We start from the raw sequence: 72,089 nt of genomic DNA, 5'->3' as shown, positions 1-72,089 counted from the left end.
ACAGACTCGGCAACTAGAAATTCCATATCTAGAAACTCCACAACTAGAAACTGCAAAACTAGAGACTTCACAACTAGAAACTCAACAACTAGAAACTCCACAACTAAAAACTCCACAACTGGAAACTCCACAACTTGAGACTCCGCAACTTGAAACTTCACAACTAGAAACTCCACTATTAAAAACTCCGCAACTAGAAACTCCGCAACTAAAAACTCCACAACTTAAAACTCCACAACTAGATACTCCACAACTGGAAACTCCACAACTAGATACTTCACAACTGGAAACTCCACAACTAGATACTCCACAACTGGAAACTCCACAACTAGAAACTCCACAACTAGAGACTCCACAACTAGAAACTCCACAACTAGAAACTCCACAACTAGAAACTCCACAACCAGAAACTCCGCAACTCCACAACTAGAAACTCCACAACTAGAGACTCCACAACTTGAAACTCCACAACTTTAAGCTCCACAACTTGACACTCCACAACTAGAAACTCCGCAACTTGAAACTCCGCAGCTTGAGACTCCGCAACTAGAAATTCCACAACTAGGGACTCCGCAACTAGAAACTCCACAGCTAGAAACTCCACAACTTTAAACTCCACTACTAGATACTCCACAACTGGAAACTCGGCAACTAGAAACTCTACGACTAGAGACTCCACAACTCGAAACTCCACGACTAGAAACTCTGCAACTAGAAACTCCACAACTCGAAACTCCACAACTGGAATTCCACAACTAGACACTCCACAACAAAAAACTCTTCAACTAGAAACTCCTAAACTAGAGGCTCCACAACTAGAGAATCTACAACTAGAGACTTCAAACTAGAAACTCAACAACTAGAAACTCCACAACTAAAAACTCAACAACTAGAAACTCCACAGCTTGAGACTCCGCAACTTGAAACTCCACAACTAGAAACTCCGCAACTAGGGACTCCACAACTAGAAACTCCAAAACTAGAAACTCCACAACTCGAAACTCCACTACTAGATACTCCACAACTGGAAACTCGACAACTAGAAACTCCACATCTAGAGACTCCACAACTTGAAACTCCACAACTAGAGACTGCAACTAAAAACTCAACAACTAGAGACTGCGCAACTCAACAACTAGAAACTCCACAACTGGAAAATCCACAACTAGATACTCCACAACTAAAAAATATAACACTAGAAACTCCACAACTATAGACCCTACAACTTGAAACTCCACAAGTGTAAACTCCACAACTTGAGACTCCACAACTAGAAACTCCGCAACTGAAAACTCCCCAACTAGAAACTCCGCAACTAGAAACTCCGCAACAGGAGACTCTACAACTAGAAACTCCACAACTAGAAACTCCAAAACGAGAAACTCCACAACTAGAAACTCCACAAGTTTAAATCCACAACTTGAGACTCCACAACTAGAAACTCCACAACTTGAAACTCCTCAACTAGAAACTCCACAACCAGAAACTCCACAACTAGAAACTCCGCAACTGGAAACTCCGCAACTAGAAACTCCACAACTAGAGACTCCACAACTCGAAACTCCACAACTAGAAACTCCACAACTAGAAACTCCACAACTGGAAACTCCACAACTAGATACTCCGCAACTAGAAACTCCACAACTAGAGACTCCACAACTTGAAACTCCACAACTAGAAACTCCACAAATAGAAACTCTGCAACTAGAAACTCCACAACTGGAAACTCCCCAACTAGAAACTCCGCAACAGGAGACTCTACAACTAGAAACTCCACAACTAGAAACTCCAAAACTAGAAACTCCACAACTCGAAACTCCACAACTGGAAACTTCACAACTAGACACTCCACAACTAAAAACTCTTCAACTTGAAACTCCTCAACTAGAAACTCCACAACCAGAAACTCCACAACTAGAAACTCCGCAACTAGAAACTCCGCAACTAGAGACTCCTAAACTAGAAACTCCACAACTAGAAACTCCACAAATACAGATTCGGCAACTAGAAATTCCATATCTAGAAACTCCACAGCTAGAAACTGCAAAACTAGAGACTTCACAACTAGAAACTCAACAACTAGAAACTCCACAACTTAATACTCCACAACTGGAAACTCCACAACTTGAGACTCCGCAACTTGAAACTTCACAACTAGAAACTCCGCTAATAAAAACTCCGCAACTAGAAACTCCGCAACTAGAAACTCCACAACTTGAAACTCCACAACTAGATACTCCACAACTCGAAACTCCACAACTAGAAACTCCACAACTAGAAACTCCACAACTGGAAACTCCACAACTAGATACTCCGCAACTAGAAACTCCACAACTAGAGACTCCACAACTTGAAACTCCACAACTAGAAACTCCACAAATAGAAACTCTGCAACTAGAGACTCCACAACTAGAAACTCCACAACTAGAGACTCCACAACTTGAAACTCCACAACTAGAAACTCCACAAATAGAAACTCTGCAACTAGAGACTCCACAACTAGAAACTCCACAACTAGAAACTCCGCAACTAGAAACTCCACAACTAGAAACTCCACAACTAGAAACTCCACAACTAGAGATTCCGCAACTAGAAACTCCACAACCAGAGACTCCGCAACTAGAAACTCCGCAGCTAGAAACTCCACAAATAGAAACTCAGCAACTAGAAACTCCGCAGCTAGAAACTACACAACTAGAGACTCCACAAATAGAAACTCCACAACTAGAAACTCCACAACTGGAAACTCCCCAACTAGAAACTCCGCAACTAGAAACTCCGCAACAGGAGACTCTACAACTAGAAACTCCACGACTAGAAACTCCAAAACTGGAAACTCCACAACTCGAAACTCCACAACTGGAAACTCCACAACTAGACACTCCACAACTAAAAACTCTTCAACTTGAAACTCCTCAACTAGAAACTCCACAACCAGAAACTTCACAATTAGAAACTCCGCAACTAGAAACTCAGCAACTAGAGACTCCTAAACTAGAAACTCCACAACTAGAAACTCCACAACTACAAACTACACAAATACAGATTCGGCAACTAGAAATTCCATATCTAGAAACTCCACAGCTAGAAACTGCAAAACTAGAGACTTTACAACTAGAAACTCAACAGCTAGAAACTCCACAACTAAAAACTCCACAACTGGAAACTCCACAACTTGAGACTCCGCAACTTGAAACTTCACAACTAGAAACTCCGCTATTAAAAACTCCGCAACTAGAAACTCCGCAACTAGAAACTCCACAACTTAAAACTCCACAACTAGATACTCCACAACTGGAAACTCCACAACTAGATACTTCACAACTGGAAACTTCACAACTAGATACTCCACAACTAAAAACTCCACAACTAGAAACTCCACAACTAGAGACTCCACAAGTCGAAACTCCACAACTAGAAACTCCACAACTAGAAACTCCACAACCAGAGACTCCGCGACTTCACAACTAGAAACTCCACAACTGGAAACTCCACAAATAGATACTCTGCAACTAGAAACTCCACAACTAGAGACTCCACAACTTGAAACTCCACAACTTTAAACTCCATAGCTTGAGACTCCACAACTGGAAACTCCACAACTTGAAACTCCACAGCTTGAGACTCCGCAACTAGAAACTCCACAACTAGGGACTCCACAACTGGAAACTCAACTACTAGATACTCCACAACTGAAAACTCGGCAACTAGAAACTCCACAACTAGAGACTCAACAACTTGAAACTCCACAACTAGAGACTCTGCAACTAGAAACTCCACAACTCGAAACTCCACAACTTGAAACTCTACAACGAGACACTCCACAACAAAAAACTCTTCAACTAGAAACTCCTAAACTAGAGACTCCACAACTAGAGAATCTAGAACTAGAGACTTCAAACTAGAAACTCAACAACTAGAAACTCCACAACTAAAAACTCAACAACTAGAAACTCCCCAGCTTGAGACTCCGCAACTTGAAACTCCACAACTAGAAACTCCGCAACTTGAAACTCCACAACAAGGGACTCGACAACTAGAAACTCCACAACTAGAAACTTCACAACTCGAAACTCCACTACTAGATACTCCACAACTGGAAACTCGACAGCTAGAAACTTCACATCTAGAGACTCCACAACTTGAAACTCCACAACTAGAGACTCTGCAACTAGAAACTCAACAACTAGAAACTCCACAACTGGAAAATCCACAACTAGATTCTCCACAACTAGAAAATCTACAACTAGAAACTCCACAACTATATACTCCACAACTTGAAACTCCACAAGTTTAAACTCCACAACTTGAGACTCCACAACTAGAAACTCCGCAACTAGAAACTCCACAACTGGAAACACCCAACTAGAAACTCCGCAACTAGAAACTCCGCAACAGGAGACTCTACAACTAGAAACTCCACAACTAGAAACTCGAAAACTAGAAACTCCACAACTAGAAACTTCACAACTAGAAACTCCGCAACTAGAGACTCCACAACTAGAAACTTCACAACTTGAAACTCCTCAAATAGAAACTCCACAACCAGAAACTCCACAACTAGAAACTCCGCAACTAGAAACTCCGCAACTAGAGACTCCACAACTAGAAACTCCACAACTAGAAACTCCACAACTTCAAACTCCAATAAAACAGACTCGGCAACTAGAAATTCCATATCTAGAAACTCCACAACTAGAAACTGCAAAACTAGAGACTTCACAACTAGAAACTCAACAACTAGAAACTCCACAACTAAAAACTCCACAACTGGAAACTCCACAACTTGAGACTCCGCAACTTGAAACTTCACAACTAGAAACTCCACTATTAAAAACTCCGCAACTAGAAACTCCGCAACTAAAAACTCCACAACTTAAAACTCCACAACTAGATACTCCACAACTGGAAACTCCACAACTAGATACTTCACAACTGGAAACTCCACAACTAGATACTCCACAACTGGAAACTCCACAACTAGAAACTCCACAACTAGAGACTCCACAACTAGAAACTCCACAACTAGAAACTCCACAACTAGAAACTCCACAACCAGAAACTCCGCAACTCCACAACTAGAAACTCCACAACTAGAGACTCCACAACTTGAAACTCCACAACTTTAAGCTCCACAACTTGACACTCCAATCCTAGAAACTCCGCAACTTGAAACTCCGCAGCTTGAGACTCCGCAACTAGAAATTCCACAACTAGGGACTCCGCAACTAGAAACTCCACAGCTAGAAACTCCACAACTTTAAACTCCACTACTAGATACTCCACAACTGGAAACTCGGCAACTAGAAACTCTACGACTAGAGACTCCACAACTCGAAACTCCACGACTAGAAACTCTGCAACTAGAAACTCCACAACTCGAAACTCCACAACTGGAATTCCACAACTAGACACTCCACAACAAAAAACTCTTCAACTAGAAACTCCTAAACTAGAGGCTCCACAACTAGAGAATCTACAACTAGAGACTTCAAACTAGAAACTCAACAACTAGAAACTCCACAACTAAAAACTCAACAACTAGAAACTCCACAGCTTGAGACTCCGCAACTTGAAACTCCACAACTAGAAACTCCGCAACTAGGGACTCCACAACTAGAAACTCCAAAACTAGAAACTCCACAACTCGAAACTCCACTACTAGATACTCCACAACTGGAAACTCGACAACTAGAAACTCCACATCTAGAGACTCCACAACTTGAAACTCCACAACTAGAGACTGCAACTAAAAACTCAACAACTAGAGACTGCGCAACTCAACAACTAGAAACTCCACAACTGGAAAATCCACAACTAGATACTCCACAACTAAAAAATATAACACTAGAAACTCCACAACTATAGACCCTACAACTTGAAACTCCACAAGTGTAAACTCCACAACTTGAGACTCCACAACTAGAAACTCCACAACTGAAAACTCCCCAACTAGAAACTCCGCAACTAGAAACTCCGCAACAGGAGACTCTACAACTAGAAACTCCACAACTAGAAACTCCAAAACGAGAAACTCCACAACTAGAAACTCCACAAGTTTAAACTCCACAACTTGAGACTCCACAACTAGAAACTCCACAACTTGAAACTCCTCAACTAGAAACTCCACAACCAGAAACTCCACAACTAGAAACTCCGCAACTGGAAACTCCGCAACTAGAAACTCCACAACTAGAGACTCCACAACTCGAAACTCCACAACTAGAAACTCCACAACTAGAAACTCCACAACTGGAAACTCCACAACTAGATACTCCGCAACTAGAAACTCCACAACTAGAGACTCCACAACTTGAAACTCCACAACTAGAAACTCCACAAATAGAAACTCTGCAACTAGAGACTCCACAACTAGAAACTCCACAACTAGAAACTCCACAACTAGAAACTCCACAACTAGAAACTCCACAACTAGAAACTCCACAACTAGAAACTCCACAACTAGAGATTCCGCAACTAGAAACTCCACAACCAGAGAATCCGCAACTAGAAACTCCGCAGCTAGAAACTCCACAAATAGAAACTCCGCAACTAGAAACTCCGCAGCTAGAAACTACACAACTAGAGACTCCACAAATAGAAACTCCACAACTAGAAACTCCACAACTGGAAACTCCCCAACTAGAAACTCCGCAACTAGAAACTCCGCAACAGGAGACTCTACAACTAGAAACTCCACGACTAGAAACTCCAAAACTAGAAACTCCACAACTCGAAACTCCACAACTGGAAACTCCACAACTAGAAACTCCACAACTACAAACTACACAAATACAGATTTGGCAACTAGAAATTCCATATCTAGAAACTCCACAGCTAGAAACTGCAAAACTAGAGACTTTACAACTAGAAACTCAACAGCTAGAAACTCCACAACTAAAAACTCCACAACTGGAAATTCCACAACTTGAGACTCCGCAACTTGAAACTTCACAACTAGAAACTCCGCTATTAAAAACTCCGGAACTAGAAACTCCGCAACTAGAAACTCCACAACTAGAAACTTCACAACTCGAAACTCCACTACTAGATACTCCACAACTGGAAACTCGACAACTAGAAACTTCACATCTAGAGACTCCACAACTTGAAACTCCACAACTAGAGACTCTGCAACTAGAAACTCAACAACTAGAAACTACACAACTGGAAAATCCACAACTAGATTCTCCACAACTAGAAAATCTACAACTAGAAACTCCACAACTATAGACTCCACAACTTGAAACTCCACAAGTTTAAACTCCACAACTTGAGACTCCACAACTAGAAACTCCGCAACTAGAAACTCCACAACTGGAAACACCCAACTAGAAACTCCGCAACTAGAAACTCCGCAACAGGAAACTCTACAACTAGAAACTCCACAACTAGAAACTCGAAAACTAGAAACTCCACAACTAGAAACTTCACAACTAGAAACTCCGCAACTAGAGACTCCACAACTAGAAACTTCACAACTTGAAACTCCTCAAATAGAAACTCCACAACCAGAAACTCCACAACTAGAAACTCCGCAACTAGAAACTCCGCAACTAGAGACTCCACAACTAGAAACTCCACAACTAGAAACTCCACAACTTCAAACTCCATTAAAACAGACTCGGCAACTAGAAATTCCATATCTAGAAACTCCACAACTAGAAACTGCAAAACTAGAGACTTCACAACTAGAAACTCAACAACTAGAAACTCCACAACTAAAAACTCCACAACTGGAAACTCCACAACTTGAGACTCCGCAACTTGAAACTTCACAACTAGAAACTCCACTATTAAAAACTCCGCAACTAGAAACTCCGCAACTAAAAACTCCACAACTTAAAACTCCACAACTAGATACTCCACAACTGGAAACTCCACAACTAGATACTTCACAACTGGAAACTCCACAACTAGATACTCCACAACTGGAAACTCCACAACTAGAAACTCCACAACTAGAGACTCCACAACTAGAAACTCCACAACTAGAAACTCCACAACTAGAAACTCCACAACCAGAAACTCCGCAACTCCACAACTAGAAACTCCACAACTAGAGACTCCACAACTTGAAACTCCACAACTTTAAGCTCCACAACTTGAGACTCCACAACTAGAAACTCCGCAACTTGAAACTCCGCAGCTTGAGACTCCGCAACTAGAAATTCCACAACTAGGGACTCCGCAACTAGAAACTCCACAGCTAGAAACTCCACAACTTTAAACTCCACTACTAGATACTCCACAAATGGAAACTCGGCAACTAGAAACTCTACGACTAGAGACTCCACAACTTGAAACTCCACGACTAGAAACTCTGCAACTAGAAACTCCACAACTCGAAACTCCACAACTGGAATTCCACAACTAGACACTCCACAACAAAAAACTCTTCAACTAGAAACTCCTAAACTAGAGGCTCCACAACTAGAGAATCTACAACTAGAGACTTCAAACTAGAAACTCAACAACTAGAAACTCCACAACTAAAAACTCAACAACTAGAAACTCCACAGCTTGAGACTCCGCAACTTGAAACTCCACAACTAGAAACTCCACAACTGGAATTCCACAACTAGACACTCCACAACAAAAAACTCTTCAACTAGAAACTCCTAAACTAGAGGCTCCACAACTAGAAACTCCAAAACTAGAAACTCCACAACTCGAAACTCCACTACTAGATACTCCACAACTGGAAACTCGACAACTAGAAACTCCACATCTAGAGACTCCACAACTTGAAACTCCACAACTAGAGACTGCAACTAGAAACTCAACAACTAGAGACTGCGCAACTCAACAACTAGAAACTCCACAACTGGATAATCCACAACTAGATACTCCACAACTAAAAAATATACAACTAGAAACTCCACAACTAGAAACTCCACAACTGGAAACTCCACAACTAGATACTCCGCAACTAGAAACTCCACAACTAGAGACTCCACAACTTGAAACTCCACAACTAGAAACTCCACAACTAGAAACTCTGCAACTAGAGACTCCACAACTAGAAACTCCACAACTAGAAACTCCGCAACTAGAAACTCCACAACTAGAAACTCCGCAACTAGAAACTCCACAACTTGAGACTCCACAACTAGAAACTCCACAACTTGAAACTCCTCAACTAGAAACTCCACAACCAGAAACTCCACAACTAGAAACTTCGCAACTAGAAACTCCGCAACTAGAGACTCCACAACTAGAAACTCCACAACTAGAAACTCCACAACTACAAACTCCACAAATACAGACTCGGCAACTAGAAATTCCATATCTAGAAACTCCACAACTAGTAACTGCAAAACTAGAGACTTCACAACTAGAAACTCAACAACTAGAAACTCCACAACTAAAAACTCCACAACTGGAAACTCCACAATTTGAGACTCTGCAACTTGAAACTTCACAACTAGAAACTCCGCTATTTAAACTCCGCAACTAGAAACTTCACAACTTAAAACTCCACAACTAGATACTCCACAACTGGAAACTCCACAACTAGATACTTCGCAACTGGAAACTCCACAACTAGAAACTCCACAACTGGAAACTCCACAACTAGAGACTCCTCAACTCGAAACTCCACAACTAGAAACTCCACAACTAAAAACTCCACAACCAGAGACTCCACAGCTTCACAACTAGAAACTCCACAACTAGAAACTCTACAACTCGAAACTCCACAACTGGAAACTCCACAACTAGAAACTCAACAGCTTCAGACTCCGCAACTTGAAACTCCACAACTTGAAACTTCGCAACTAGAAACTCCGCAACTAGGGACTCCACAACTAGAAACTCCACAACTAGAAACTCCACAACTCGAAACTCCACTACTAGATACTCCACAACTGGAAACTCGACAACTAGAAACTCCACATCTAGAGACCACAATTTGAAACTCCACAACTAGAGACTCTGCAACTAGAAACTCAACAACTAGAAACTCCGCAACTAGAAACTCCACAAATAGAGACTCGGCAACTAGAAATTTCATATCTAGAAACTCCACAACGAGAAACTGTAAAACTAGACTTCACAACTAGAAACTCAACAACTAGAAACTCCGCAACTAGAAACTCCACAACTGGAAACTCCACAACTTGAGACTCCACAACTGGAAACTCCACAACTAGATACTTCACAAATGGAAACTCCACAACTAGATACTCCACAACTGGAAACTCCACAACTAGAAACTCCACAACTAGAGACTCCACAACTCGAAACTCCACAACTCGAAACTCCACAACTAGAAACTCCACAACTGGAAACTCCACAACTAGATACTCCGCAACTAGAAACTCCACAACTAGAGACTCCACAACTTGAAACTCCACAACTAGAAACTCCACAACTAGAAACTCTGCAACTAGAGACTCCACAACTAGAAACTCCACAACTAGAAACTCCGCAACTAGAAACTCCACAACTAGAAACTCCGCAACTAGAAACTCCGCAACAGGAGACTCTACAACTAGAAACTCCACAACTAGAAACTTCAAAACTAGAAACTCCACAACTAGAAACTTCACAACTAGAAACTCCGCAACTAGAGACTCCGCAACTAGAAACTCCACAACTTGAAACTCCACAACTAGAAACTCCACAACCAGAAACTCCACAACTAGAAACTCCGCAACTAGAAACTCCACAAATAGAGACTCGGCAACTAGAAATTTCATATCTAGAAACTCCACAACGAGAAACTGTAAAACTAGACTTCACAACTAGAAACTCAACAACTAGAAACTCCACAACTAAAAACTACACAACTGGAAACTCCACAACTTGAGACTCCGCAACTTGAAACTCCACAACAATAAACTCCGCTATTAAAACTCCGCAACTAGAAACTCCGCAACTAGAAACTCCACAACTTGAAACTCCACAACTAGATACTCCACAACTGGAAACTCCACAACTAGATACTTCACAAATGGAAACTGCACAACTAGATACTCCACAACTGGAAACTCCACAACTAGAAACTCCACAACTAGAGACTCCACAACTCGAAACTCCACAACTAGAAACTCCACAACTAGAAACTCCACAACTGGAAACTCCACAACTAGATACTCCACAACTAGATACTCCGCAACTAGAAACTCCACAACTAGAGACTCCACAACTTGAAACTCCACAACTAGAAACTCCACAAATAGAAACTCTGCAACTAGAGACTCCACAACTAGAAACTCCACAACTAGAAACTCCGCAACTAGAAACTCCACAACTAGAAGCTCCACAACTAGAAACTCCACAACTAGAAACTCCACAACTAGAGATTCCGCAACTAGAAACTCCACAACCAGAGACTCCGCAACTAGAAACTCCGCAGCTAGAAACTCCACAAATAGAAACTCCGCAACTAGAAACTCCGCAGCTAGAAACTACACAACTAGAGACTCCACAAATAGAACTCCACAACTAGAAACTCCACAACTGGAAACTCCCCAACTAGAAACTCCGCAACTAGAAACTCCGCAACAGGAGACTCTACAACTAGAAACTCCACGACTAGAAACTCCACAACTAGAAACTCCACAACCAGAAACTCTACAACTAGAAACTCCACAACTAGAAACTCCGCAACTAGAGACTCCACAACTAAAAACTCCACAACTAGAAGCTCCACAACAACAAACTCCACAAATAGAGAGTTGGCAACTAGAAATTCTCTATCGAGAAACTCCACCACTAGAAATACCACAACTAGAGACTCCGCAACTAGAAACTCCACAACCAGAGACTCTGCAACTAGAAACTCCGCAGCTAGAAACTCCACAAATAGAAACTCCGCAATTAGAAACTCCGCAGCTAGAAACTACACAACTGGAAACACCACAACTAGATACTCCACAACTGGAAACTGCACAACTATAAACTCCACAACTACAACTAAAGACTCCACAACTCGAAACTCAACAACTAGAAACTCCACAACCAGAGACTCCGCAACTACACAACCTGAAACTCCACAACTGGAAACTCCACAACTAGATACTGCGCAACTAGAAACTCCACAACTAGATACTCTGCAACTAGAGACTCCACAAATAGAAACTCCACAACTAGAAACTCCACAACTACAAACTCCACAAATAGAGACTCTGCAACTAGAGACTCCACAAATAGAAACTCCACAACTAGAAACTCCACAACTACAAACTCCACAAATAGAGACTCGGCTACAAGAAATTTCATGTCTAGAAAGTCCACAACTAAAAACTCAACAACTGGGAACTCCACAACTAGAAACTCCACAACTAGAAATACCACAACTAGAGACTCCGCAACTAGAAACTCCACATCCAGAGACTCCGCTATTAAAAACTCCGCAACTAGAAACTCCACAACTAGATACTCCAACTGGAAACTCCACAACTAGAAACTTCACAACCGGAAACTCCACAACTAGATACTCCACAACTGGAAACTCCACAACCAGAGAATCTGCAACTAGAAACTCCGCAACTCGAAACTCCACAACTAGAAACTCCACAACTAGGAACTCCACAACCAGAAACTCTACAACTAGAAACTCAACAACTAGAAACTCCACAACTAAAAACTTCACAACTGGAAACACCACAACTTGAGACTTCGCAACTTGAAACTCCACAACCAGAAACTCCGCTATTAAAAACTCCGCAACTAGAAACTCCACAACTAGTTACTCCACAACTAGAAACTCCACAACAAGAAACTTCACAACCGGAAACTCCAACACTAGATACTCCACAAATGGAAACTCCACAGCTAGAAACTCCACAACTAGAGACTCCACAACTCGAAACTCCACAACTAGAAACTCCACAACTAGAAACTCCACAACTAGAGACTCCGCAACTCCACAACTAGAAAGTCCACAACTGGAAACTCCACAACTAGATACTCCACAACTAGAAACTCCACAACTAGAGACTCGCCAACTCTAAACTCCACAACTTTAAACTCCACAACTTGAGCCTCCACAGCTAGAAACTCCACAACTTGAAACTCCGAAACTAGAAACTCCACAACCAGAAACCATACAACCAGAAACTCCACAACTAGAAACTCCACAACTAGAAACTCCGCAACTGGAGACTCCACAACTAAAACTCCACAACTATACACTCCACAACTAAAAACTCCACAAATAGAGACTCGGCAACTAAAAATTTCATATCTAGAAACTCCACAGCTAAATACCCCACAACTAAAAACTCCACAACTAGAAACTCCACAACTAGAAACTCTACAACTAGAGACTCCGCAACTAGAAACTCCACAGCCAGAGACTCTGTAACTAGAAACTCTGCAACTAGATACTCCACAAATAGAAACTCCGCAATTAGAAACTCCGCAGCTAGAAACTCCACAACTAGCGACTCCACAACTAGAAACTCCACAACTAGAAACTCCACAACTTGAAACCTCACAACCTTAAGTTCCGAAACTACAAAATCCACAGCTAGAGATTCCGCAACTAGAAACTCCACAACTAGAAACTCCACAACTCAAAACTCCACAACTAGAAACTCCAAAACTCGAAACTCCACAACTCGAAACTCCACAACTCGAAACTCCACAACTAAAAACTCTTCAACTAGAAACTCCTAAACTAGAGACTCCACAACTAGAGAATCTACAACTAGAGACTTCAAACTAGAAACTCAACAACTAGAAACTCCACAACTAAAAACTCAACAACTAGAAACTGCACAGCATGAGACTCCGCAACTTGAAACTCCACAACTAGAAACTCCACAACTAGAAACTCCACAACTAGAAACTCCACAACTAGGGACTCCGCAACTAGAAACTCCAACACTAGAAACTCCACAACTGGAAACTCCACTACTAGATACTCCACAACTGGAAACTCGACAACTAGAAACTCCACATCTAGAGACTCCACAACTTTAAACTCCACAACCAGAGACTCTGCAACTAGAAACTCCACAACTAGAAACTCCACAACTAGAAACTCCACAACTACAAACTCCACAAATAGAGACTCGGCAACTAGAAATTCCACAAATAGAGACTCGGCAACTAGAAATTCCAAATCTAGAAACTCCACAACTAAAAACTCCACAACTGGAAACACCACAGCTAGAAACTCCACAACTAGAAATACCACAACTAGAGACTCCGCAACTAGAAACTCCACAACCATTGACTCTGCAACTAGAAACTCCGCAGCTAGAAACTCCACAAATAGAAACTCCACAACTAGAATCTCCGCAGCTAGAAACTACACAACTAGAGACTCCACAACTAGAAACTCCACAACTAGAAACTCCACAACTTGAAACCTCACAACCATAAGTTACGCAACTAGAGAATCCACAGCTAGAGATTCCGCAACTAGAAACTCCACAACTAGAAACTCCACAACTAGAAACTCAACAACTAGAAACTCCGCAACTAGACTCCAAAACTAGAAACTCCACAACTTGAAACTCCACAACTACAAACTCCACAACTACAAACTCCACAAATAGAGACTCGGCAACTAGAAATTCCATATCTAGAAACTCCACAACTAAAAACTTTACAACTAGAAACTGCAAAACTAGAGACTTCACAACTAGAAACTCAACAACTAGAAACTCCACAACTAAAAACTCCACAGCTGGAAACTCCACAACTAGAAACTCCGCAACTAGAATCTCCACAACTAGAAACTCCACAACTTGAAACTCCACAAATAGAGACTCGGCAACTAGAAATTCCACGAATAGAGACTCGGCAACTAGAAATTCCACAACTAGAGACTCTGCAACTAGAAACTCCACAACTAGAGACTCCGCAACTCCACAACTAGAAACTCCACAACTGGAAAATCTACAACTAGATACTCCACAACTAGAAAATCCACAACTAGAAACTCCACAACTAGAAACTCCACAACTATAGAGTCCACAACTTGAAACTCCACAAGTTTAAACTCCACAACTTGAGACTCCACAACTAGAAACTCCACAACTAGAAACTCCACAACTAGAAACTCCGCAACAGGAGACTCTACAACTAGAAACTTCAAAACTAGAAACTCCAAAACTAGAAACTCCACAACTAGAAACTCCACAACTAAAACTTCACAATCCGAAACTCTACTAGAAACTCCACAACTTGAAACTCCACAACTAGACACTCCACAACTAGAAACACCACAACTAGAAACTCCACAACCAGAAACTTCACAACTAGAACTCCACAACTAGAAACTCCACAACTAGAAACTCCGCAACTAGAGACTCCACAACTAGAAACTCCACAACTAGAAACTCCACAACTACAAACTCCACAAATAGAGACTCGGCAACTAGAAATTCTATATCTAGAAACTCCACAACTAAAAACTTTACAACTAGAAACTGCAAAACTAGAGACTTCACAACTAGAAACTCCACAACTAGAAACTACACAACTGGAAACTCCACAGCTGGAAACTCCACAACTTCAGACTCCGCAACTTGAATCTTCACAAGTAGAAACTCCGCAACTAGTAACTCTACAACTAGAGACTCCACAACTTGAAACTTCACAACTTTAAACTCCACAACTAGATACTCCACAACTGGAAACTCCACAACTACATACTTCACGACTCGAAACTCCACAACTAGATACTCCACAACTGGAAACTCCACAACTATAGACTCTGCAACTAGAAACTCCACAACTAGAAACTCCACAACTACAAACTCCACAAATAGAGACTCGGCAACTAGAAAATCCATATCTAGAAACTCCACAACTAAAAACTTTGCAACTAGAAACTGCAAAACTAGAGACTTCACAACTAGAAACTCAACAACTAGAAACTCCACAACTAAAAACTCCACAGCTGGAAACTCCACAACTTGAGACTCCGCAACTTGAAACTTCACAAGTAGAAACTCCGCTATTAAAAACTCCACAACTAGAAACTCCGCAACTAGAAACTCCACAACTTAAAACTCCACAACTAGATACTCCTCAACTGGAAACTCCACAACTAGATACTTCACAACTGGAAACTTCACAACTAGAAACTCCACAACTAGAGACTCCACAACTCGGAACTCCACAACTAGAAACTCCACAACCAGAGACTCCGCAACTCCACAACTAGAAACTCCACAACTGGAAACTCCACAACTAGATACTCCGCAACTAGTAACTCTACAACTAGAGACTCCACAACTTGAAACTCCACAACTTTAAACTCCACAACTTGAGACTCCACAACTAGAAACTCCACAAATGAAAACTCCGCAACTAGAAACTCCGCAGCTAGAAACTACACAACTAGAGACTCCACAACTAGAAACTCCAAAATTCGAAACTCCACAACTGGAAACTCCACAACTAGACACTCCACAACTAAAAACTCTTCAACTAGAAACTCCTAAACTTGAGACTCCACAACTAGAGAATCTACAAGTAGAGACTTCAAACTAGAAACTCAACAACTAGAAACTCCACAACTAAAAACTCAACAACTAGAAACTGCACAGCTTGAGACTCCGCAACTTGAAACTCCACAACTTGAAACTCCACAACTAGAAACTCCGCAACTAGAAACTCCACAACTAGGGACTCCGCAACTAGAAACTCCACAACTAGAAACTCCACAACTGGAAACTCCACTACTAGATACTCCACAACTGGAAACTCGACAACTGGAAACTCAACTTCTAGAGACTCCACAACTTGAAACTCCACAACTAGAGACTCTGCAACTAGAAACTCCACAACTAGAAACTCCACAACTACAAACTCCACAAATAGACTCGGCAACTAGAAATTCCACGAATGGAGACTCGGCAAAGAGAAATTCCACGACTAGAGACTCTGCAACTAGAAACTTCAAAACTAGAAACTCCGCAACTCCACAACTAGAAACTCCACAACTGGAAAATCTACAACTAGATACTCCACAACTAGAAAATCCACAACTAGAAACTCCACAACTAGAAACTCCACAACTATAGAGTCCACAACTTGAAACTCCACAAGTTTAAACTCCACAACTTGAGACTCCACAACTAGAAACTCCACAACTAGAAACTCCCCAACTTGAAACTCCGCAACTAAAATCTCCGCAACAGGAGACTCTACAACTAGAAACTCCAAAACTAGAAACTCCAAAACTAGAAACTCCACAACTAGAAACTCCACAACTAAAACTTCACAATTCGAAACTCTACTAGAAACTCCACAACTTGAAACTCCACAACTAGAAACTCAACAACTAGAAACTCCACAACTAAAAACTCCACAACTGGAATCTCCACAACTTGAAACTCCGCAACTTGAAACTCCACAACTAGAAAATCCGCTATTAAAAACTCCGCAACTAGAAACTCCACAACTAGATACTCCAACTGGAAACTCCACAACTAGAAACTTCACAACCGGAAACTCCACAACTAGATACTCCACAACTGGAAACTCCACAGCCAGAGACTCTGCAACTAGAAACTCTGCAACTCGAAACTCCACAACTAGAAACTCCAGAACTAGAGACTCCGCATTTCCACAACTAGAAACTCCACAACTGGAAACTCCACAACTAGATACTCCACAACTAGAAACTCCACAACTAGAGACTCCCCAACTTGAAACTCCACAACTTTGAATTCCACAACTTGATACTCCACAACTACAAACTCCACAAATAGAGACTCGGCAACTAGAAATTCCACGAATAGAGACTCGGCAAATAGAAATTCCACAACTAGAGACTCTGCAACTAGAAACTTCACAACTAGAGACTCCGCAACTCCACAACTAGAAACTCCACAACTGGAAAATCTACAACTAGATACTCCACAACTAGAAAATCCACAACTAGAAACTCCACAACTAGAAACTCCACAACTATAGAGTCCACAACTTAAAAGTCCACAAGTTTAAACTCCACAACTTGAGACTCCACAACTAGAAACTCCACAACTAGAAACTCCACAACTAGAAACTCCCCAACTTGAAACTCCGCAACTAAAAACTCCGCAACAGGAGACTCTACAACTAGAAACTCCAAAACTAGAAACTCCAAAACTAGAAACTCCACAACTAGAAACTCCACAACTAAAACATCACAATTCGAAACTCTACTAGAAACTCCACAACTTGAAACTCCACAACTAGAAACTCAACAACTAGAAACTCCACAACTAAAAACTCCACAACTGGAAACTCCACAACTTGAAACTCCGCAACTTGAAACTCCACAACTAGAAAATTCGCTATTAAAAACTCCGCAACTAGAAACTGCACAACTAGATACTCCAACTGGAAACTCCACAACTAGAAACTTCACAACCGGAAACTCCACAACTAGATACTCCACAACTGGAAACTCCACAGCCAGAGACTCTGCAACTAGAAACTCTGTAACTCGAAACTCCACAACTAGAAACTCCAGAACTAGAGACTCCGCATTTCCACAACTAGAAACTCCACAACTGGAAACTCCACAACTAGATACTCCACAACTAGAAACTCCACAACTAGAAACTCCTCAACTTTAAACTCCACAACTAGAAACTCCACAACCAGAAAATCTACAACTAGAAACTCCGCAACTAGAAACTCCACAAGCAGAGACTCTACAACTAGAAACTCCACAACTCGAAACTCCACAACTAGAAACTCCACAACTAGAAACTCCACCACTAGAGACTCCGCAACTCCACAACTAGATACTCCAGAACTAGAAACTCCACAACTAGAGACTCCCAAACTTGAAACTCCACAACTTTAAACTCCACAACTTGAGAATCCACAACTAGAAACTCCACAACTTGAAACTCCACAACTAGAAACTCCACAACCAGAAACTCTACAACTAGAAACTCCACAACTAGAAACTCCGCAACTAGAGACTCCACAACTAAAAACTCCACAACTAGAAGCTCCACAACAACAAACTCCACAAATAGAGACTTGGCAACTAGAAATTCTCTATCGAGAAACTCCACAACTAAAAACCCCACAACTAAAAACTCCACAACTAGAAACTCCACAACTAGAAACTCTACAACTAGAGACTCCACAACTAGAAACTCCGCAGCCAGAGACTCTGCAACTAGAAACTCTGCAGCTAGAAACTCCACAAACAGAAACTCCACAATTAGAAACTCCGCAGCTAGAAACTCCACAACTAGAGACTCCACAACTAGAAACTCCACAACTAGAAACTCCACAACTTGAAACCTCACAACCTTAAGTTCCGCAACTAGAAAATCCACAGCTAGAGATTCCGCAACTAGAAACTCCACAACTAGAAACTTCAGAACTCAAAACTCCACAACTCGAAACTCCACAACTGGAAACTCCACAACTGCAAACTCCACAACTAGACACTCCACAACTAAAAACTCTACAACCAGAAACTCCTAAACTAGAGACTCCACAACTAGAGACTACAACTAGAGACTTCAAACGAGAAACTCAACAACTAGAAACTCCACAACTAGAAACTCCACAACTAGAAACTCTACAACTAGAGACTCTTCAACTAGAGAATTCGCAACTAGAAACTCCAAAACTAGAGACTCTGAACTAGAAACTCCGCAGCTAGAAACTCCACAACCAGAAACTCCACAACTCGAAACTCCACAACTACAAACTCCACAAATAGAGACTCGGCTACAAGAAATTTCATGTCTAGAAAGTCCACAACTAAAACTCCACAACTGGAAACTCCACAACTAGAAACTCCACCACTAGAAATACCACAACTAGAAACTCCGCAACTAGAAACTCCACAACCAGAGACTCTGCAACTAGAAACTCCGCAGCTAGAAACTCCACAAATAGAAACTCCGCAATTAGAAACTCCGCAGCTAGAAACTACACAACTGGAAACACCACAACTAGATACTCCACAACTGGAAACTGCACAACTAGAAACTCCACAACTACAACTAAAGACTCCACAACTCGAAACTCAACAACTAGAAACTCCACAACCAGAGACTCCGCAACTCCACAACTAGAAACTCCACAACTGGAAACTCCACAACTAGATACTGCGCAACTAGAAACTCCACAACTAGAGACTCCACAACTTGAAACTCCACAACTTGAAACTCCACAACTTGAGACTCCACAACTAGAAACTCCACAACTAGAAACTCCACAACTAGATACTCTGCAACTAGAGACTCCACAAATAGAAACTCCACAACTAGAAACTCCACAACTACAAACTCCACAAATAGAGACTCGGCTACAAGACATTTCATGTCTAGAAAGTCCACAACTAAAAACTCAACAACTGGGAACTCCACAACTAGAAACTCCACAACTAGAAATACCACAACTAGAGACTCCGCAACTAGAAACTCCACATCCAGAGACTCCGCTATTAAAAACTCCGCAACTAGAAACTCCACAACTAGATACTCCAACTGGAAACTCCACAACTAGAAACTTCACAACCGGAAACTCCACAACTAGATACTCCACAACTGGAAACTCCACAACCAGAGAATCTGCAACTAGAAACTCCGCAACTCGAAACTCCACAACTAGAAACTCCACAACTAGGAACTCCACAACCAGAAACTCTACAACTAGAAACTCAACAACTAGAAACTCCACAACTAAAAACTTCACAACTGGAAACACCACAACTTGAGACTTCGCAACTTGAAACTCCAACACCAGAAACTCCGCTATTAAAAACTCCGCAACTAGAAACTCCACAACTAGTTACTCCACAACTAGAAACTCCACAACAAGAAACTTCACAACCGGAAACTCCACAACTAGATACTCCACAACTGGAAACTCCACAACTAGAAACTCCACAACTAGAGATTCCACAACTCGAAACTCCACAACTAGAAACTCCACAACTAGAAACTCCACAACTAGAGACTCCGCAACTCCACAACTAGAAAGTCCACAACTGGAAACTCCACAACTAGATACTCCACAACTAGAAACTCCACAACTAGAGACTCCCCAACTCTAAACTCCACAACTTTAAACTCCACAACTTGAGCCTCCACAGCTAGAAACTCCACAACTTGAAACTCCGAAACTAGAAACTCCACAACCAGAAACCATACAACCAGAAACTCCACAACTAGAAACTCCACAACTAGAAACTCCGCAACTGGAGACTCCACAACTAAAAACTCCACAACTATACACTCCACAACTAAAAACTCCACAAATAGAGACTCGGCAGCAAAAATTTCATATCTAGAAACTCCACAACTAAATACCCCACAACTACAAACTCCACAACTAGAAACTCCACAACTAGAAACTCTACAACTAGAGACTCCGCAACTAGAAACTCCACAGCCAGAGACTCTGTAACTAGATAGTCCACAAATAGAAACTCCGCAATTAGAAACTCCGCAGCTAGAAACTCCACAACTAGCAACTCCACAACTAGAAACTCCACAACTAGAAACTCCACAACTTGAAACCTCACAACCTTAAGTTCCGCAACTACAAAATCCACAGCTAGAGATTCCGCAACTAGAAACTCCACAACTAGAAACTCCACAACTCAAAACTCCACAACTAGAAGCTCCAAAACTCGAAACTCCACAACTCGAAACTCCACAACTCGAAACTCCACAACTAGACACTCCACAACTAAAAACTCTTCAACTAGAAACTCCTAAACTAGAGACTCCATAACTAGAGAATCTACAACTAGAGACTTCAAACTAGAAACTCAACAACTTGAAACTCCACAACTAAAAACTCAACAACTAGAAACTGCACAGCATGAGACTCCGCAACTAGAAACTCCACATCCAGAGACTCCGCTATTAAAAACTCCGCAACTAGAAACTCCACAACTAGATACTCCAACTGGAAACTCCACAACTAGAAACTTCACAACCGGAAACTCCACAACTAGATACTCCACAACTGGAAACTCCACAACCAGAGAATCTGCAACTAGAAACTCCGCAACTCGAAACTCCACAACTAGAAACTCCACAACTAGGAACTCCACAACCAGAAACTCTACAACTAGAAACTCAACAACTAGAAACTCCACAACTAAAAACTTCACAACTGGAAACACCACAACTTGAGACTTCGCAACTTGAAACTCCACAACCAGAAACTCCGCTATTAAAAACTCCGCAACTAGAAACTCCACAACTAGTTACTCCACAACTAGAAACTCCACAACAAGAAACTTCACAACCGGAAACTCCACAACTAGATACTCCACAACTGGAAACTCCACAACTAGAAACTCCACATCTAGAGACTCCACAACTTTAAACTCCACAACCAGAGACTCTGCAACTAGAAACTCCACAACTAGAAACTCCACAACTAGAAACTCCACAACTACAAACTCCACAAATAGAGACTCGGCAACTAGAAATTCCACAAATAGAGACTCAGCAACTAGAAATTCCAAATCTAGAAACTCCACAACTAAAAACTCCACAACTGGAAACACCACAGCTAGAAACTCCACAACTAGAAATACCACAACTAGAGACTCCGCAACTAGAAACTCCACAACCATTCACTCTGCAACTAGAAACTCCGCAGCTAGAAACTCCACAAATAGAAACTCCACAACTAGAATCTCCGCAGCTAGAAACTACACAACTAGAGACTCCACAACTAGAAACTCCACAACTAGAAACTCCACAACTTGAAACCTCACAACCTTAAGTTACGCAACTAGAGAATCCACGGCTAGAGATTCCGCAACTAGAAACTCCACAACTAGAAACTCCACAACTAGAAACTCAACAACTAGAAACTCCGCAACTAGACTCCAAAACTAGAAACTCCACAACTTGAAACTCCACAACTACAAACTCCACAACTACAAACTCCACAAATAGAGACTCGGCAACTAGAAATTCCATATCTAGAAACTCCACAACTAAAAACTTTACAACTAGAAACTGCAAAACTAGAGGCTTCACAACTAGAAACTCAACAACTAGAAACTCCACAACTAAAACTCCACAGCTGGAAACTCCACAACTTGAGACTCCGCAACTTCAAACTTCACAAGTAGAAACTCCGCTATTAAAAACTCCACAACTAGAAACTCCGCAACTAGAATCTCCACAACTAGAAACTCCACAACTTGAAACTCCACAAATAGAGATTCGGCAACTAGAAGTTCCACGAATAGAGACTCGGCAACTAGAAATTCCACAACTAGAGACTCTGCAACTAGAAACTCCACAACTAGAGACTCCGCAACTCCACAACTAGAAACTCCACAACTGGAAAATCTACAACTAGATACTCCACAACTAGAAAATCCACAACTAGAAACTCCACAACTAGAAACTCCACAACTATAGAGTCCACAACTTGAAACTCCACAAGTTTAAACTCCACAACTTGAGACTCCACAACTAGAAACTCCACAACTAGAAACTCCACAACTAGAAACTCCGCAACAGGAGACTCTACAACTAGAAACTTCAAAACTAGAAACTCCAAAACTAGAAACTCCACAACTAGAAACTCCACAACTAAAACTTCACAATCCGAAACTCTACTAGAAACTCCACAACTTGAAACTCCACAACTAGACACTCCACAACTAGAAACACCACAACTATAAACTCCACAACCAGAAACTTCACAACTAGAAACTCTACAACTAGAAACTCCACAACTAGAAACTCCGCAACTAGAGACTCCACAACTAGAAACTCCACAACTAGAAACTCCACAACTACAAACTCCACAAATAGAGACTCGGCAACTAGAAATTCCATATCTAGAAACTCCACAACTAAAAACTTTACAACTAGAAACTGCAAAACTAGAGACTTCACAACTAGAAACTCCACAACTAGAAACTACACAACTGGAAACTCCACAGCTGGAAACTCCACAACTTGAGACTCCGCAACTTGAATCTTCACAAGTAGAAACTCCGCAACTAGTAACTCTACAACTAGAGACTCCACAACTTGAAACTTCACAACTTTAAACTCCACAACTAGATACTCCACAACTGGAAACTCCACAACTAGATACTTCACAACTGGAAACTCCACAACTAGATACTCCACCACTGGAAACTCCACAACTAGTGACTCTGCAACTAGAAACTCCACAACTAGAAACTCCACAACTACGAACTCCACAAATAGAGACTCGGCAACTAGAAATTCCATATCTAGAAACTCCACAACTAAAAACTTTGCAACTAGAAACTGCAAAACTAGAGACTTCACAACTAGAAACTCAACAACTAGAAACTCCACAACTAAAAACTCCACAGCTGGAAACTCCACAACTTGAGACTCCGCAACTTGAAACTTCACAAGTAGAAACTCCGCTATTAAAAACTCCACAACTAGAAACTCCGCAACTAGAAACTCCACAACTTAAAACTCCACAACTAGATACTCCTCAACTGGAAACTCCACAACTAGATACTTCACAACTGGAAACTTCACAACTAGAAACTCCACAACTAGAGACTCCACAACTCGGAACTCCACAACTAGAAACTCCACAACCAGAGACTCCGCAACTCCACAACTAGAAACTCCACAACTGGAAACTCCACAACTAGATACTCCGCAACTAGTAACTCTACAACTAGAGACTCCAGAACTTGAAACTCCACAACTTTAAACTCCACAACTTGAGACTCCACAACTAGAAACTCCACAAATGAAAACTCCGCCACTAGAAACTCCGCAGCTAGAAACTCCAAAACTCGAAACTCCACAACTGGAAACTCCACAACTAGACACTCCACAACTAAAAACTCTTCAACTAGAAACTCCTAAACTTGAGACTCCACAACTTGAAACTTCACAACTTTAAACACCACAACTAGATACTCCACAACTGGAAACTCCACAACTAGATACTTCACAACTGGAAACTCCACAACTAGATATTCCACAACTGGAAACTCCACAACTAGAAACTCCACTGCTAGAGACTCTACAACTCGAAACTCCACAACTAGAAACTCCACAACCAGAGACTCCGCAACTCCACAACTAGAAACTCCACAACTGGAAACTCCACAGCTAGATACTCCGCAACTAGTAACTCTACAACTTGAAACTCCACAACTTTAAACTCCACAACTTGAGACTCCACAACTAGAAACTCCACAAATGGAAACTCCGCCACTAGAAACTCCGCAGTTAGAAACTACACAACTAGAGACTCCACAACTAGAAACTCCAAAATTCGAAACTCCACAACTGGAAACTCCACAACTAGACACTCCACAACTAAAAACTCTTCAACTAGAAACTCCTAAACTTGAGACTCCACAACTAGAGAATCTACAAGTAGAGACTTCAAACTAGAAACTCAACAACTAGAAACTCCACAACTAAAAACTCAACAACTAGAAACTGCACAGCTTGAGACTCCGCAACTTGAAACTCCACAACTTGAAACTCCACAACTAGAAACTCCGCAACTAGAAACTCCACAACTAGGGACTCCGCAACTAGAAACTCCACAACTAGAAACTCCACAACTGGAAACTCCACTACTAGATACTCCACAACTGGAAACTCGACAACTGGAAACTCAACTTCTAGAGACTCCACAACTTGAAACTCCACAACTAGAGACTCTGCAACTAGAAACTCCGCAACTAGAAACTCCACAACTACAAACTCCACAAATAGAGACTCGGCAACTAGAAATTCCACGAATGGAGACTCGGCAAAGAGAAATTCCACGACTAGAGACTCCGCAACTCCACAACTAGAAACTCCACAACTGGAAAATCTACAACTAGATACTCCACAACTAGAAAATCCACAACTAGAAACTCCACAACTAGAAACTCCACAACTATAGAGTCCACAACTTGAAACTCCACAAGTTTAAACTCCACAACTTGAGACTCCACAACTAGAAACTCCACAACTAGAAACTCCACAACTAGAAACTCCCCAACTTGAAACTCCGCAAATAAAAACTCCGCAACAGGAGACTCTACAACTAGAAACTCCAAAACTAGAAACTCCAAAACTAGAAACTCCACAACTAGAAACTCCACAACTAAAACTTCACAATTCGAAACTCTACTAGAAACTCCACAACTTGAAACTCCACAACTAGAAACTCAACAACTAGAAACTCCACAACTAAAAACTCCACAACTGGAAACTCCACAACTTGAAACTCCGCAACTTGAAACTCCACAACTAGAAAATCCGCTATTAAAAACTCCGCAACTAGAAACTGCACAACTAGATACTCCAACTGGAAACTCCACAACTAGAAACTTCACAACCGGAAACTCCACAACTAGATACTCCACAACTGGAAACTCCACAGCCAGAGACTCTGCAACTAGAAACTCTGCAACTCGAAACTCCACAACTAGAAACTCCAGAACTAGAGACTCCGCATTTCCACAACTAGAAACTCCACAACTGGAAACTCCACAACTAGATACTCCACAACTAGAAACTCCACAACTAGAGACTCCCCAACTTGAAACTCCACAACTTTGAACTCCACAACTTGATACTCCACAACTAGAAACTCCACAACTTGATACTCCACAACTAGAAACTCCACAACTTTAAACTCCACAACTAGAAACTCCACAACTACAAACTCCACAAATAGAGACTCGGCAACTAGAAATTCCACGAATAGAGACTCGGCAAATAGAAATTCCACAACTAGAGACTCTGCAACTAGAAACTTCACAACTAGAGACTCCGCAACTCCACAACTAGAAACTCCACAACTTGAAAATCTACAACTAGATACTCCACAATTAGAAAATCCACAACTAGAAACTCCACAACTAGAAACTCCACAACTATAGAGTCCACAACTTAAAAGTCCACAAGTTTAAACTCCACAACTTGAGACTCCACAACTAGAAACTCCACAACTAGAAACTCCACAACTAGAAACTCCCCAACTTGAAACTCCGCAACTAAAAACTCCGCAACAGGAGACTCTACAACTAGAAACTCCAAAACTAGAAACTCCACAACTAGAAACTCCACAACTGAAACATCACAATTCGAAACTCTACTAGAAACTCCACAACTTGAAACTCCACAACTAGAAACTCAACAACTAGAAACTCCACAACTAAAAACTCCACAACTGGAAACTCCACAACTTGAAACTCCGCAACTTGAAACTCCACAACTAGAAAATCCGCTATTAAAAACTCCGCAACTAGAAACTGCACAACTAGATACTCCAACTGGAAACTCCACAACTAGAAACTTCACAACCGGAAACTCCACAACTAGATACTCCACAACTGGAAACTCCACAGCCAGAGACTCTGCAACTAGAAACTCCACAACTAGAAACTCCAGAACTAGAGACTCCGCATTTCCACAACTAGAAACTCCACAACTGGAAACTCCACAACTAGATACTCCACAACTAGAAACTCCACAACTAGAGACTCCCCAACTTGAAACTCCACAACTTTGAACTCCACAACTTGATACTCCACAACTAGAAACTCCTCAACTTTAAACTCCACAACTAGAAACTCCACAACCAGAAAATCTACAACTAGAAACTCCGCAACTAGAAACTCCACAACCAGAGACTCTACAACTAGAAACTCCACAACTCGAAACTCCACAACTAGAAACTCCACAACTAGAAACTCCACCACTAGAGACTCCGCAACTCCACAACTAGATACTCCAGAACTAGAAACTCCACAACTAGAGACTCCCTAACTTGAAACTCCACAACTTTAAACTCCACCACTTGAGAATCCACAACTAGAAACTCCACAACTTGAAACTCCACAACTAGAAACTCCACAACCAGAAACTCTACAACTAGAAACTCCACAACTAGAAACTCCGCAACTAGAGACTCCACAACTAAAAACTCCACAACCAGAAGCTCCACAACAACAAACTCCACAAATAGAGACTTGGCAACTAGAAATTCTCTATCGAGAAACTCCACAACTAAAAACCCCACAACTAAAAACTCCACAACTAGAAACTCCACAACTAGAAACTCTACAACTAGACTCCACAACTAGAAACTCCGCAGCCAGAGACTCTGCAACTAGAAACTCTGCAGCTAGAAACTCCACAAACAGAAACTCCACAATTAGAAACTCCGCAGCTAGAAACTCCACAACTAGAGACTCCACAACTAGAAACTCCACAACTAGAAACTCCACAACTTGAAACCTCACAACCTTAAGTTCCGCAACTAGAAAATCCACAGCTAGAGATTCCGCAACTAGAAACTCAACAACTAGAAACTTCAGAACTCAAAACTCCACAACTCGAAACTCCACAACTTGAGACTCCACAACTAGAAACTCCACAACTAGAAACTCCACAACTAGATACTCTGCAACTAGAGACTCCACAAATAGAAACTCCCCAACTTGAAACCTCACCACCTTAAGTTCCGCAACTAGAAAATCCACAGCTAGAGATTCCACAACTAGAAACTCCACAACTAGAAACTCCAGAACTCAAAACTCCACAACTCGAAACTCCACAAATGGAAACTCCACAACTGGAAACTCCACAACTAGACACTCCACAACTAAAAACTCTACAACCAGAAACTCCTAAACTAGAGACTCCACAACTAGAGACTACAACTAGAGATTTCAAACTAGAAACTCAACAACTAGAAACTCCACAACTAGAAACTCCACAACTAGAAACTCTACAACTAGAGACTCTTCAACTAGAGAATTCGCAACTAGAAACTCCAAAACTAGAGACTCTGAACTAGAAACTCTGCAGCTAGAACTCCACAACTAGAAACTCCACAACTCGAAACTCCACAACTACAAACTCCACAAATAGAGACTCGGCTACAAGAAATTTCATGTCTAGAAAGTCCACAACTAAAAACTCCACAACTGGAAACTCCACAACTAGAAACTCCACCACTAGAAATACCACAACTAGAGACTCCGCAACTAGAAACTCCACAACCAGAGACTCTGCAACTAGAAACTCCGCAGCTGGAAACTCCACAAATAGAAACTCCGCAATTAGAAACTCCGCAGCTAGAAACTACACAACTAGAAACTCCACAACTAGATACTCCACAACTGGAAACTCCACAACTAGAAACTCCACAACTACAACTAAAGACTCCACAACTCGAAACTCAACAACTAGAAACTCCACAACCAGAGACTCCGCAACTCCACAACTAGAAACTCCACAACTGGAAACTCCACAACTAGATACTGCGCAACTAGAAACTCCACAACTAGAGACTCCACAACTTGAAACTCCGCAACTTGAAACTCCACAACTTGAGACTCCACAACTAGAAACTCCACAACTAGAAACTCCACAACTACAAACTCCACAAATAGAGACTCGGCTACAAGAAATTTCATGTCTAGAAAGCCCACAACTAAAAACTCAACAACTGGGAACTCCACAACTAGAAACTCCACAACTAGAAATACCACAACTAGAGACTCCGCAACTAGAAACTCCACATCCAGAGACTCTGCAACTAGAGAGTCCGCAGCTAGAAACTCCACAAATAGAAACTCCGCAACTAGAAACTCCGCAGCTAGAAACTACACAACTAGAGACTCCACAACTAGAAACTCCACAACTAGAAACTCCACATCTTGAAACCTCACAACCTTAGGTTACGCAACTAGAAAATCCGCAGCTAGAGATTCCGCAACTAGAAACTCAACAACTAGAAACTCCACAACTAGAAACTCAACAACTAGAAACTCCGCAACTAGAGACTCAACAACTAGAAACTCCACAACTTGAAACTCCACAACTAGAAACTCCACAACTACAAACTCCACAAATAGAGACTCGGCAACTAGAAATTCCATATCTAGAAACTCCTTAAGTAAAAACTCCACAACTAGAGACTCCGCAACTAGAAACTCCACAACCAGAGACTCTGCAACTAGAAACTCCACAACTAGAAACTCCACAACTTGAAACCTGACAACCTTAAGTTACGCAACTAGAAAATCCACAGCTAGAGATTCCGCAACTAGAAACTCCATAACTAGAAACTCCACAACTAGAAACTCCACAACTAGAAACTCCGCAACTAGAGACTCCACAACTAGAAACTCAACAACTAGAAACTCCACACCTAAAAATTCAACAACTAGAAAGTGCACAGCATGAGACTCCGCAACTTGAAACTCCACAACTAGAAACTCCACAACTAGAAACTCCACAACTAGGGACTCCGCAACTAGAAACTCCAACACTAGAAACTCCACAACTGGAAACTCCACTACTAGATACTCCACATCTGGAAACTCGACAACTAGAAACTCCACATCTAGAGACTCCACAACTAGAAATTCCATATCTAGAAACTCCACAATTAGAAACTGCAAAACTTGAAACTCCACAGCTTGAGACTCCACAACTAGAAACTCCACAACTTGAAACTCCACAACTAGACACTCCACAACCAGAAACTCCACAACTAGAAACTCCACAACTAGAAACTCCACAACTAGAAACTCTGCAACTAGAGACTCCACAAATAGAAACTCCACAAATAGAAACTCCACGACTGCAAACTCCACAAATAGAGACTCGGCTACAAGAAATTTTATGTCTAGAAAGTCCACAACTGAAAACTCCACAACTGGAAACACCACAGCTAGAAACTCCACAACTAGAAATACCACAACTAGAGACTCCGCAACTAGAAACTCCACAACCAGAGACTCTGCAACTAGAAACTCCGCAGCTAGAAACTCCACAAATAGAAACTCCGCAACTAGAATCTCCGCAGCTAGAAACTACACAACTAGAGACTCCACAACTAGAAACTCCGATACTAGAAACTCCACAACTAGAAACTCCACAACTTGATACCTCAAGACCTTAAGTTACGCAACTAGAAAATCCACAGCTAGAAATTCCGCAACTAGAAACTCCACAACTAGAAACTCAACAACTAGAAACTCCGCAACTAGAGACTCCAAAACTAGAAACTCCACAACTTGAAACTCCACAACTAGAAACTCCGCAACTACAAACTCCACAAATAGAGACTCCGCAACTAGAAATTCCATATCTAGAAACTCAACAACTAAAAACTTTACAACTAGAAACTGCAAAACTAGAGACTTCACAACTAGAAACTCAAACTCTAGAAACTCCACAACTACAAACTCCACAGCTGGAAACTACACAACTTGAGACTCCGCAACTTGAAACTTCACAAGTAAAAACTCCGCAACTAGAAACTCCACAACTTAAAACTCCACAACTAGATACTCCACAACTGGAAACTCCACAACTAGATACTTCACAACTGGAAACTCCACAACTAGATACTCCACAACTGGAAACTCCACAACTAGAAACTCCACAACTAGAGACTCCACAACTCAAAACTCCACAACTAGAAACTCCACCACCAGAGACTCCGCAACTCCACAACTAGTAACTCTACAACTAGAGACTCCACAACTAGATACTCCGCAACTAGTAACTCTACAACTAGAGACTCCACAACTAGAAACTCCACAAATGTAAACTCCGCAACTAGAAACTCCGCAGCTAGAAACTCCACAAATGGAAACTCCGCAACTAGAAACTCCGCAGCTAGAAACTACACAACTAGAGACTCCACAACTAGAAACTCCAAAACTAGAAACTCCAAAACTCGAAACTCCACAACTGGAAACTCCACAACTAGACACTCCACAACTAAAAACTCTTCAACTAGAAACTCCTAAAATTGTGTCTCCACAACTAGAGAATCTACAAGTAGAGACTTCAAACTAGAAACTAAACAACTAGAAACTCCACAACTAAAAACTCAACAACTAGAAACTGCACAGCTTGAGACTCCGCAACTTGAAACTCCACAACTTGAAACTCCACAACTAGAAACTCCGCAACTAGAAACACCACAACTAGGGACTCCGCAACTAGAAACTTCACAACTAGAAACTCCACAACTGGAAACTCCACTACTAGATACTCCACAACTGGAAACTCGACAACTGGAAACTCCACATCTAGAGACTCCACAACTTGAAACTCCACAACTGGAAAATCTACAACTAGATACTCCACAACTAGAAAATCCACAACAAGAAACTCCACAACTAGAACTCCACAACTATAGAGTCCACAACTTGAAACTCCACAAGTTTAAACTCCACGACTTGAGACTCCACAACTTGAAACTCCGCAACTAGAATCTCCGCAGCTAGAAACTACACAACTAGAGACTCCGCAACTAGAAACTCCACAACCAGAGACTCTGCAACTAGAAACTCCGCAGCTAGAAACTCCACAAATAGAAACTCCGCAACTAGAATCTCCGCAGCTAGAAACTACACAACTAGAGACTCCACAACTAGAAACTCCGATACTACAAACTCCACAACTAGAAACTCCACAACTTGAAACCTCAAGACCTTAAGTTACGCAACTAGAAAATCCACAGCTAGAAATTCCGCAACTAGAAACTCCACAACTAGAAACTCAACAACTAGAAACTCCGCAACTAGAGACTCCAAAACTAGAAACTCCACAACTTGAAACTCCACAACTAGAAACTCCGCAACTACAAACTCCACAAATAGAGACTCCGCAACTAGAAATTCCATATCTAGAAACTCAACAACTAAAAACTTTACAACTAGAAACTGCAAAACTAGAGACTTCACAACTAGAAACTCAAACTCTAGAAACTCCACAACTACAAACTCCACAGCTGGAAACTACACAACTTGAGACTCCGCAACTTGAAACTTCACAAGTAGAAACTCCGCAACTAGAAACTCCACAACTTAAAACTCCACAACTAGATACTCCACAACTGGAAACTCCACAACTAGATACTTCACAACTGGAAACTCCACAACTAGATACTCCACAACTGGAAACTCCACAACTAGAAACTCCACAACTAGAGACTCCACAACTCAAAACTCCACAACTAGAAACTCCACCACCAGAGACTCCGCAACTCCACAACTGGAAACTCGACAACTGGAAACTCCACATCTAAAGACTCCACAAATTGAAACTCCACAACTAGAGACTATGCAACTAGAAACTCCACAACTAGAAACTCCACAACTGCAAACTCCACAAATAGAGACTCGGCAACTAGAAATTCCACAAATAGAGACTCGGCAACTAGAAATTCCACAACTAGAGACTCTGCAACTAGAAACTCCACAACTAGAGACTCCGCAACTCCACAACTAGAAACTCCACAACTGGAAAATCTACAACTAGATACTCCACAACTAGAAAATCCACAACTAGAAACTCCACAACTAGAAACTCCACAACTATAGAGTCCACAACTTGAAACTCCACAAGTTTAAACTCCACAACTTGAGACTCCACAACTAGAAACTCCACAACTAGAAACTCCACAACTAGAAACTCCCCAACTTGAAACTCCGCAACTAAAAACTCCGCAACAGGAGACTCTACCACTAGAAACTCCAAAACTAGAAACTCCAAAACTAGAAACTCCACAACTAGAAACTCCACAACTAAACCTTCACAATTCGAAACTCTACTAGAAACTCCACAACTTGAAACTCCACAACTAGAAACTCAACAACTAGAAACTCCACAACTAAAAACTCCACAACTGGAAACTCCACAACTTGAAGCTCCGCAACTTGAAACTCCACAACTAGAAAATCCGCTATTAAAAACTCCGCAACTAGAAACTGCACAACTAGATACTCCAACTGGAAACTCCACAACTAGAAACTTCACAACCGGAAACTCCACAACTAGATACTCCACAACTGGAAACTCCACAGCCAGAGACTCTGCAACTAGAAACTCTGCAACTCGAAACTCCACAACTAGAAACTCCAGAACTAGAGACTCCGCATTTCCACAACTAGAAACTCCACAACTGGAAACTCCACAACTAGATACTCCACAACTAGAAACTCCACAACTAGAGACTCCCCAACTTGAAACTCCACAACTTTGAACTCCACAACTTGATACTCCACAACTAGAAACTCCACAACTTTAAACTCCACAACTAGAAACTCCACAACTACAAACTCCACAAATAGAGACTCGGCAACTAGAAATTCCACGAATAGAGACTCGGCAAATAGAAATTCCACAACTAGAGACTCTGCAACTAGAAACTTCACAACTAGAGACTCCGCAACTCCACAACTAGAAACTCCACAACTGGAAAATCTACAACTAGATACTCCACAACTAGAAAATCCACAACTAGAAACTCCACAACTAGAAACTCCACAACTATAGAGTCCACAACTTAAAAGTCCACAAGTTTAAACTCCACAACTTGAGACTCCACAACTAGAAACTCCACAACTAGAAACTCCACAACTAGAAACTCCCCAACTTGAAACTCCGCAACTAAAAACTCCGCAACAGGAGACTCTACAACTAGAAACTCCAAAACTAGAAACTCCACAACTAGAAACTCCACAACTAAAACATCACAATTCGAAACTCTACTAGAAACTCCACAACTTGAAACTCCACAACTAGAAACTCAACAACTAGAAACTCCACAACTAAAAACTCCACAACTGGAAACTCCACAACTTGAAACTCCGCAACTTGAAACTCCACAACTAGAAAATCCGCTATTAAAAACTCCGCAACTAGAAACTGCACAACTAGATACTCCAACTGGAAACTCCACAACTAGAAACTTCACAACCGGAAACTCCACAACTAGATACTCCACAACTGGAAACTCCACAGCCAGAGACTCTGCAACTAGAAACTCTGCAACTCGAAACTCCACAACTAGAAACTCCAGAACTAGAGACTCCGCATTTACACAACTAGAAACTCCACAACTGGAAACTCCACAACTAGATACTCCACAACTAGAAACTCCATAACTAGAGACTCCCCAACTTGAAACTCCACAACTTTGAACTCCACAACTTGATACTCCACAACTAGAAACTCCTCAACTTTAAACTCCACAACTAGAAACTCCACAACCAGAAAATCTACAACTAGAAACTCCGCAACTGGAAACTCCACAACAGAGACTCTACAACTAGAAACTCCACAACTCGAAACTCCACAACTAGAAACTCCACAACTAGAAACTCCACCACTAGAGACTCCGCAACTCCACAACTAGATACTCCAGAACTAGAAACTCCACAACTAGAGACTCCCTAACTTGAAACTCCACAACTTTAAACTCCACAACTTGAGAATCCACAACTAGAAACTCCACAACTTGAAACTCCACAACTAGAAACTCCACAACCAGAAACTCTACAACTAGAAACTCCACAACTAGAAACTCCGCAACTAGAGACTCCACAACTAAAAACTCCACAACTAGAAGCTCCACAACAACAAACTCCACAAATAGAGACTTGGCAACTAGAAATTCTCTATCGAGAAACTCCACAACTAAAAACCCCACAACTAAAAACTCCACAACTAGAAACTCCACAACTAGAAACTCTACAACTAGAGACTCCACAACTGGAAACTCCACAACTTGAAACTCCACAACTTGAGACTCCACAACTAGAAACTCCACAACTAGAAACTCCACAACTAGATACTCTGCAACTAGAGACTCCACAAATAGAAACTCCACAACTAGAAACTCCACAACTACAAACTCCACAAATAGAGACTCGGCTACAAGAAATTCCATGTCTAGAAAGTCCACAACTAAAAACTCAACAACTGGGAACTCCACAACTAGAAACTCCACAACTGGAAATACCACAACTAGAGACTCCGCAACTAGAAACTCCACAACCAGAGACTCTGCAACTAGAAACTCCGCAGCTAGAAACTCCACAAATAGAAACTCCGCAACTAGAAACTCCGCAGCTAGAAACTACTTACTAGAGACTCCACAACTAGAAACTCCACAACTAGAAACTCCACAACTTGAAACCTCACAACCTTAAGTTACGCAACTAGAAAATCCACAGCTAGAGATTCCGCAACTAGAAACTCAACAACTAGAAACTCCACAACTAGAAACTCAACAACTAGAAACTCCGCAACTAGAGACTCAACAACTAGAAACTCCACAACTTGAAACTCCACAACTAGAAACTCCAGAACTACAAACTCCACAAATAGAGACTCGGCAACTAGAAATTCCATATCTAGAAACTCCTTAAGTAAAAACTCCACAACTAGAGACTCCGCAACTAGAAACTCCACAACCAGAGACTCTGCATTTAGAAACTCCGCAGCTAGAAACTCCACAAATAGAAACTCCGCAACTAGAAACTCCGCAGCTAGAAACTACACAACTAGAGACTCCCCAACTAGAAACTCCCCAACAAGAAACTCCACAACTTGAAACCTCACAACCTTAAGTTACGCAACTAGAAAATCCACAGCTAGAGATTCCGCAACTAGAAACTCCATAACTAGAAACTCCACAACTAGAAACTCCACAACTAGAAACTCTACAACTAGAGACTCCGCAACTAGAAACTCCACAGCCAGAGACTCTGCAACTAGAAACTCTGCAGCTAGAAACTCCACAAACAGAAACTCCACAATTAGAAACTCCGCAGCTAGACACTCCACAACTAGAGACTCCACAACTAGAAACTCCACAACTAGAAACTCCCCAACTTGAAAGCTCACCACCTTAAGTTCCGCAACTAGAAAATCCACAGCTAGAGATTCCACAACTAGAAACTCCACAACTAGAAACTCCAGAACTCAAAACTCCACAACTCGAAACTCCACAAATGGAAACTCCACAACTGGAAACTCCACAACTAGACACTCCACAACTAAAACCTCTACAACCAGAAACTCCTAAACTAGAGACTCCACAACTAGAGACTACAACTAGAGATTTCAAACTAGAAACTCAACAACTAGAAACTCCACAACTAGAAACTCCACAACTAGAAACTCTACAACTAGAGACTCTTCAACTAGAGAATTCGCAACTAGAAACTCCAAAACTAGAGACTCTGAACTAGAAACTCTGCAGCTAGAACTCCAAAACTAGAAACCCCACAGCTCGAAACTCCACAACTACAAACTCCACAAATAGAGACTCGGCTACAAGAAATTTCATGTCTAGAAAGTCCACAACTAAAAACTCCACAACTGGAAACTCCACAACTAGAAACTCCACCACTAGAAATACCACAACTAGAGACTCCGCAACTACAAACTCCACAACCAGAGACTCTGCAACTAGAAACTCCGCAGCTGGAAACTCCACAAATAGAAACTCCGCAATTAGAAACTCCGCAGCTAGAAACTACACAACTAGAAACTCCAACACTAGATACTCCACAACTGGAAACTCCACAACTAGAAACTCCACAACTACAACTAAAGACTCCACAACTCGAAACTCAACAACTAGAGACTCCACAACCAGAGACTCCGCAACTCCACAACTGGAAACTCCACAACTGGAAACTCCACAACTAGATACTGCGCAACTAGAAACTCCACAACTAGAGACTCCACAACTTGAAACTCCACAACTTGAAACTCCACAACTTGAGACTCCACAACTAGAAACTCCACAACTAGAAACTCCACAACTAGATACTCTGCAACTAGAGACTCCACAAATAGAAACTCCACAACAAGAAACTCCACAACTACAAACTCCACAAATAGAGACTCGGCTACAAGAAATTTCATGTCTAGAAAGTCCACAACTAAAAACTCAACAACTGGGAACTCCACAACTAGAAACTCCACAACTAGAAATACCACAACTAGAGACTCCGCAACTAGAAACTCCACATCCAGAGACTCTGCAACTAGAGAGTCCGCAGCTAGAAACTCCACAAATAGAAACTCCGCAACTAGAAACTCCGCAGCTAGAAACTACACAACTAGAGACTCCACAACTAGAAACTCCACAACTAGAAACTCCACATCTTGAAACCTCACAACCTTAGGTTACGCAACTAGAAAATCCGCAGCTAGAGATTCCGCAACTAGAAACTCAACAACTAGAAACTCCACAACTAGAAACTCAACAACTAGAAACTCCGCAACTAGAGACTCAACAACTAGAAACTCCACAACTTGAAACTCCACAACTAGAAACTCCACAACTACAAACTCCACAACCAGAGACTCTGCAACTAGAAACTCCACAACTAGAAACTCCACAACTTGAAACCTCACAACCTTAAGTTACGCAACTAGAAAATCCACAGCTAGAGATTCCGCAACTAGAAACTCCATAACTAGAAACTCCACAACTAGAAACTCCACAACTAGAAACTCCGCAACTAGAGACTCCACAACTAGAAACTCAACAACTAGAAACTCCACAGCTAAAAACTCAACAACTAGAAAGTGCACAGCATGAGACTCCGCAACTTGAAACTCCACAACTAGAAACTCCACAACTAGAAACTCCACAACTAGGGACTCCGCAACTAGAAACTCCAACACTAGAAACTCCACAACTGGAAACTCCACTACTAGATACTCCACATCTGGAAACTCGACAACTAGAAACTCCACATCTAGAGACTCCACAACTTTAAACTCCACAACCAGAGACTCTGCAACTAGAAACTCCACAACTAGAAACTCCACAACTACAAACTCCACAAATAGAGACTCGGCAACTAGAAATTCCACAAATAGAGACTCGGCAACTAGAAATTCCATATCTAGAAACTCCACAATTAGAAACTGCAAAACTTGAAACTCCACAGCTTGAGACTCCACAACTAGAAACTCCACAACTTGAAACTCCACAACTAGACACTCCACAACCAGAAACTCCACAACTAGAAACTCCACAACTAGAAACTCCACAACTAGAAACTCTGCAACTAGAGACTCCACAAATAGAAACTCCACAAATAGAAACTCCACGACTGCAAACTCCACAAATAGAGACTCGGCTACAAGAAATTTCATGTCTAGAAAGTCCACAACTGAAAACTCCACAACTGGAAACACCACAGCTAGAAACTCCACAACTAGAAATACCACAACTAGAGACTCCGCAACTAGAAACTCCACAACCAGAGACTCTGCAACTAGAAACTCCGCAGCTAGAAACTCCACAAATAGAAACTCCGCAACTAGAATCTCCGCAGCTAGAAACTACACAACTAGAGACTCCACAACTAGAAACTCCGATACTAGAAACTCCACAACTAGAAACTCCACAACTAGAAACTCCACAACTTGAAACCTCAAGACCTTAAGTTACGCAACTAGAAAATCCACAGCTAGAAATTCCGCAACTAGAAACTCCACAACTTGAAACTCCACAACTAGAAACTCCACAACTACAAACTCCACAAATAGAGACTCCGCAACTAGAAATTCCATATCTAGAAACTCAACAACTAAAAACTTTACAACTAGAAACTGCAAAACTAGAGACTTCACAACTAGAAACTCAAACTCTAGAAACTCCACAACTACAAACTCCACAGCTGGAAACTACACAACTTGAGACTCCGCAACTTGAAACTTCACAAGTAGAAACTCCGCAACTAGAAACTCCACAACTTAAAACTCCACAACTAGATACTCCACAACTGGAAACTCCACAACTAGAAACCCCACAACTAGAGACTCCACAACTCAAAACTCCACAACTAGAAACTCCACCACCAGAGACTCCGCAACTCCACAACTAGTAACTCTACAACTAGAGACTCCACAACTAGATACTCCGCAACTAGTAACTCTACAACTAGAGACTCCACAACTAGAAACTCCACAAATGGAAACTCCGCAACTAGAAACTCCGCAGCTAGAAACTCCACAAATGGAAACTCCGCAACTAGATACTCCGCAGCTAGAAACTACACAACTAGAGACTCCACAACTAGAAACTCCAAAACTAGAAACTCCAAAACTCGAAACTCCACAACTGGAAACTCCACAACTAGACACTCCACAACTAAAAACTCTTCAACTAGAAACTCCTAAAATTGAGTCTCCACAACTAGAGAATCTACAAGTAGAGACTTCAAACTAGAAACTAAACAACTAGAAACTCCACAACTAAAAACTCAACAACTAGAAACTGCACAGCTTGAGACTCCGCAACTTGAAACTCCACAACTAGAAACTCCGCAACTAGAAACTCCACAACTTGGGACTCCGCAACTAGAAACTTCACAACTAGAAACTCCACAACTGGAAACTCCACTACTAGATACTCCACAACTGGAAACTCGACAACTGGAAACTCCACATCTAGAGACTCCACAATTGAAACTCCACAACTGGAAAATCTACAACTAGATACTCCACAACTAGAAAATCCACGACAAGAAACTCCACAACTAGAACTCCACAACTATAGAGTCCACAACTTGAAACTCCACAAGTTTAAACTCCACGACTTGAGACTCCACAACTTGAAACTCCGCAACTAGAATCTCCGCAGCTAGAAACTACACAACTAGAGACTCCACCACTAGAAACTCCACAACTAGAAACTCCACAACTTGAAACCTCACAGCCTTAGGTTACGCAACTAGAAAATCCACAGCTAGAAATTCCGCAACTAGAAACTCCACAACTAGAAACTCCACAACTAGAAACTCAACAACTAGAAACTCCGCAACTGGAAACTCCACTACTAGATACTCCACAACTGGAAACTCGACAACTGGAAACTCCACATCTAGACACTCCACCAATTGAAACTCCACAACTAGAGACTATGCAACTAGAAACTCCACAACTAGAAACTCCACAACTGCAAACTCCACAAATAGAGACTCGGCAACTAGAAATTCCACAAATAGAGACTCGGCAACTAGAAATTCCACAACTAGAGACTCTGCAACTAGAAACTCCACAACTAGAGACTCCGCAACTCCACAACTAGAAACTCCACAACTGGAAAATCTACAACTAGATACTCCACAACTAGAAAATCCACAACTAGAAACTCCACAACTAGAAACTCCACAACTATAGAGTCCACAACTTGAAACTCCACAACTAGAAACTCCACAACTAGAAACTCCCCAACTTGAAACTCCGCAACTAGAATCTCCGCAGCTAGAAACTACACAACTAGAGACTCCACAACTAGAAACTCCACAACTAGAAACTCCACAACTTGAAACCTCACAACCTTAAGTTACGCAACTAGAAAATCCACAGCTAGAGATTCCGCAACATAGAAACTCCAAAACTAGAAACTCCACAACTAGAAACTCAACAACTTGAAACTCCGCAACTAGAGACTCCAAAACTTGAAACTCCACAACTTGAAACTCCACAACTAGAAACTCCACAACTACAAACTCCACAAATAGAGACTCGGCAACTAGAAATTCTATATCTAGAAACTCCACAACTAAAAACTTTACAAATAGAAACTGCAAAACTAGAGACTTCACAACTAGAAACTCAACAACTAGAAACTCCACAACTAAAAACTCCACAGCTGGAAACTCCACAACTTGAGACTCCGCAACTTGAAACTTCACAAGTATAAACTCCGCTATTAAAAACTCCACAACTAGAAATTCCGCAACTAGAAACTCCACAACTTAAAACTCCACAACTAGATACTCCACAACTGGAAACTCCACAACTAGATACTTCACAACTGGAAACTCCACAACTAGAAACTCCACTACTAGAGACTCCACAACTCGAAACTCCACAACTAGAAACTCCACAACCAGAGACTCTGCAACTCCACAACTAGAAACTCCACAACTGGAATCTCCACAGCTAGATACTCCGCAACTAGTAACTCTACAACTAGAGACTCCACCACTTGAAACTCCACAACTTTAAACTCCACAACTTGAGACTCCACAACTAGAAACTCCACAAATGGAAACTCCGCAACTAGAAACTCCGCAGCTAGAAACTACACAACTAGAGACTCCACAACTAGAAACTCCAAAACTAGGGACTCCGGAACTAGAAACTCCACAACCTTAAACTCCACAACTGGAAACTCCACTACTAGATACTCCACAACTGGAAACTCGACAACTGGAAACTCCACTTCTAGAGACTCCACAACTTGAAACTCCACAACTAGAGACTCTGCAACTAGAAACTCCTCAACTAGAAACTCCACAACTACAAACTCCACAAATAGAGACTCGGCAACTAGAAATTCCACGAATAGAGACTCGGCAAATAAAACTTCCACAACTAGAGACTCTGAAACTAGAAACTCCACAACTAGAGACTCCGCAACTCGACAACTAGAAACTCCACAACTGGAAAATCTACAACTAGATACTCCACAACTAGAAAATCCACAACTAGAAACTCCACAACTAGAAACTCCACAACAATAGAGTCCACAACTTGAAACTCCACAAGTTTAAACTCCACAACTTGAGACTCCACAACTAGAAACTCCACAACTAGAAACTCCACAACTAGAAACTCCCCAACTTGAATCTCCGCAACTAAAAACTCCGAAACAGGAGACTCTACAACTAGAAACTCCAAAACTAGAAACTCCACAACTAGAAACTCCACAACTAAAACTTCACAATTCGAAACTCTACTAGAAACTCCACAACTTGAAACTCCACAACTAGAAACTCAACAACTAGAAACTCCACAACTAAAAACTCCACAACTGGAAACTCCACAACTTGAAACTCCGCAACTTGAAACTCCACAACTAGGAAATCCGCTATTAAAAACTCCGCAACTAGAAACTGCACAACTAGATACTCCAACTGGAAACTCCACAACTAGAAACTTCACAACCGGAAACTCCACAACTAGATACTCCACAACTGGAAACTCCACAGCCAGACTCTGCAACTAGAAACTCTGCAACTCGAAACTCCACAACTAGGAACTCCAGAACTAGAGACTCCGCATTTCCACAACTAGAAACTCCACAACTGGAAACTCCACAACTAGATACTCCACAACTAGAAACTCAACAACTAGAGACTCCCCAACTTGAAACTCCACAACTTTGAACTCCACAACTTGATACTCCACAACTAGAAACTCCACAACTTTAAACTCCACAACTAGAAACTCCACAACCAGAAAATCTACAACTAGACACTCCGCAACTAGAAACTCCACAACCAGAGACTCTACAACTAGAAACTCCACAACTCGAAACTCCACAACTAGAAACTCCACAACTGGGAAACTCCACCACTAGAGACTCCGCAACTCCACAACTAGATACTCCAGAACTAGAAACTCCACAACTAGAGACTCCCTAGTTTGAAACTCCACAACTTTAAACTCCACAACTTGAGACTCCACAACTAGAAACTCCACAACTTGAAACTCCACAACTAGAAACTCCACAACCAGAAACTCTACAACTAGAAACTCCACAACTAGAAACTCCGCAACTAGAGACTCCACAACTAAAAACTCCACAACTAGAAGCTCCACAACAACAAACTCCACAAATAGAGACTTGGCAACTAGAAATTCTCTATCGAGAAACTCCACAACTAAAAACCCCACAACTAAAAACTCCACAACTAGAAACTCCACAGCCAGAGACTCTGCAACTAGAAACTCTGCAGCTAGAAACTCCACAAACAGAAACTCCACAATTAGAAACTCCGCAGCTAGAAACTTCACAACTAGAGACTCCACAACTAGAAACTCCACAACTAGAAACTCCACAACTTGAAACCTCACAACCTTAAGTTCCGCAACTAGAAAATCCACAGCTAGAGATTCCGCAACTAGAAACTCCACAACTAGAAACTTCAGAACTCAAAACTCCACAACTCGAAACTCCACAACCAGAAACTCCACAACTGGAAACTCCACAACTAGACACTCCACAACTAAAAACTCTACAACCAGAAACTCCTAAACTAGAGACTCCACAACTAGAGACTACAACTAGAGACTTCAAACTAGAAACTCAACAACTAGAAACTCCACAACTAAAAACTCCACAACTAGAAACTCTACTACTAGAGACTCTTCAACTAGAGAATTCGCAACTAGAAACTCCAAAACTAGAGACTCTGAACTAGAAACTCCACAGCTAGAAACTCCACAACTAGAAACTCCACAACTCGAAACTCCACAACTACAAACTCCACAAATAGAGACTCGGCTACAAGAAATTTCATGTCTAGAAAGTCCACAACTAAAACTCCACAACTGGAAACTCCACAACTAGAAACTCCACCACTAGAAATACCACAACTAGAGACTCCGCAACTAGAAACTCCACAACCAGAGACTCTGCAACTAGAAACTCCGCAGCTAGAAACTCCACAAAAAGAAACTCCGCAATTAGAAACTCCGCAGCTAGAAACTACACAACTGGAAACTCCACAACTAGATACTCCACAACTCGAAACTGCACAACTAGAAACTCCACAACTACAACTAAAGACTCCACAACTCGAAACTCAACAACTAGAAACTCCACAACCAGAGACTCCGCAACTCCACAACTAGAAACTCCACAACTGGAAACTCCACAACTAGATACTGCGCAACTAGAAACTCCATAACTAGAGACTCCACAACTTGAAACTCCACAACTTGAAACTCCACAACTTGAGACTCCACAACTAGAAACTCCACAACTAGAAACTCCACAACTAGATACTCTGCAACTAGAGACTCCACAAATAGAAACTCCACAACTAGAAACTCCACAACTACAAACTCCACAAATAGAGACTCGGCTACAAGAAATTTCATGTCTAGAAAGTCCTCAACTAAAAACTCAACAACTGGGAACTCCACAACTAGACACTCCACAACTAAAAACTCTTCAACTAGAAACTCCTAAAATTGAGTCTCCACAACTAGAGAATCTACAAGTAGAGACTTCAAACTAGAAACTAAACAACTAGAAACTCCACAACTAAAAACTCAACAACTAGAAACTGCACAGCTTGAGACTCCGCAACTTGAAACTCCACAACTAGAAACTCCGCAACTAGAAACTCCACAACTAGGGACTCCGCAACTAGAAACTTCACAACTAGAAACTCCACAACTGGAAACTCCACTACTAGATACTCCACAACTGGAAACTCGACAACTGGAAACTCCACATCTAGAGACTCCACAATTGAAACTCCACAACTGGAAAATCTACAACTAGATACTCCACAACTAGAAAATCCACAACAAGAAACTCCACAACTAGAACTCCACAACTATAGAGTCCACAACTTGAAACTCCACAAGTTTAAACTCCACGACTTGAGACTCCACAACTTGAAACTCCGCAACTAGAATCTCCGCAGCTAGAAACTACACAACTAGAGACTCCACCACTAGAAACTCCACAACTAGAAACTCCACAACTTGAAACCTCACAGCCTTAAGTTACGCAACTAGAAAATCCACAGCTAGAAATTCCGCAACTAGAAACTCCACAACTAGAAACTCCACAACTAGAAACTCAACAACTAGAAACTCCGCAACTGGAAACTCCACTACTAGATACTCCACAACTGGAAACTCGACAACTGGAAACTCCACATCTAGACACTCCACCAATTGAAACTCCACAACTAGAGACTATGCAACTAGAAACTCCACAACTAGAAACTCCACAACTGCAAACTCCACAAATAGAGACTCGGCAACTCGAAATTCCACAAATAGAGACTCGGCAACTAGAAATTCCACAACTAGAGACTCTGCAACTAGAAACTCCACCACTAGAGACTCCGCAACTCCACAACTAGAAACTCCACAACTGGAAAATCTACAACTAGATACTCCACAACTAGAAAATCCACAACTAGAAACTCCACAACTAGAAACTCCACAACTATAGAGTCCACAACTTGAAACTCCACAACTAGAAACTCGACAACTAGAAACTCCCCAACTTGAAACTCCGCAACTAGAATCTCCGCAGCTAGAAACTACACAACTAGAGACTCCACAACTAGAAACTCCAGAACTAGAAACTCCACAACTTGAAACCTCACAACCTTAAGTTACGCAACTAGAAAATCCACAGCTAGAGATTCCGCAACATAGAAACTCCAAAACTAGAAACTCCACAACTAGAAACTCAACAACTTGAAACTCCGCAACTAGAGACTCCAAAACTTGAAACTCCACAACTTGAAACTCCACAACTAGAAACTCCACAACTACAAACTCCAAAAATAGAGACTCGGCAACTAGAAATTCTATATCTAGAAACTCCACAACTAAAAACTTTACAACTAGAAACTGCAAAACTAGAGACTTCACAACTAGAAACTCAACAACTAGAAACTCCACAACTAAAAACTCCACAGCTGGAAACTCCACAACTTGAGACTCCGCAACTTGAAACTTCACAAGTATAAACTCCGCTATTAAAAACTCCACAACTAGAAATTCCGCAACTAGAAACTCCACAACATAAAACTCCACAACTAGATACTCCACAACTGGAAACTCCACAACTAGATACTTCACAACTGGAAACTCCACAACTAGAAACTCCACTACTAGAGACTCCACAACTTGAAACTCCACAACTAGAAACTCCACAACCAGAGACTCTGCAACTCCACAACTAGAAACTCCACAACTGGAATCTCCACAGCTAGATACTCCGCAACTAGTAACTCTACAACTAGAGACTCCACCACTTGAAACTCCACAACTTTAAACTCCACAACTTGAGACTCCACAACTAGAAACTCCACAAATGGAAACTCCGCAACTAGAAACTCCGCAGCTAGAAACTACACAACTAGAGACTCCACAACTAGAAACTCCAAAACTAGGGACTCCGGAACTAGAAACTCCACAACCTGAAACTCCACAACTGGAAACTCCACTACTAGATACTCCACAACTGGAAACTCGACAACTGGAAACTCCACTTCTAGAGACTCCACAACTTGAAACTCCACAACTAGAGACTCTGCAACTAGAAACTCCTCAACTAGAAACTCCACAACTACAAACTCCACAAATAGAGACTCGGCAACTAGAAATTCCACGAATAGAGACTCGGCAAATAGAACTTCCACAACTAGAGACTCTGAAACTAGAAACTCCACAACTAGAGACTCCGCAACTCGACAACTAGAAACTCCACAACAGGAAAATCTACAACTAGATACTCCACAACTAGAAAATCCACAACTAGAAACTCCACAACTAGAAACTCCACAACAATAGAGTCCACAACTTGAAACTCCACAAGTTTAAACTCCACAACTTGAGACTCCACAACTAGAAACTCCACAACTAGAAACTCCACAACTAGAAACTCCCCAACTTGAATCTCCGCAACTAAAAACTCCGCAACAGGAGACTCTACAACTAGAAACTCCAAAACTAGAAACTCCACAACTAGTAACTCCACAACTAAAACTTCACAATTCGAAACTCTACTAGAAACTCCACAACTTGAAACTCCACAACTAGAAACTCAACAACTAGAAACTCCACAACTAAAACTCCACAACTGGAAACTCCACAACTTGAAACTCCGCCACTTGAAACTCCACAACTAGGAAATCCGCTATTAAAAACTCCGCAACTAGAAACTGCACAACTAGATACTCCAACTGGAAACTCCACAACTAGAAACTTCACAACCGGAAACTCCACAACTAGATACTCCACAACTGGAAACTCCACAGCCAGACTCTGCAACTAGAAACTCTGCAACTCGAAACTCCACAACTAGGAACTCCAGAACTAGAGACTCCGCATTTCCACAACTAGAAACTCCACAACTGGAAACTCCACAACTAGATACTCCACAACTAGAAACTCAACAACTAGAGACTCCCCAACTTGAAACTCCACAACTTTGAACTCCACAACTTGATACTCCACAACTAGAAACTCCACAACTTTAAACTCCACAACTAGAAACTCCACAACCAGAAAATCTACAACTAGACACTCCGCAACTAGAAACTCCACAACCAGAGACTCTACAACTAGAAACTCCACAACTCGAAACTCCACAACTAGAAACTCCACAACTGGCAAACTCCACCACTAGAGACTCCGCAACTCCACAACTAGATACTCCAGAACTAGAAACTCCACAACTAGAGACTCCCTAGTTTGAAACTCCACAACTTTAAACTCCACAACTTGAGACTCCACAACTAGAAACTCCACAACTTGAAACTCCACAACTAGAAACTCCACAACCAGAAACTCTACAACTAGAAACTCCACAACTAGAAACTCCGCAACTAGAGACTCCACAACTAAAAACTCCACAACTAGAAGCTCCACAACAACAAACTCCACAAATAGAGACTTGGCAACTAGAAATTCTCTATCGAGAAACTCCACAACTAAAAACCCCACAACTAAAAACTCCACAACTAGAAACTCCACAGCCAGAGACTCTGCAACTAGAAACTCTGCAGCTAGAAACTCCACAAACAGAAACTCCACAATTAGAAACTCCGCAGCTAGAAACTTCACAACTAGAGACTCCACAACTAGAAACTCCACAACTAGAAACTCCACAACTTGAAACCTCACAACCTTAAGTTCCGCAACTAGAAAATCCACAGCTAGAGATTCCGCAACTAGAAACTCCACAACTAGAAACTTCAGAACTCAAAACTCCACAACTCGAAACTCCACAACCAGAAACTCCACAACTGGAAACTCCACAACTAGACACTCCACAACTAAAAACTCTACAACCAGAAACTCCTAAACTAGAGACTCCACAACTAGAGACTACAACTAGAGACTTCAAACTAGAAACTCAACAACTAGAAACTCCACAACTAAAAACTCCACAACTAGAAACTCTACTACTAGAGACTCTTCAATTAGAGAATTCGCAACTAGAAACTCCAAAACTAGAGACTCTGAACTAGAAACTCCACAGCTAGAAACTCCACAACTAGAAACTCCACAACTCGAAACTCCACAACTACAAACTCCACAAATAGAGACTCGGCTACAAGAAATTTCATGTCTAGAAAGTCCACAACTAAAACTCCACAACTGGAAACTCCACAACTAGAAACTCCACCACTAGAAATACCACAACTAGAGACTCCGCAACTAGAAACTCCACAACCTGAGACTCTGCAACTAGAAACTCCGCAGCTAGAAACTCCACAAAAAGAAACTCCGCAATTGAAAACTCCGCAGCTAGAAACTACACAACTGGAAACTCCACAACTAGATACTCCACAACTGGAAACTGCACAACTAGAAACTCCACAACTACAACTAAAGACTCCACAACTCGAAACTCAACAACTAGAAACTCCACAACCAGAGACTCCGCAACTCCACAACTAGAAACTCCACAACTGGAAACTCCACAACTAGATACTGTGCAACTAGAAACTCCATAACTAGAGACTCCACAACTTGAAACTCCACAACTTGAAACTCCACAACTTGAGACTCCACAACTAGAAACTCCACAACTAGAAACTCCACAACTAGATACTCTGCAACTAGAGACTCCACAAATAGAAACTCCACAACTAGAAACTCCACAACTACAAACTCCACAAATAGAGACTCGGCTACAAGAAATTTCATGTCTAGAAAGTCCTCAACTAAAAACTCAACAACTGGGAACTCCACAACTAGAAACTCCACAACTAGAAATACCACAACTAGAGACTCCGCAACTAGAAACTCCACATCCAGAGACTCCGCTATTAAAAACTCCGCAACTAGAAACTCCACAACTAGATACTCCAACTGGAAACTCCACAACTAGAAACTTCACAACCGGAAACTCCACAACTAGATACTCCACAACTGGAAACTCCACAACCAGAGAATCTGCAACTAGAAACTCCGCAACTCGAAACTCCACAACTAGAAACTCCACAACTAGGAACTCCACAACCAGAAACTCTACAACTAGAAACTCAACAACTAGAAACTCCACAACTAAAAACTTCACAACTGGAAACACCACAACTTGAGACTTCGCAACTTGAAACTCCACAACCAGAAACTCCGCTATTAAAAACTCCGCAACTAGAAACTCCACAACTAGTTACTCCACAACTAGAAACTCCACAACAAGAAACTTCACAACCGGAAACTCCACAACTAGATACTCCACAACTGGAAACTCCACAACTAGAAACTCCACAACTAGAGACTCCACAACTAGAAACTCCACAACTAGAAACTCCACAACTAGAAACTCCACAACTAGAGACTCCGCAACTCCACAACTAGAAAGTCCACAACTGGAAACTCCACAACTAGATACTCCACAACTAGAAACTCCACAACTAGAGACTCCCCAACTCTAAACTCCACAACTTTAAACTCCACAACTTGAGCCTCCACAGCTAGAAACTCCACAACTTGAAACTCCGAAACTAGAAACTCCACAACCAGAAACCATACAACCAGAAACTCCACAACTAGAAACTCCACAACTAGAAACTCCGCAACTGGAGACTCCACAACTAAAAACTCCACAACTATACACTCCACAACTAAAAACTCCACAAATAGAGACTCGGCAACTAAAAATTTCATATCTAGAAACTCCACAACTAAATACCCCACAACTAAAAACTCCACAACTAGAAACTCCACAACTAGAAACTCTACAACTAGAGACTCCGCAACTAGAAACTCCACAGCCAGAGACTCTGTAACTAGAAACTCTGCAACTAGATACTCCACAAATAGAAACTCCGCAATTAGAAACTCCGCAGCTAGAAACTCCACAACTAGCGACTCCACAACTAGAAACTCCACAACTAGAAACTCCACAACTTGAAACCTCACAACCTTAAGTTCCGCAACTACAAAATCCACAGCTAGAGATTCCGCAACTAGAAACTCCACAACTAGAAACTCCACAACTCAAAACTCCACAACTAGAAACTCCAAAACTCGAAACTCCACAACTCGAAACTCCACAACTCGAAACTCCACAACTAGACACTCCACAACTAAAAACTCTTCAACTAGAAACTCCTAAACTAGAGACTCCACAACTAGAGAATCTACAACTAGAGACTTCAAACTAGAAACTCAACAACTAGAAACTCCACAACTAAAAACTCAACAACTAGAAACTGCACAGCATGAGACTCCGCAACTTGAAACTCCACAACTAGAAACTCCACAACTAGAAACTCCACAACTAGGGACTCCGCAACTAGAAACTCCAACACTAGAAACTCCACAACTGGAAACTCCACTACTAGATACTCCACAACTGGAAACTCGACAACTAGAAACTCCACATCTAGAGACTCCACAACTTTAAACTCCACAACCAGAGACTCTGCAACTAGAAACTCCACAACTAGAAACTCCACAACTAGAAACTCCACAACTAGAAACTCCACAACTACAAACTCCACAAATAGAGACTCGGCAACTAGAAATTCCACAAATAGAGACTCGGCAACTAGAAATTCCAAATCTAGAAACTCCACAACTAAAAACTCCACAACTGGAAACACCACAGCTAGAAACTCCACAACTAGAAATACCACAACTAGAATCTCCGCAGCTAGAAACTACACAACTAGAGACTCCACAACTAGAAACTCCACAACTAGAAACTCCACAACTTGAAACCTCACAACCTTAAGTTACGCAACTAGAGAATCCACAGATAGAGATTCCGCAACTAGAAACTCCACAACTAGAAACTCCACAACTAGAAACTCAACAACTAGAAACTCCGCAACTAGACTCCAAAACTAGAAACTCCACAACTTGAAACTCCACATCTACAAACTCCACAACTACAAACTCCACAAATAGAGACTCGGCAACTAGAAATTCCATATCTAGAAACTCCACAACTAAAAACTTTACAACTAGAAACTGCAAAACTAGAGACTTCACAACTAGAAACTCAACAACTAGAAACTCCACAACTAAAAACTCCACAGCTGGAAACTCCACAACTTGAGATTCCGCAACTTCAAACTTCACAAGTAGAAACTCTGCTATTAAAAACTCCACAACTAGAAACTCCGCAACTAGAAACTCCACAACTAGAAACTCCACAACTTGAAACTCCACAAATAGAGACTCGGCAACTAGAAATTTCACAACTAGAGACTCTGCAACTAGAAACTCCACAACTAGAGACTCCGCAACTCCACAACTAGAAACTCCACAACTGGAAAATCTACAACTAGATACTCCACAACTAGAAAATCCACAACTAGAAACTCCACAACTAGAAACTCCACAACTATAGAGTCCACAACTTGAAACTCCACAAGTTTAAACTCCACAACTTGAGACTCCACAACTAGAAACTCCACAACTAGAAACTCCACAACTAGAAACTCCGCAGCAGGAGACTCTACAACTAGAAACTTCAAAACTAGAAACTCCACAACTAAAACTTCACAATCCGAAACTCTACTAGAAACTCCACAACTTGAAACTCCACAACTAGACACTCCACAACTAGAAACACCACAACTAGAAACTCCACAACCAGAAACTTCACAACTAGAAACTCCACAACTAGAAACTCCACAACTAGAAACTCCGCAACTAAAGACTCCACAACTAGGAACTCCACAACTAGAAACTCCACAACTACAAACTCCACAAATAGAGACTCGGCAACTAGAAATTCCATATCTAGAAACTCCACAACTAAAAACTTTACAACTAGAAACTGCAAAACTAGAGACTTCACAACTAGAAACTCCACAACTAGAAACTACACAACTGGAAACTCCACAGCTGGAAACTCCACAACTTGAGACTCCGCAACTTGAATCTTCACAAGTAGAAACTCCGCAACTAGTAACTCTACAACTAGAGACTCCACAACTTGAAACTTCACAACTTTAAACTCCACAACTAGATACTCCACAACTGGAAACTCCACAACTAGATACTTCACAACTGGAAACTCCACAACTAGATACTCCACAACTGGAAACTCCACAACTAGAGACTCTGCAACTAGAAACTCCACAACTAGAAACTCCACAACTACAAACTCCACAAATAGAGACTCGGCAACTAGAAATTCCATATCTAGAAACTCCACAACTAAAAACTTTGCAACTAGAAACTGCAAAACTAGAGACTTCACAACTAGAAACTCAACAACTAGAAACTCCACAACTAAAAACTCCACAGCTGGAAACTCCACAACTTGAGACTCCGCAACTTGAAACTTCAAAAGTAGAAACTCCGCTATTAAAAACTCCACAACTAGAAACTCCGCAACTAGAAACTCCACAACTTAAAACTCCACAACTAGATACTCCTCAACTGGAAACTCCACAACTAGATACTTCACAACTGGAAACTTCACAACTAGAAACTCCACAAATAGAGACTCCACAACTCGGAACTCCACAACTAGAAACTCCACAACCAGAGACTCCGCAACTCCACAACTAGAAACTCCACAACTGGAAACTCCACAACTAGATACTCCGCAACTAGTAACTCTACAACTAGAGACTCCACAACTTGAAACTCCACAACTTTAAACTCCACAACTTGAGACTCCACAACTAGAAACTCCACAAATGGAAACTCCGCAACTAGAAACTCCGCAGCTAGAAACTACACATCTAGAGACTCCACAACTAGAAACTCCAAAACTCGAAACTCCACAACTGGAAACTCCACAACTAGACACTCCACAACTAAAAACTCTTCAACTAGAAACTCCTAAACTTGAGACTCCGCAACTAGAAACTCCACAACTAGAAACTCCACAACTGGAAACTCCACTACTAGATACTCCACAACTGGAAACTCGACAACTGGAAACTCCACTTCTAGAGACTCCACAACTTGAAACTCCACAACTAGAGACTCTGCAACTAGAAACTCCACAACTAGAAACTCCACAACTACAAACTCCACAAATAGAGACTCGGCAACTAGAAATTCCACGAATAGAGACTCGGCAACTAGAAATTCCACAACTAGAGACTCTGCAACTAGAAACTCCACAACTAGAGAGTCCGCAACTCCACAACTAGAAACTCCACAACTGGAAAATCTACAACTAGATACTCCACAACTAGAAAATCCACAACTAGAAACTCCACAACTAGAAACTCCACAACTATAGAGTCCACAACTTGAAACTCCACAAGTTTAAACTCCACAACTTGAGACTCCACAACTAGAAACTCCACAACTAGAAACTCCACAACTAGAAACTCCGCAACAGGAGACTCTACAACTAGAAACTTCAAAACTAGAAACTCCAAAACTAGAAACTCCACAACTAGAAACTCCACAACTAAAACTTCACAATCCGAAACTCTACTAGAAACTGCACAACTTGAAACTCCACAACTAGACACTCCACAACTAGAAACACCACAACTAGAAACTCCACAACCAGAAACTTCACAACTAGAAACTCCACAACTAGAAACTCCACAACTAGAAACTCCGCAACTAGAGACTCCACAACTAGAAACTCCACAACTAGAAACTCCAAAACTCGAAACTCCACAACTCGAAACTCCACAACTCGAAACTCCACAACTAGACACTCCACAACTAAAAACTCTTCAACTAGAAACTCCTAAACTAGAGACTCCACAACTAGAGAATCTACAACTAGAGACTTCAAACTAGAAACTCAACAACTAGAAACTCCACAACTAAAAACTCAACAACTAGAAACTGCACAGCATGAGACTCCGCAACTTGAAACTCAACAACTAGAAACTCCACAACTAGAAACTCCACAACTAGGGACTCCGCAACTAGAAACTCCAACACTAGAAACTCCACAACTGGAAACTCCACTACTAGATACTCCACAACTGGAAACTCGACAACTAGAAACTCCACATCTAGAGACTCCACAACTTTAAACTCCACAACCAGAGACTCTGCAACTAGAAACTCCACAACTAGAAACTCCACAATTAGAAACTCCACAACTACAAACTCCACAAATAGAGACTCGGCAACTAGAAATTCCACAAATGGAGACTCGGCAACTAGAAATTCCAAATCTAGAAACTCCACAATTAGAAACTGCAAAACTTGAAACTCCACAGCTTGAGACTCCACAACTAGAAACTCCACAACTTGAAACTCCACAACTAGAAACTCCACAACCAGAAACTCCACAACTAGAAACTCCACAACTACAAACTCCACAACTAGAATCTCTGCAACAAGAGACCCCACAAATAGAAACTCCACAAATAGAAACTCCACAACTGCAAACTCCACAAATAGAGACTCGGCTACAAGAAATTTCATGTCTAGAAAGTCCACAACTAAAAACTCCACAACTGGAAACACCACAGCTAGAAACTCCACAACTAGAAATACCACAACTAGAGACTCCGCAACTAGAAACTCCACAACCAGAGACTCTGCAACTAGAAACTCCGCAGCAAGAAACTCCACAAATAGAAACTCCACAACTAGAATCTCCGCAGCTAGAAACTACACAACTAGAGACTCCACAACTAGAAACTCCACAACTAGAAACTCCAAAACTTGAAACCTCACAACCTTAAGTTACGCAACTAGAGAATCCACAGCTAGAGATTTCTCAACTAGAAACTCCACAACTAGAAACTCAACAACTAGAAACTCCGCAACTAGACTCCAAAACTAGAAACTCCACAACTTGAAACTCCACAACTACAAACTCCACAACTACAAACTCCACAAATAGAGACTCGGCAACTAGAAATTCCATATCTAGAATCTCCACAACTAAAAACTTTACAACTAGAAACTGCAAAACTAGAGACTTCCCAACTAGAAACTCAACAACTAGAAACTCCACAACTAAAAACTCCACAGCTGGAAACTCCACAACTTGAGACTCCGCAACTTCAAACTTCACAAGTAGAAACTCTGCTATTAAAAACTCCACAACTACAAACTCCGCAACTAGAAACTCCACAACTTAAAACTCCACAACTAGATACTCCACAACTGGAAACTCCACAACTAGATACTTCACAACTGGAAACTCCACAACTAGATACTCCACAACTGGAAACTCCACAACTAGAAACTCCACAACTAGAGACTCCACAACTCGAAACTCCACAACTAGAAACTCCCCAGCCAGAGACTCCGCAACTCCACAACTAGTAACTCTACAACTAGAGACTCCACAACTAGATACTCCGCAACTAGTAACTCTACAACTAGAGACTCCACAACTAAAAACTCCACAAATGGAAACTCCGCAACTAGAAACTCCGCAGCTAGAAACTCCACAAATGGAAACTCCGCAACTAGAAACTCCGCAGCTAGAAACTACACAACTAGAGACTCCACAACTAGAAACTCCAAAACTCGAAACTCCACAACTGGAAACTCCACAACTAGACACTCCACAACTAAAAACTCTTCAACTAGAAACTCCTAAACTTGAGACTCCACAACTAGAGAATCTACAAGTAGAGACTTCAAACTAGAAACTCAACAACTAGAAACTCCACAACTAAAAACTCAACAATTAGAAACTGCACAGCTTGAGACTCCGCAACTTGAAACTCCAACACTTGAAACTCCACAACTACAAACTCCACAAATAGAGACTCGGCAACTAGAAATTCCATGAATAGAGACTCGGCAACTAGAAATTCCACAACTAGAGACTCTGCAACTAGAAACTCCACAACTAGATACTTCACAACTGGAAACTTCACAACTAGAAACTCCACAACTAGAGACTCCACAACTCGAAACTCCACAACTAGAAACTCCACAACTCGAAACTCCACAACTAGAAACTCCAAAACTCGAAACTCCACAACTGGAAACTTTACAACTAGACACTCCACAACTAAAAACTCTTCAACTAGAAACTCCTAAACTTGAGACTCCACAACTAGAGAATCTACAAGTAGAGACTTCAAACTAGAAACTCAACAACTAGAAACTCCACAACTAAAAACTCAACAACTAGAAACTGCACAGCTTGAGACTCCGCAACTTGAAACTCCACAACTTGAAACTCCAACACTAGAAACTCCGCAACTAGAAACTCCACAACTAGGGACTCCGCAACTAGAAACTCCACAACTAGAAACTCCACAACTGGAAACTCCACTACTAGATACTCCACAACTGGAAACTCGACAACTGGAAACTCCACATCTAGAGACTCCACAACTTGAAACTCCACAACTAGAGACTCCACAACTACAAACTCCACAAATAGAGACTCGGCAACTAGAAATTCCACGAATAGAGACTCGGCAACTAGAAATTCCACAACTAGAGACTCTGCAACTAGAAACTCAACAACTAGAAACTCCACAACTGGAAAATCTACAACTAGATACTCCACAGCTAGAAAATCCACAACTAGAATCTCCACAACTAGAAACTCCACAACTATAGAGTCCACAACTGGAACTCCACAAGTTTAAACTCCACAACTTGAGACTCCACAACTAGAAACTCCACAACTAGAAACTCCACAACTAGAAACTCCACAACCAGAAACTTCACAACTAGAAACTCCACAACTAGAAACTCCACAACTAGAAACTCCGCAACTAGAGACTCCACAACTAGAAACTCCACAACTAGAAACTCCACAACTACAAACTCCACAAATAGAGACTCGGCAACTAGAAATTCCATATCTAGAAACTCCACAACTAAAAACTTTACAACTAGAAACTGCAAAACTAGAGACTTCACAACTAGAAACTCCACAACTAGAAACTACACAACTGGAAACTCCACAGCTGGAAACTCCACAACTTGAGACTCCGCAACTTGAATCTTCACAAGTAGAAACTCTGCAACTAGTAACTCTACAACTAGAGACTCCACAACTTGAAACTTCACAACTTTAAACTCCACAACTAGATACTCCACAACTGGAAACTCCACAACTAGATACTTCACAACTGGAAACTCCACAACTAGATACTCCACAACTGGAAACTCCACAACTAGAGACCCTGCAACTAGAAACTCCACAACTAGAAACTCCACAACTACAAACTCCACAAATAGAGACTCGGCAACTAGAAATTCCATATCTAGAAACTCCACAACTAAAAACTTTGCAACTAGAAACTGCAAAACTAGAGACTTCACAACTAGAAACTCAACAACTAGAAACTCCACAACTAAAAACTCCACAGCTGGAAACTCCACAACTTGAGACTCCGCAACTTGAAACTTCACAAGTAGAAACTCCGCTATTAAAAACTCCACAACTAGAAACTCCGCAACTAGAAACTCCACAACTTAAAACTCCACAACTAGATACTCCTCAACTGGAAACTCCACAACTAGATACTTCACAACTGGAAACTTCACAACTAGAAACTCCACAACTAGAGACTCCACAACTCGGAACTCCACAACTAGAAACTCCACAACCAGAGACTCCGCAACTCCACAACTAGAAACTCCACAACTGGAAACTCCACAACTAGATACTCCGCAACTAGTAACTCTACAACTAGAGACTCCACAACTTGAAACTCCACAACTTTAAACTCCACAACTTGAGACTCCACAACTAGAAACTCCACAAATGGAAACTCCGCAACTAGAAACTCCGCAGCTAGAAACTACACATCTAGAGACTCCACAACTAGAAACTCCAAAACTCGAAACTCCACAACTGGAAACTCCACAACTATACACTCCACAACTAAAAACTCTTCAACTAGAAACTCCTAAACTTGAGACTCCACAACTAGAGAATCTACAAGTAGAGACTTCAAACTAGAAACTCAACAACTAGAAACTCCACAACTAAAAACTCAACAACTAGAAACTGCACAGCTTGAGACTCCGCAACTTGAAACTCCACAACTTGAAACTCCACAACTAGAAACTCCGCAACTAGAAACTCCACAACTAGGGACTCCGCAACTAGAAACTCCACAACTAGAAATTCCACAACTGGAAACTCCACTACTAGATACTCCACAACTGGAAACTCGACAACTGGAAACTCCACATCTAGAGACTCCACAACTTGAAACTCCACAACTAGAGACTCTGCAACTAGAAACTCCACAACTAGAAACTCCACAACTACAAACTCCACAAATAGAGACTCGGCAACTAGAAATTCCACGAATAGAGACTCGGCAACTAGAAATTCCACAACTAGAGACTCTGCAACTAGAAACTCCACAACTAGAGACTCCGCAACTCCACAACTAGAAACTCCACAACTGGAAAATCTACAACTAGATACTCCACAACTAGAAAATCCACAACTAGAAACTCCACAACTAGAAACTCCACAACTATAGAGTCCACAACTTGAAACTCCACAAGTTTAAACTCCACAACTTGAGACTCAACAACTAGAAACTCCACAACTAGAAACTCCACAACTAGAAACTCCGCAACAGGAGACTCTACAACTAGAAACTTCAAAACTAGAAACTCCAAAACTAGAAACTCCACAACTAGAAACTCCACAACTAAAGCTTCACAATCCGAAACTCTACTAGAAACTCCACAACTTGAAACTCCACAACTAGACACTCCACAACTAGAAACACCACAACTAGAAACTCCACAACCAGAAACTTCACAACTAGAAACTCCACAACTAGAAACTCCACAACTAGAAACTCCAAAACTCGAAACTCCACAACTGGAAACTCCACAACTAGACACTCCACAACTAAAAACTCTTCAACTAGAAACTCCTAAACTTGAGACTCCACAACTAGAGAATCTACAAGTAGAGACTTCAAACTAGAAACTCAACAACTAGAAACTCCACAACTAAAAACTCAACAACTAGAAACTGCACAGCTTGAGACTCCGCAACTTGAAACTCCACAACTTGAAACTCCACAACTAGAAACTCCGCAACTAGAAACTCCACAACTAGGGACTCCGCAACTAGAAACTCCACAACTAGAAACTCCACAACTGGAAACTCCACTACTAGATACTCCACAACTGGAAACTCGACAACTGGAAACTCCACATCTAGAGACTCCACAACTTGAAACTCCACAACTAGAGACTCTGCAACTAGAAACTCCACAACTAGAAACTCCACAACTACAAACTCCACAAATAGAGACTCGGCAACTAGAAATTCCACGAATAGAGACTCGGCAACTAGAAATTCCACAACTAGAGACTCTGCAACTAGAAACTCCACAACTAGAGACTCCGCAACTCCACAACTAGAAACTCCACAACTGGAAAATCTACAACTAGATACTCCACAACTAGAAAATCCACAACTAGAAACTCCACAACTAGAAACTCCACAACTATAGAGTCCACAACTTGAAACTCCACAAGTTTAAACTCCACAACTTGAGACTCCACAACTAGAAACTCCACAACTAGAAACTCCACAACTAGAAACTCCGCAACAGGAGACTCTACAACTAGAAACTTCAAAACTAGAAACTCCAAAACTAGAAACTCCACAACTAGAAACTCCACAACTAAAGCTTCACAATCCGAAACTCTACTAGAAACTCCACAACTTGAAACTCCACAACTAGACACTCCACAACTAGAAACACCACAACTAGAAACTCCACAACCAGAAACTTCACAACTAGAAACTCCACAACTAGAAACTCCACAACTACAAACTCCACAAATAGAGACTCGGCAACTATAAATTCCATATCTAGAAACTCCATAACAAAAAACTTTACAACTAGAAACTGCAAAACTAGAGACTTCACAACTAGAAACTCCACAACTAGAAACTACACAACTGGAAACTCCACAGGTGGAAACTCCACAACTTGAGACTCCGCAACTTGAATCTTCACAAGTAGAAACTCCGCAACTAGTAACTCTACAACTAGAGACTCCACAACTTGAAACTTCACAACTTTAAACTCCACAACTAGATACTCCACAACTGGAAACTCCACAACTAGATACTTCACAACTGGAAACTCCACAACTAGATACTCCACAACTGGAAACTCCACAACTAGAGACTCTGCAACTAGAAACTCCACAACTAGAAACTCCACAACTACAAACTCCACAAATAGAGACTCGGCAACTAGAAATTCCATATCTAGAAACTCCACAACTAAAAACTTTGCAACTAGAAACTGCAAAACTAGAGACTTCACAACTAGAAACTCAACAACTAGAAACTCCACAACTAAAAACTCCACAGCTGGAAACTCCACAACTTGAGACTCCGCAACTTGAAACTTCACAAGTAGAAACTCCGCTATTAAAAACTCCACAACTAGAAACTCCGCAACTAGAAACTCCACAACTTAAACGCCACAACTAGATACTCCTCAACTGGAAACTCCACAACTAGATACTTCACAACTGGAAACTTCACAACTAGAAACTCCACAACTAGAGACTCCACAACTCGGAACTCCACAACTAGAAACTCCACAACCAGAGACTCCGCAACTCCACAACTAGAAACTCCACAACTGGAAACTCCACAACTAGATACTCCGCAACTAGTAACTCTACAACTAGCGACTCCACAACTTGAAACTCCACAACTTTAAACTCCACAACTTGAGACTCCACAACTAGAAACTCCACAAATGGAAACTCCGCAACTAGAAACTCCGCAGCTAGAAACTACACATCTAGAGACTCCACAACTAGAAACTCCACAACTAAAAACTCTTCAACTAGAAACTCCTAAACTTGAGACTCCACAACTAGAGAATCTACAAGTAGAGACTTCAAACTAGAAACTCAACAACTAGAAACTCCACAACTATAAACTCAACAACTAGAAACTGACAGCTTGAGACTCCGCAACTTGAAACTCCACAACTTGAAACTCCACAACTAGAAACTCCGCAACTAGAAACTCCACAACTAGAGACTCCGCAACTAGAAACTCCACAACTAGAAACTCCACAACTGGAAACTCCACTACTAGATACTCCACAACTGGAAACTCGACAACTGGAAACTCCACATCTAGAGACTCCACAACTTGAAACTCCACAACTAGAGACTCTGCAACTAGAAACTCCACAACTAGAAACTCCACAACTACAAACTCCACAAATAGAGACTCGGCAACTAGAAATTCCACGAATAGAGACTCGGCAACTAGAAATTCCACAACTAGAGACTCTGCAACTAGAAACTCCACAACTAGAGACTCCGCAACTCCACAACTAGAAACTCCACAACTGGAAAATCTACAACTAGATACTCCACAACTAGAAAATCCACAACTAGAAACTCCACAACTAGAAACTCCACAACTATAGAGTCCACAACTTGAAACTCCACAAGTTTAAACTCCACAACTTGAGACTCCACAACTAGAAACTCCACAACTAGAAACTCCACAACTAGAAACTCCGCAACAGGAGACTCTACAACTAGAAACTTCAAAACTAGAAACTCCAAAACTAGAAACTCCACAACTAGAAACTCCACAACTAAAACTTCACAATCCGAAACTCTACTAGAAACTCCACAACTTGAAACTCCACAACTAGACACTCCACAACTAGAAACACCACAACTAGAAACTCCACAACCAGAAACTTCACAACTAGAAACTCCACAACTAGAAACTCCACAACTAGAAACTCCGCAACTAGAGACTCCACAACTAGAAACTCCACAAGTAGAAACTCCAAAACTCGAAACTCCACAACTCGAAACTCCACAACTCGAAACTCCACAACTAGACACTCCACAACTAAAAACTCTTCAACTAGAAACTCCTAAACTAGAGACTCCACAACTAGAGAATCTACAACTAGAGACTTCAAACTAGAAACTCAACAACTAGAAACTCCACAACTAAAAACTCAACAACTAGAAACTGCACAGCATGAGACTCCGCAACTTGAAACTCCACAACTAGAAACTCCACAACTAGAAACTCCACAACTAGGGACTCCGCAACTAGAAACTCCAACACTAGAAACTCCACAACTGGAAACTCCACTACTAGATACTCCACAACTGGAAACTCGACAACTAGAAACTTCACATCTAGAGACTCCACAACTTTAAACTCCACAACCAGAGACTCTGCAACTAGAAACTCCACAACTAGAAACTCCACAATTAGAAACTCCACAACTACAAACTCCACAAATAGAGACTCGGCAACTAGAAATTCCACAAATAGAGACTCGGCAACTAGAAATTCCAAATCTAGAAACTCCACAATTAGAAACTGCAAAACTTGAAACTCCACAGCTTGAGACTCCACAACTAGAAACTCCACAACTTGAAACTCCACAACTAGAAACTCCACAACCAGAAACTCCACAACTAGAAACTCCACAACTAGAAACTCCACAACTAGAATCTCTGCAACAAGAGACCCCACAAATAGAAACTCCACAAATAGAAACTCCACAACTGCAAACTCCACAAATAGAGACTCGGCTACAAGAAATTTCATGTCTAGAAAGTCCACAACTAAAAACTCCACAACTGGAAACACCACAGCTAGAAACTCCACAACTAGAAATACCACAACTAGAGACTCCGCAACTAGAAACTCCACAACCAGAGACTCTGCAACTAGAAACTCCGCAGCTAGAAACTCCACAAATAGAAACTCCACAACTAGAATCTCCGCAGCTAGAAACTACACAACTAGAGACTCCACAACTAGAAACTCCACAACTAGAAACTCCAAAACTTGAAACCTCACAACCTTAAGTTACGCAACTAGAGAATCCACAGCTAGAGATTTCTCAACTAGAAACTCCACAACTAGAAACTCAACAACTAGAAACTCCGCAACTAGTCTCCAAAACTAGAAACTCCACAACTTGAAACTCCACAACTACAAACTCCACATTTACAAACTCCACAAATAGAGACTCGGCAACTAGAAATTCCATATCTAGAATCTCCACAACTAAAAACTTTACAACTAGAAACTGCAAAACTAGAGACTTCCCAACTAGAAACTCAACAACTAGAAACTCCACAACTAAAAACTCCACAGCTGGAAACTCCACAACTTGAGACTCCGCAACTTCAAACTTCACAAGTAGAAACTCCGCTATTAAAAACTCCACAACTAGAAACTCCGCAACTAGAAACTCCACAACTTAAAACTCCACAACTAGATACTCCACAACTGGAAACTCCACAACTAGATACTTCACAACTGGAAACTCCACAACTAGATACTCCACAACTGGAAACTCCACAACTAGAAACTCCACAACTAGAGACTCCACAACTCGAAACTCCACAACTAGAAACTCCCCAGCCAGAGACTCCGCAACTCCACAACTAGTAACTCTACAACTAGAGACTCCACAACTAGATACTCCGCAACTAGTAACTCTACAACTAGAGACTCCACAACTAAAAACTCCACAAATGGAAACTCCGCAACTAGAAACTCCGCAGCTAGAAACTCCACAAATGGAAACTCCGCAACTAGAAACTCCGCAGCTAGAAACTACACAACTAGAGACTCCACAACTAGAAACTCCAAAACTCGAAACTCCACAACTGGAAACTCCACAACTAGACACTCCACAACTAAAAACTCTTCAACTAGAAACTCCTAAACTTGAGACTCCACAACTAGAGAATCTACAAGTAGAGACTTCAAACTAGAAACTCAACAACTAGAAACTCCACAACTAAAAACTCAACAATTAGAAACTGCACAGCTTGAGACTCCGCAACTTGAAACTCCAACACTTGAAACTCCACAACTACAAACTCCACAAATAGAGACTCGGCAACTAGAAATTCCATGAATAGAGACTCGGAAACTAGAAATTCCACAACTAGAGACTCTGCAACTAGAAACTCCACAACTAGACACTCCGCAACTCCACAACTAGAAACTCCGCAACTGGAAAATCTACAACTAGATACTCCACAACTAGAAAATCCATAACTAGAAACTCCACAACTAGAAACTCCACAACTATAGAGTCCACAACTTGAAATTCCACAACTAGAAACTCCACAACTAGAAACTCCCCAACTTGAAACTCCGCAACTAGAATCTCCGCAGCTAGAAACTACACAACTAGAGACTCCACAACTAGAAACTCCACAACTTGAAACCTCACAACCTTAAGTTACGCAAATAGAAAATCCACAGCTAGAGATTCCGCAACTAGAAACTCCACAACTAGAAACTCCACAACTAGAAACTCAACAACTTGAAACTCCGCAACTAGAGACTCCAAAACTAGAAACTCCACAACTTGAAACTCCACAACTAGAAACTCCACAACTACAAACTCCACAAATAGAGACTCGGCAACTAGAAATTCCATATCTAGAAACTCCACAACTAAAAACTTTGCAACTAGAAACTGCAAAACTAGAGACTTCACAACTAGAAACTCAACAACTAGAAACTCCACAACTAAAAACTCCACAGCTGGAAACTCCACAACTTGAGACTCCGCAACTTGAAACTTCACAAGTAGAAACTCCGCTATTAAAAACTCCACAACTAGAAACTCCGCAACTAGAAACTCCACAACTTAAAACTCCACAACTAGATACTCCTCAACTGGAAACTCCACAACTAGATACTTCACAACTGGAAACTTCACAACTAGAAACTCCACAACTAGAGACTCCACAACTCGAAACTCCACAACTAGAAACTCCACAACTCGAAACTCCACAACTAGAAACTACACAACTAGATACTCCACAACTAGAAACTCCAAAACTCGAAACTCCACAACTGGAAACTCCACAACTAGACACTCCACAACTAAAAACTCTTCAACTAGAAACTCCTAAACTTGAGACTCCACAACTAGAGAATCTACAAGTAGAGACTTCAAACTAGAAACTCAACAACTAGAAACTCCACAACTAAAAACTCAACAACTAGAAACTGCACAGCTTGAGACTCCGCAACTTGAAACTCCACAACTTGAAACTCCAACACTAGAAACTCCGCAACTAGAAACTCCACAACTAGGGACTCCGCAACTAGAAACTCCACAACTAGAAACTCCACAACTGGAAACTCCACTACTAGATACTCCACAACTGGAAACTCGACAACTGGAAACTCCACATCTAGAGACTCCACAACTTGAAACTCCACAACTAGAGACTCTGCAACTAGAAACTCCACAACTAGAAACTCCACAACTACAAACTCCACAAATAGAGACTCGGCAACTAGAAATTCCACGAATAGAGACTCGGCAACTAGAAATTCCACAACTAGAGACTCTGCAACTAGAAACTCCACAACTAGAAACTCCACAACTGGAAAATCTACAACTAGATACTCCACAGCTAGAAAATCCACAACTAGAAACTCCACAACTAGAAACTCCACAACTATAGAGTCCACAACTTGAACTCCACAAGTTTAAACTCCACAACTTGAGACTCCACAACTAGAAACTCCACAACTAGAAACTCCACAACTAGAAACTCCACAACCAGAAACTTCACAACTAGAAACTCCACAACTAGAAACTCCACAACTAGAAACTCCGCAACTAGAGACTCCACAACTAGAAACTCCACAACTAGAAACTCCACAACTACAAACTCCACAAATAGAGACTCGGCAACTAGAAATTCCATATCTAGAAACTCCACAACTAAAAACTTTACAACTAGAAACTGCAAAACTAGAGACTTCACAACTAGAAACTCCACAACTAGAAACTACACAACTGGAAACTCCACAGCTGGAAACTCAACAACTTGAGACTCCGCAACTTGAATCTTCACAAGTAGAAACTCCGCAACTAGTAACTCTACAACTAGAGACTCCACAACTTGAAACTCCACAACTTAAAACTCCACAACTAGATACTCCTCAACTGGAAACTCCACAACTAGATACTTCACAACTGGAAACTTCACAACTAGAAACTCCACAACTAGAGACTCCACAACTCGGAACTCCACAACTAGAAACTCCACAACCAGAGACTCCGCAACTCCACAACTAGAAACTCCACAACTGGAAACTCCACAACTAGATACTCCGCAACTAGTAACTCTACAACTAGAGACTCCACAACTTGAAACTCCACAACTTTAAACTCCACAACTTGAGACTCCACAACTAGAAACTCCACAAATGGAAACTCCGCAACTAGAAACTCCGCAGCTAGAAACTACACATCTAGAGACTCCACAACTAGAAACTCCAAAACTCGAAACTCCACAACTGGAAACTCCACAACTAGACACTCCACAACTAAAAACTCTTCAACTAGAAACTCCTAAACTTGAGACTCCGCAACTAGAAACTCCACAACTAGAAACTCCACAACTGGAAACTCCACTACTAGATACTCCACAACTGGAAACTCGACAACTGGAAACTCCACTTCTAGAGACTCCACAACTTGAAACTCCACAACTAGAGACTCTGCAACTAGAAACTCCACAACTAGAAACTCCACAACTACAAACTCCACAAATAGAGACTCGGCAACTAGAAATTCCACGAATAGAGACTCGGCAACTAGAAATTCCACAACTAGAGACTCTGCAACTAGAAACTCCACAACTAGAGAGTCCGCAACTCCACAACTAGAAACTCCACAACTGGAAAATCTACAACTAGATACTCCACAACTAGAAAATCCACAACTAGAAACTCCACAACTAGAAACTCCACAACTATAGAGTCCACAACTTGAAACTCCACAAGTTTAAACTCCACAACTTGAGACTCCACAACTAGAAACTCCACAACTAGAAACTCCACAACTAGAAACTCCGCAACAGGAGACTCTACAACTAGAAACTTCAAAACTAGAAACTCCAAAACTAGAAACTCCACAACTAGAAACTCCACAACTAAAACTTCACAATCCGAAACTCTACTAGAAACTGCACAACTTGAAACTCCACAACTAGACACTCCACAACTAGAAACACCACAACTAGAAACTCCACAACCAGAAACTTCACAACTAGAAACTCCACAACTAGAAACTCCACAACTAGAAACTCCGCAACTAGAGACTCCACAACTAGAAACTCCACAACTAGAAACTCCAAAACTCGAAACTCCACAACTCGAAACTCCACAACTCGAAACTCCACAACTAGACACTCCACAACTAAAAACTCTTCAACTAGAAACTCCTAAACTAGAGACTCCACAACTAGAGAATCTACAACTAGAGACTTCAAACTAGAAACTCAACAACTAGAAACTCCACAACTAAAAACTCAACAACTAGAAACTGCACAGCATGAGACTCCGCAACTTGAAACTCAACAACTAGAAACTCCACAACTAGAAACTCCACAACTAGGGACTCCGCAACTAGAAACTCCAACACTAGAAACTCCACAACTGGAAACTCCACTACTAGATACTCCACAACTGGAAACTCGACAACTAGAAACTCCACATCTAGAGACTCCACAACTTTAAACTCCACAACCAGAGACTCTGCAACTAGAAACTCCACAACTAGAAACTCCACAATTAGAAACTCCACAACTACAAACTCCACAAATAGAGACTCGGCAACTAGAAATTCCACAAATAGAGACTCGGCAACTAGAAATTCCAAATCTAGAAACTCCACAATTAGAAACTGCAAAACTTGAAACTCCACAGCTTGAGACTCCACAACTAGAAACTCCACAACTTGAAACTCCACAACTAGAAACTCCACAACCAGAAACTCCACAACTAGAAACTCCACAACTACAAACTCCACAACTAGAATCTCTGCAACAAGAGACCCCACAAATAGAAACTCCACAAATAGAAACTCCACAACTGCAAACTCCACAAATAGAGACTCGGCTACAAGAAATTTCATGTCTAGAAAGTCCACAACTAAAAACTCCACAACTGGAAACACCACAGCTAGAAACTCCACAACTAGAAATACCACAACTAGAGACTCCGCAACTAGAAACTCCACAACCAGAGACTCTGCAACTAGAAACTCCGCAGCTAGAAACTCCACAAATAGAAACTCCACAACTAGAATCTCCGCAGCTAGAAACTACACAACTAGAGACTCCACAACTAGAAACTCCACAACTAGAAACTCCAAAACTTGAAAGCTCACAACCTTAAGTTACGCAACTAGAGAATCCACAGCTAGAGATTTCTCAACTAGAAACTCCACAACTAGAAACTCAACAACTAGAAACTCCGCAACTAGACTCCAAAACTAGAAACTCCACAACTTGAAACTCCACAACTACAAACTCCACAACTACAAACTCCACAAATAGAGACTCGGCAACTAGAAATTCCATATCTAGAATCTCCACAACTAAAAACTTTACAACTAGAAACTGCAAAACTAGAGACTTCCCAACTAGAAACTCAACAACTAGAAACTCCACAACTAAAAACTCCACAGCTGGAAACTCCACAACTTGAGACTCCGCAACTTCAAACTTCACAAGTAGAAACTCCGCTATTAAAAACTCCACAACTACAAACTCCGCAACTAGAAACTCCACAACTTAAAACTCCACAACTAGATACTCCACAACTGGAAACTCCACAACTAGATACTTCACAACTGGAAACTCCACAACTAGATACTCCACAACTGGAAACTCCACAACTAGAAACTCCACAACTAGAGACTCCACAACTCGAAACTCCACAACTAGAAACTCCCCAGCCAGAGACTCCGCAACTCCACAACTAGTAACTCTACAACTAGAGACTCCACAACTAGATACTCCGCAACTAGTAACTCTACAACTAGAGACTCCACAACTAAAAACTCCACAAATGGAAACTCCGCAACTAGAAACTCCGCAGCTAGAAACTCCACAAATGGAAACTCCGCAACTAGAAACTCCGCAGCTAGAAACTACACAACTAGAGACTCCACAACTAGAAACTCCAAAACTCGAAACTCCACAACTGGAAACTCCACAACTAGACACTCCACAACTAAAAACTCTTCAACTAGAAACTCCTAAACTTGAGACTCCACAACTAGAGAATCTACAAGTAGAGACTTCAAACTAGAAACTCAACAACTAGAAACTCCACAACTAAAAACTCAACAATTAGAAACTGCACAGCTTGAGACTCCGCAACTTGAAACTCCAACACTTGAAACTCCACAACTACAAACTCCACAAATAGAGACTCGGCAACTAGAAATTCCATGAATAGAGACTCGGCAACTAGAAATTCCACAACTAGAGACTCTGCAACTAGAAACTCCACAACTAGAGACTCCGCAACTCCACAACTAGAAACTCCACAACTGGAAAATCTACAACTAGATACTCCACAACTAGAAAATCCATAACTAGAAACTCCACAACTAGAAACTCCACAACTATAGAGTCCACAACTTGAAACTCCACAACTAGAAACTCCACAACTAGAAACTCCCCAACTTGAAACTCCGCAACTAGAATCTCCGCAGCTAGAAACTACACAACTAGAGACTCCACAACTAGAAACTCCACAACTTGAAACCTCACAACCTTAAGTTACGCAAATAGAAAATCCACAGCTAGAGATTCCGCAACTAGAAACTCCACAACTAGAAACTCCACAACTAGAAACTCAACAACTTGAAACTCCGCAACTAGAGACTCCAAAACTAGAAACTCCACAACTTGAAACTCCACAACTAGAAACTCCACAACTACAAACTCCACAAATAGAGACTCGGCAACTAGAAATTCCATATCTAGAAACTCCACAACTAAAAACTTTGCAACTAGAAACTGCAAAACTAGAGACTTCACAACTAGAAACTCAACAACTAGAAACTCCACAACTAAAAACTCCACAGCTGGAAACTCCACAACTTGAGACTCCGCAACTTGAAACTTCACAAGTAGAAACTCCGCTATTAAAAACTCCACAACTAGAAACTCCTCAACTGGAAACTCCACAACTAGATACTTCACAACTGGAAACTTCACAACTAGAAACTCCACAACTAGAGACTCCACAACTCGAAACTCCACAACTAGAAACTCCACAACTCGAAACTCCACAACTAGAAACTCCAAAACTCGAAACTCCACAACTGGAAACTCCACAACTAGACACTCCACAACTAAAAACTCTTCAACTAGAAACTCCTAAACTTGAGACTCCACAACTAGAGAATCTACAAGTAGAGACTTCAAACTAGAAACTCAACAACTAGAAACTCCACAACTAAAAACTCAACAACTAGAAACTGCACAGCTTGAGACTCCGCAACTTGAAACTCCACAACTTGAAACTCCAACACTAGAAACTCCGCAACTAGAAACTCCACAACTAGGGACTCCGCAACTAGAAACTCCACAACTAGAAACTCCACAACTGGAAACTCCACTACTAGATACTCCACAACTGGAAACTCGACAACTGGAAACTCCACATCTAGAGACTCCACAACTTGAAACTCCACAACTAGAGACTCCACAACTACAAACTCCACAAATAGAGACTCGGCAACTAGAAATTCCACGAATAGAGACTCGGCAACTAGAAATTCCACAACTAGAGACTCTGCAACTAGAAACTCAACAACTAGAAACTCCACAACTGGAAAATCTACAACTAGATACTCCACAGCTAGAAAATCCACAACTAGAATCTCCACAACTAGAAACTCCACAACTATAGAGTCCACAACTGGAACTCCACAAGTTTAAACTCCACAACTTGAGACTCCACAACTAGAAACTCCACAACTAGAAACTCCACAACTAGAAACTCCACAACCAGAAACTTCACAACTAGAAACTCCACAACTAGAAACTCCACAACTAGAAACTCCGCAACTAGAGACTCCACAACTAGAAACTCCACAACTAGAAACTCCACAACTACAAACTCCACAAATAGAGACTCGGCAACTAGAAATTCCATATCTAGAAACTCCACAACTAAAAACTTTACAACTAGAAACTGCAAAACTAGAGACTTCACAACTAGAAACTCCACAACTAGAAACTACACAACTGGAAACTCCACAGCTGGAAACTCCACAACTTGAGACTCCGCAACTTGAATCTTCACAAGTAGAAACTCCGCAACTAGTAACTCTACAACTAGAGACTCCACAACTTGAAACTTCACAACTTTAAACTCCACAACTAGATACTCCACAACTGGAAACTCCACAACTAGATACTTCACAACTGGAAACTCCACAACTAGATACTCCACAACTGGAAACTCCACAACTAGAGACCCTGCAACTAGAAACTCCACAACTAGAAACTCCACAACTACAAACTCCACAAATAGAGACTCGGCAACTAGAAATTCCATATCTAGAAACTCCACAACTAAAAACTTTGCAACTAGAAACTGCAAAACTAGAGACTTCACAACTAGAAACTCAA

The sequence above is a fragment of the Rhipicephalus microplus genome, unplaced genomic scaffold (assembly GCF_043290135.1).
Source record: "Rhipicephalus microplus isolate Deutch F79 unplaced genomic scaffold, USDA_Rmic scaffold_44, whole genome shotgun sequence".
Classification (NCBI taxonomy): Eukaryota; Metazoa; Arthropoda; class Arachnida; order Ixodida; family Ixodidae; genus Rhipicephalus; species Rhipicephalus microplus.
The sequence above is the reverse complement of the archived record's forward strand: the minus strand, read 5'-3'. Positions refer to the sequence as shown.